The 65819-nt window shown below is 36.8% G+C and overlaps 1 protein-coding gene across 1 annotated transcript; it reads left to right on the top strand.

The window, feature by feature from the left end:
- Positions 1 to 20260: 20260 nt before the first annotated feature.
- Positions 20261 to 52471, top strand: LOC149795735 (uncharacterized). The gene is made up of 3 exons (XM_089965644.1): positions 20261 to 20430; positions 35945 to 36338; positions 43916 to 52471. The coding sequence occupies exons 1-3, from the start codon at positions 20365 to 20367 to the stop codon at positions 45637 to 45639; spliced, it is 2184 nt and encodes a 727-aa protein (XP_089821770.1). The 5' UTR covers positions 20261 to 20364; the 3' UTR covers positions 45640 to 52471.
- Positions 52472 to 65819: the final 13348 nt, after the last annotated feature.

Genomic DNA, 65819 nt, shown 5'->3' with positions numbered 1-65819 from the left:
TATGTCATACGTGATATTAAATTAAGCCCGTTGTTAAAATGGAACGTCGAAAATACTCCATACACACGATGTAAAAACTGTGGAAACATAATGAAATCTCAATGGTGTTGTATTAGAGAAGGTAAGAAAATCAGAGAATATAATCCAGTGAAAACAATCAGTGAATGTGAAAAGCTATTTAAAAACAAATACAGAATCTCTATCATAACCACTGCATTTCCCATTAGATTTATAATTGGGAAAACCCTAAAAAATATGATTTAATTTTGTTTCTAAGAGAACGAAAACATTTAAAGCAGCAAACGTAACTAAAAATTGAATCATACGTAAGAAAAATAATAGAATACTTTAGAGGTTTAGGCTCAGTAAAATTTCAGCTAGATGTATTGATTTAAATCGTAAAAAAGGAATCCGATTAAGGAGCACATCATCATCCTAGTTTAGATTGTATCGCGTAAATCAAACAATAGATGCGATGAACAAAACTGACTAATTGATATATTAGATAAACATTATAGCAGGAAACAAGTATGAATTTACACTGGGTTTCAATAAGATAAAGTTACTTAACTTTACTCGTTGACATATTTAGATGAATAGTGTATGATGTGATTTGGATTATTAACGTAGCTTTAAAAAAAAAAAATCAGTCATATCGCTACGATGTCTGCAATGTGGCAGTTTGTAGTGATGTTTAGTACTGGAGCATCATGCCGCAGACATGTAGCATGATTGATGTCTCACCCAGTCACATTATCCTTACACCAGTCCTAACACTAACCTCTTAATACTGAGCGCCTAGCCATGCAGCTCTTTGTACCATTTTTATAAGTCTTTGATATGACTCGGTCGGGGATCGAACCCACGACCTCCCGCATCCGAAACGGACGCTCTCAACACTAGGCCACCGAACCGGATGATTAGCAGGAAAGGCATGCATAGATTTACCACATTGGATTTTTCAAACAAAAAGCCTGGCTTAATCTACAAAATAAAGACATTTTTTGCACGCAAGAGAAACGATTCTAGACCAGCCTGGCAAATATACGTAAATTCCACTCAAATGTAACATTGAAAATAAAGATACTGATATTATAAACTTCTAACAAGTATATACAATATTTAAAATCTGAAAACGAATTTAAGATATCCATCAGTCTCTTTGAACCAATAAAACAACTTTTACAGTCAATGAGTTAAAAGAAACAGAGTGTGGTATTTTAAATAAGTTCAAGTACTGAATGTGTTAATGTGTCTGAAGTTTCGAACGTGCTAAGGTGCCAGAGCCCAGGATGGTGATGATGTGCAACCAGTCTTTTGATATATCACATTAACAAGTTCCAAAAACGTCCTTGTCTGAATTCAGTACAATTCCAAATTAATGTTTTTTGTCCTAGAATAGTATTGATGAGCACTTTGTATTTCCAATGAATATTAATTTGAATAAATAAGTTCACCCATAGGGAAAAAAGGCAATAAAACTGATTCTGCAAAAGGGAAAAATAAGTAATTTTTAAACAGATTATCAACCCCTCTACTTGATCTAGGTCGCAGTTACCATATTTTGAGAATATTCTGTCACTTAATGGAATTTTCCATTCTAGAAGATTCTGTGGTCAGAATAAAGACTTATATTTTAACTCAAATTCAGGTAAACATACTTACAGCAATAATGATCTGAATGCTGGATCCATACTCATAGAGGAAACATTTCAACGACGCATTCGGTTGTTCACAAAAGGAGGGATCCTGCTCACGTAAACAGTGAACTTGATTCTGGGCAAGGTCAAGTACAAAATAGAAATGTACAGAACATATAATCATTAAGGAAAGCCAAAAAGTAGTACAAATTAAATATACATAACACAAGTAGCAACTAAATTTGTCATTTTTTTATGGTATTATTGATACTACAGGACCTTTTGCTATAAGACCCATAAGAGTTTTAGAAGATTTTCGGTTTATGCGACAAGGATGATTAATTTGCGGAAAGAAAACAAAGAGACTAATTTAGGAAAGCTCACGCGAAGGTTACTTGGGAAGTCTACTCACTTAAAAAGATAGAAGCATGGAGCCGGTTTATAGAAAATATTTTTATCCATGCAAATACGTAGATTCATTGAAAAATATTTAAACAAAACCAAACTGCCATAATCCAAGAAACTGTATGCAAAATCAAATGAAACAGGATCTGCCTATAGAAATACCAGCATGAAAACGATGGTATGAAACATTTAAAATTAAAATACTCTTCCTGATCGTCACTACTAACTAGCAAAGCAAATAGTTTAATACCATGGGATAAGTTGAAGACTTCGCATTGTGTATAGGAAAAGTTAGTCATTACATTTTGTCGTGTAGGTGCATTGGTACATCTACATCTGCATCTTCCAAATGCATTTCATCTCTTCAAGACATTAGATTTTCTTCAATTTCTTCTATTGCTTCTTCTTCATTCCATTTAAGTTTCTAACGGACATGGATTGGAACAAAATGCATAGCTGTAAACTGATGGTGTGTAGCCACATACTGTATGATTTGACATTGATGTATCGAACTATTTCGTTTTTTATTGACGTTAACATACTCACGGTTGGTTTTAGAATATACATTAGGTATAATACATATTCTACCCATGATTCCATAATTGTGCGTAACACAATTTTGTGTTGGATTAAGATTCGTAACTCATGTAGTGTACTTGGATTAAGATTCTTAGTTCATATGGTGTACTTGTATTAAGATAATTAACTGATGTACGTTTGTTTTCTTCTGTTTGTGAGGAGTTATATATTTTCCGTATGTTTCTCTCCATTCTATTTAGTCCAAATTATTATACTTATTCTAGATCTAGAACATTCAGGATCGTTAGAACATGTTCATTTCTCTCGCGTTTTGCCATCTTCTCAAAGATATTTATAGCCAATATAAGTACTAGCACCGATTACAACTGCTATACAAATATTACATTTACTTATAATTTATTGGTTCGTAGAAGTTGTAAAAATCACTACGTTACCAATTGCTACTGGGAAATCAAGAGTTAATAATAGCCCAGTAATCCAGTATAATATTGAATCTTATGTGGGGCTTTGATTCTTATGCTTACAATTTTTTTATACAAAACTTTTCTTTTTTCCCCATTCTCATTAAATACTTAATTTGCATATAACAAGCAAGATCTTCTGGATTTTTTGATGTTTAAAACTTGTCTAAAGCAAAACTTGGTGTGTTTGTTTCTGATGTAATCGCAGCGTTAAATAAATCCCCATAACCATTATTTGTCATCGTTTATCGTCTTTGCCAACTACAACACAAGCACACACATAGAGACAGTTATATATATATATATATATATATATATATATATATATATATATATATATATATATATATATATATATATATATATATATATATATTGTCGATGTGAGTACCTGCCATCTTCTTAGATTATTCAATGTTGAATGGCGCGAATGATGATGATGAGATTTGATTAGCGTCGCTTGCGCACATACTGCATGCCCGACGATTTAAATTCCGCAATAGCGGATTAATTAATTGCTCGAGGGGGACGGAAAAAGAGCCTCATCCCTCAACGCTTTAATGCACACAAAGTGTGCTATTTAGTTGTGTCCGATTTCGGGATAATGTAATCCCAAGGGACAAAGGACGAGCGGGAATAGGAGCACCCAAGCTCATCGTTTCTGTTATGTATCAACTGCTTCACTTATTGGGGAATTACACCCCACTTATAGCGCTACCCCAGTAACATGATGACACGTTCATCGGGGTAGTAGGTTGAATACGTGCTAGCATAGTATGACTGAATGTCTGGTTGACGGTAGGAAGGTAGGGGTATAAATAGGAAGGTAGCTGTTTCTGACATCCAGAGTTAATTTTGATCCCAATTTCCAGAGTAAATAGCGTCTTGCTGAATTTTTAAAGATTATATATGTGCTGTTGGATATAGTGAAAAAAGAAGGAAAAGAATAATAATTGTAAAATAATTATTTATATTTTGTTATTTTTTTTAAATATTTTTTTTTTATTATTTTTTTTGATTATATATTGTTTTGTTTGTGATTAAGTTCTACTTTATTTTATAGGGTTTTTATTTGTATCATTTGATAGTTTATGATTGTAAGTGGAGTGGAATGAGGGGATGATGATAAAGGATTAAATTTTACCTTGTTTGCCAATTTCTTTTAGGAAAAATAGGTTATTAGTATATGTAGAATTGATGTTAAGGTTACTGGACGGCAGGAATTCCGGGTAGGTTTTTGGCGATCCTATGTGTTTTTGATTTGTCTTAAAGATGTCCCGTTGTACTTGATATTTGTTGCACTCATTAAATACATGGCGTAATTCTTCTTGTGTGGGACAATGCGGACAATTCACGCCTCTAACATTGATAATGTGGATGTATTTTCCGAAACTGCTGGCCAATAATGTATTTCCAGTTTTGATTATGTTGATAACTTTCTGGTTTTGTTTGTTGGCCAGTGTCGGCGCTTTTATATTTCCGGACACTTTCTTTTGTATGAGGAAAAGCGTGCGACCTTTTGTACTATTGTCCCATTCCTGGTGCCATTTCCCTAGAATTTTATTCCTGATTATGCTATAGTATTCTTTGCAGCTGTACTGGAGTATGATATGGTTGCTTTCTTGAAGTTTGTTTTTATCTGCTTGGTCAGCTTTTTCGTTTCCTGGGATGTTGATATGGGATGTACCCACATAAGTTCGATTATCCTGTCCTTGTTTTCCATTTGTCTCAGTAACAGGTTGGTCTCTTTGACGAAATTGTCGCGGCAGGTGCAGATGCCGGATTTCAGTGATTTTAAGACATTTAGCGAGTCACTGATAATTAGTGCTTTACGAATGTTTGTCGATTTCACCCATTTAATGGCTTCACTTATGGCCCAGAATTCTGCTGTGTAAATAGAGCAGTTATCTGGGAGTCTAGCTCCAAGCTCTATGTTTTTTTCCCGGTACGTCTATAGCGGCTGCTGTTCTGATAGGATTGTTTGTTTTTGATCTATTTGGTGTAAATTTTAATATAATCTTGATATGAGCTTTCTGTGTTAGACTGATGGATCTCTAGAGCACTCAGCGGAAGGGAGAAATGATCACGCAAGTTTTTCTACCACTGGTGCAACACGGCTTCTTCCGAGATTAGACTCTAAGCTTCGTCCAAATACTCGTCCAATGTTTCTTCTTGACTCAATATCAGACATTTATCGGGCTGAAAATGACTGGAATGATCGTTTTGACATCCATATCACTCTTTCTTGATCAATTCCGTAATTTTTTCTGCCAGGTATTTGGGAAAACACGATAATAATTTTGTTCTTGTTCTGGCCATTTGGACTTCATCAATATGTCCTCTTCGTCATTGTCTTGGGGTTCTGCTTCCACGGTATCCTCCCATTCCATTTTCACACATTCTTCACCATTCAAAGTTGGATTAAGGTCTTCAATAGTTTCTAATAGTTTAGAATGACTTCTCTCAACCTTATGAATATATGGTCTTATCAAATTGTGGCATAGAAGATGACATTCACCGTCTCGGTTGGAGCTTCAGAAAACTGAAGTCCCACACGAATCTGGCTGGATTTATAGGGTGGAAATGTCCCTCGTCGCTGCCTTGGTCTGGAGTTAAATCAAAATCCCACAAAGCGCTGCCTCCTGCATAATTGTCGCAAGTAATACCGTGGTTGGTGTTGGTCCCTAACTGTCCAATGGCTTCGTATAAGGACAAGTGGATCTCAAGTAATTCTTCTTCTTAAAGTCAGGTTGAAAAGTGTGGTACACAAAGTCTTACCATCGCGACTGACTTCGATTTTGTTACGTGGGAGTGCTGAAAGGATGTTTTCCGAAGGCTCCGTTGAAGGCTTCAATCTCGATCATACCAATGATTAAATGATTGGGTAAATGTCCTTGGAATAGATGATCTTCGATCATGGATTGGTGTCCATGGGCAATGGTAAAAGTTTTCACTTCTACGCGTCGTATCGGATACTTGACAGTCGTTCTGCTTAAATTATGACTGATGTCGTTTCCCACTTTAGGTAACATTTCCACACGTCGTACGTTAAATCTATCTTCCTCGATTTCGGTTTTGAAATTGGAAACATCAGCCATCAAATGGAAAGCGATACTGCTACGATTCAGTCTCAGGCGGTCATCCACGCCGTTCAGCAAATACTTCCCTTGCAAAAACATATCCAAATGCATGCGATCCATCAGTTTAAAAAAAAAATTTGAGTCCTATGTTTTTTTCATCGCTATTCAAATCCATCATTCTCTTTCGATAATGTGCCAAATTTGTCCGCGTCAACATGTTCCCATAGCATGCAGGCATCCAGATGGGTGTTCTTGGCCTCTATTCCATGCGCCAAGAGATTTTCCAGGTAGGCTCGGTATCTGTGCTACTGCTGACTAGATTGTTATTCAAGTACAAATCCACTGAGCTGAACAAGAGATGCATAAAATTGTTGACGGGAGCTACTTTATCACTGTCGTCTATAGAACCTCTATCTTTATTTTAAACTTTGACTTTCAGGTACAAGTAACTGCTGTTCAGATTGATGTAACCTTCGGGCTGTCCTTTGATTTCAAACTCGATGGGAGCCGAATCCGACAAAGAGGAGACAGGGTGAAGTTCGACCCATTGGGATTCTTGCATTGTCATCATAGTGGGTGGCATGGCAAACAGATCCAATTCCACCTTGGAACAGGCGCAAGACTCTCAGTGTATCATTTTCTTACTTTCTCTGTGTGTTTTTTAATTACTAAAAATGTCTAAGTCTCAGACGGATCTTCTCTTCTTAGTCTTTCTTGCTTTATGAGTGTGAAGTACTCTGAATGGATTTCTTCGTCGTCTTTTTCTGCCTTGTCATTTCTGTGGCGTTAGGGAAGCAGGAATGCCTGACTCTACAGCGTCCAGGGCATTCATAGGACTTTATCGTGGATCCAAAATTACTTTGCCCGCTTGAAGCAAGACATTTTGTGCATGCTTTCAAGAAAGCCTCTTGAGAAATTTGTTTGTCGATGTTGACAGTTTGGAGAAATTCTTTGCCTTGCGTCAACGCGGCATCTTTCAAGGCATGCAATCATTGTGCCACCATCGGTTTAAAAATAGGAGCCACTGAACAAAATGCTGATTTTAACATATCTCCTAAACAATGTCCTCGCTGTCGAGTGACGCCTCGGTTCACATGATACATGACTTACGAGTCGTTAGAAAATCTTTTTCGAAAATGGAGTTTCACCGTGACTTTCCCTTTGGTGAATGAAATATTTTGTTCCACATCTCCTTGTGTCAAAATAAGACTTACTGTTTGGTAAATGGTGAGAATGTACAAATTCGCGGTGAACATGAAAGGTGTTTCCACATTCCTTGTCAGAATGAGGTGTGTCCCAGCACGTTGTGCTGCAGCACATCGGAGTACACAAAGATCAAATTCAGTCCTTTGTTCATTTTTACAGGGAATAGAAAATAGTTTACAAAATCCAAGTTGCTGGCAATGGCTGGTATTTCGGATTTAATCTTGATCATCTTGGGGTCTCCACTCAAAATGTCATACTATTCAGGACAAAACGTAACGGTCAACACTTTGTCCTCTAAAATTTCTCACCAGGCGACAAACTATTTTATGATGCTTGATCGTGACACTTGTTTGGTTTTGTCCACCGCTTTGCCAAACAGTGCATTGAACCTGGCAACAATTCCTATCACAAGAGTGCTGAAATTGACAACAGATAGGTGAACCGTTTAGTTTGGGGTCAAGTGTTTTCATAGAGTCACATGCAGTTGTGCGATCATTCAAGTTTTGATGTACTTGTTTCTTATAAACTTCGACCTTAAAAGTGTTTTAATTTTAGACTATATTTTTAAATTATTTTTTGGGCGAATGATTTCCTACCAAAGCCACTTTCCAATGGGCTTCGTGATCCAGTTGGATGGCCTGAAGTAATTTGGCCGTGAAACAGCAGAAGGTATTGTTGGCAAACTCCTCCATGGAACTGTCACTGGGTAAAATTAAATAAAATTGGTTGTTGTTGTTCATCTTTGCAGAGTGCTGCTGCTGTCCAAGGGGTCACTCGAAGTCAGAGGAGTGTATAAAAGAGTATTATTTTGAAGTTGTTGTTGTTGGGGTGGTGACTGGAGTTGGGCACAAGACTCCCTTTGTTTCCGTTTGAGGAGTATATTAGGGAAGGATTGGGGAGAAGGTAAACGATGCAAATGCTCAGTAAAATGATCCACAATTGTTTGTCTCCTTGTTGCAAACTCAAATTGGCAATGACATCACCGATGACAAAATACACCCCGAATATTTGGTAGAAAAAGACAATTTGTGTTTTAGGTACACGTTCTCCACACCACACCCTCAAGGGTTGCATTTGTAGATCTTGCAGAGAAGACCTCCTTTCAGAAGTGGTCACTTTGGTGACAGCGGTTGAGGCTGTGTTGAAGGTCATGATGGTCATTTCTTTTTATAGTGGATGATTTGCGAAACGTCGATCCAAGAATCAAAACTGGGAGGATATCCTTTCCAACGTACTTTGACTTCTTTGACACGGTGTTTTCCCACTTTACGGGTTCTTCATTCGAGAATGCTTTCGATGTCATACACTTCGTCTTCTTTTTTGATCACGCGTTGTAACTCGGGCAAGTAAAACGTTCCTTTTAACACTTCCCCGTTCATGTCTTCCAATTTCTAGACGGCAGGATGACGGCCACGCACTCGTCCAATGACACGAAACAATTCAGTGGTCCAGTTGGGTATGTAACCTTTGTCGAAAGTGCGATTGATTTTGCCAATGCGCACCCAATCTGCTGCTGCCAACACTCCACCTTTCCTGGGGACTGTCACCGTCGGGGACGTACCAAAGAGGCTTTCAAAGACAATCGCTTCGTTGTCGGGAATAACAACGGGGTGGGGGGGTTACACATCCGATGTTCCGATGGTAAGATTGGTTGGACCAGGTATGGTAAGACGTCGATGTACTTGAGAGTATGTTGATGCGTAAAATATTTTCTCATGCCTTCTTACAAAGTGCGTTGAAAACGTTCCACGATGATGGTTTTGGTTTTGCGATTCTTGATGGTGAACAAAATGAATGTCGGAGAAGGTAACGAAAGCTTTATTTCAACACTAGTTTGAGGGCTTGTATTAACTCACTGCAGGATATAGAAATCAATTGCACGACCCAGGCAAATTTGGAAAAGACGTCGATGACACAAAACAAATATTTGTAGCCACGATTGAAGGTGGCCAAATGAGAGACATCGGCTAAATCGGCTGGCCATTGATGATCGACGTCCTCCAATCAGGTGCGACTCCTGGAAACGTTTCGTCGAATGGGTTTGTGTAAAGTGTACGTGACTTGTTCTTGTGACCATCTTTGCACTTAAGGTAAACGGAGACTTTTCAGCACAATAAAATTTTTGAACTCCTCTGTCACCTGCAGGATGGGATGGATCGTAGTAAATGCTGGATAACACCTTCTCCATTTTAATAAGTCACCCACACCTCGCTGATGCTACTTTGGATGGAGCGAAATAGTGGTTTGGCAACGGCTTTACGTGTCCCATGTGACACGGGAGTACAAGTGAAAAGTAGTGGTGTTGGTGGGGGTGGTAATGAGATGGCATTGGTCTTCTTTTCTTTTGTCACGTCTGGTTCTTGTTTCTTTTTCACTTCTGTCGAAGGAGGAGTGGACATCATGTTTTTAACCCAAGCTTTCAGTTCTTCTCGTTGGAACGTGGGGGAAGGGGTCAGCAAAGACGCTTACCAGGAATGGGAGCTGTTGACGGTTTTTGAAAGACTTCTCGTACCCCGTCTTCATAAGACATTCCTGGGGCTGTGTCTGTCTTGACCTCTGGTGGTGGTGGGGATGCACTTTTCATCAGTGTCTTAAAATCTTTTAGAATTGGCAGAGCTGTTTCGTCAAAAGCTTTTTGGTGAAAGAGTTGCATTTGTTGCATTAGTTGATCGCACCTTTGCGAATTTTCTGTTTCGGATAAATCGCTGCGATCCATCAACGACTATAATTCGTGTTGTAACAGGGACATCTCGGTCAAATGTGCATTGGGAGGCAAATGCGGAGTCCGTTGTTCTTGTCAACAATGGTAGTGTATCCATCGTTTGTAAGGCGATACAGCCAGTTTTTGTCCTTCCATTCGATTGCCACGGTCACGTCTGAAATTTGTGTGCTCCAGAGGTCCCTTTTATCTTACTGCAAGCATGGGTAAACCACTTCCCAGGAGCCCCAATGCGGATCCTACTATTCCTTTGACAAGACTTTCTAACAGGTGTACAAATTCTCCGTGTTGGACCAACATCCATTTCTTTTGACCCATTTGGCGAAGAACGTGTCTATGTTTGGCCAAGCATTCTTTATGGTGTTTAGAGAAAGGTATCTAGACTTTCAAGACATTCAAGCAACATTCGCACACGGTATTGATGACGTCTTTGGATGCTGTTTGAATGAGTGGAGTAGCATTGCACAGGACGAACAACATGTCCCCATGCTTCACTAAACAAGGAGGAAGTCCTTTTCTTTTCTTTCCTTTGGGGAGTGAAGAATGATGTTTTCTGGTGGTTGACATCATTTTTGTTGCTTCCGGGGCACACACCAAAACTACACTGACGTCAATGACTTTGCAGGCGCCCTTTTATCTTTTCTTTTACTCTCGCTTCGTGACAAAGGTGACATTGTGTTTTCCAAAATCGCCAAAGAATCATCCCCTTTGTTTGCTCCTCATTTTCTTCAGACGATTGTGTATTTATTGGGGGTGACGTTGATGCCTGGCTAAGCGTTTTTTTAAATAACAAGAGTGTCCTTTTTTATTTTCCTTTTCGGAAAGGAAAACGACGCTGGTGACGGTGGTTGCTCCTCATTTTCTTTAGACGACTGTATATTTTCTGCTGGTGACGTCGATGCTTGGCTAAACTTTTTTTTTAATGACAAGACTGTTCTTTTTCTTTTCCTTTTCGGAAAGGAGAACGACGATGGTGACGGTGCGTACTTCTTTGAGTGGAAATCTTTGGACTTTCAGGAGCACGCATACAATACATTCAAGACCATGTCTTGACACGCGTCCTTTTATCTTTTTTGATAAACGTTTTTGTTCAAGTTTTTGTTTGATTTGATTGACTATAAGTTCTATGCAGGAAAATCCTCCCCTTTGCTGGCTTCTCCTTTTCTTTGGACGATAGGGTCTTTTCTTGGGGTACGGTTGATGCTTAGCTACGCGTTGTTTCGGATGACAACACTGTCCTTGACTTTGCCTATTCTTTTTTGGACAGGTGAACGACGATGGTTACGGTGTCCTTTTCTTTGAAAGGGCATCTTTATGCGTTCATGAGAATAAAAACACTGATACCCATCCTTTATTGCATGTCTGTTTTATTCTAGAATGCGTCGCCAGTGATTGTCTTTACGTCGTATCAACTTGATGACAAGCATCACACGTTGTGGTGAGGTTCGCAACGGACTAAATCGGGACAAATCTTGCTCGAACAAATCCAGCAAACTCTGTATCATGTCAATCTTTCTTGGACTTTGATTTTGGGAACAGATACTTTGTGAGGAGCTGCCACTGCAGTGAAAGAGGAGGAGGGTGTTACCGTTGGAGGAGAAGTTCTTTGGAGACGCGGGTTTCCATTGTTTCATCAAATGGGAAAGAACGGGTGTCTTTACTGGGATTGACAGGCATCACCAGCAATGGAGAAGTGGAAGAAACTGAGGCTACTGGAGACGCGGTCACCGTCGCTGAAGGTCGTGGTTTGCGAATGTAAGGTTCCGTCCTGGTCGAAGTGCCTCTCTTGCGGATAGAAGCTGTCTTGATACCGTTGCTCTTTTTATTCTTCTGGGTCCGTTTGGATTTTATGGAAGTGGCTTTTTCCTTGGGGAGAACTTTGAGGGCTCTAGGATCCAATACTAAGAGGGAGCGAATGATGACACCTCCTAGAGAACGGCTACATGCAGGTTACAAAATAATTTGCTTTTTGTTTTGAGTCTCGATGCCGGGATCGGCCAGCTGCGCCAAGGTAACTTTGTTTCTCTCCAAAAAGCGTTTGTTTTGATGTGGAATGTGAATGACGCCTTACAGTAATTGGCCTGCTATCACCGTAAACCATCGTACGACTTCTTTGAGACTGGATTCTAAGACATGAGCACATATTTGTAGATTTTGTCGCGACTGATACCGTACAAGGCACGAATCAATTTGACGGGAAGATGAGACTGAAGGAATATCATGTTGACGCTGTGTGAGACCGACCCAATGTGTCTGAGGTTTTTATTGTTTTGTTGTTGTTGTTAAGTCAACGAAGGGAACGTGTATACGACAGGAGCCCAGTCTTGGCACCAGTGGTGAAACAGATGGGTACGAAATCGCAATTATTCGGGGGTAGTAGGTTTTAAATCCACGAGTACATAGGCGTGTGGCGTGTAAGTGGCATCATCGTACGCATGAGTCAGCCAAGGCGTTCCTGTTTGGCTAAGACTTTTACTTGCGATTTAATTCCAGGGCTTTTAAACAAAACCACGTAATGAGCATTGAGACTGGTGGTACGATGGGCTTTACGTTATTGAAACAGATTTTAAGTGATGTATATGACACTAGCATTACGACGATGCCCTTCGTGCGTAAACCAAATTTTAATTTCATCGTCGTCTTCTCCTAAGATATCGTCGAGAATCCCCAGATGGGTTTGACTGGGGTAAGACACGATCCTGTGGTCCTCGACAGAAATGCCTTCCACAAACCCGATGGAATCGCCTTGACTTTCTCGCACATATTGCCACTCTTTGTAACATCACACGATCCGTTGAAGTGGACGATCGATCAAATGATGTTTATGTTCGATCAAACGTTTGACAAATTCTGGTTTGTCTGAACCGCTGGGTCCGGCAATTGACATGTTAAAAGGATGGTGAAGAAAAAAGGCATCCAAACTAGCACGATCTAAGTGTTCGTCGATGACTTTGAAAGTGAAGAAAGAGAGAGCAGAGACAGTAGAGGTAGCCATAGTGCAGGTGTTGACAATTTTGACACGAAACAGACAAGACAATAATTTTTATACTTTTTTCAGGACAAGTTTATTTCAATACATGGAACAACACGAAAGTACAGCGATAAAACACACATCAAAACGATCTAAGTGGGGTTTAAACATGTCTCTGTACAATATTTTTGTTTACCAACGTGTGGTGTCCTGGGGACAGTGTGTAATGTTCGTACAGTCTCTAAATTGGGTACAGTCACACAGGTGTTCTCCCGGAATAGTCTTTCGGGAATGTCCATGACAGTCCTGTCGTGTAGGGAATGGTTGTCCTTGGTGTCTGATCCTTTGCTTGTGGCACTGTCACTAACACAGGTTTAAAAGTTAGTTTCTTCACTGGACGTTTAAATTTAGGATCACATATCTTGGGCATTATTGGTCACTTCTTTGGTACTCGCCTCAAAACCCCAACTTTTCCAGTCACGTACATCTGTCTAGTGAGGGTGTAAGTCACAAGCTATACACACATCGTCGTACACATCTTCAGTACCTACAAGTTGACGAATCTTTTTTTCAACGTAGAGGCTGAGACGTATCGAGATGAAAACAAAAGGCTTTGAACAGAATGAATCTCTCGTATACATTGAAAGGGACAACGATCATGTTTTATTTGGTAGTAAGTACTATTCATAAAGAGGCCACAAGGAATCGGCTGGTAAACGAAAACCTAGGATTGAAGTCACTAAGACACACACCACATTACCACCCCAATTCAATGGACACAGTTCCCGTAATATGTGTTGGTAATCCTCCACAGTTTGAATACTCTCATTGATTTACTTCCTGGAATCTGAAAAAAAGCCGTGGCATGGTAGCCCGTTTTTATACCTCTTTTGTCGGAGGTAATCTGTGTACGTTTCGCACAAACTGATCGCACTCCAGTTGCGAATCCTATTTTTTAATTCACTAGTTCACACACCACACATCGCACAGAATTGTCCTCTACATAAAAATATGATGTCGTAAAAGATTTTGGTTATCCTCTAACTCTTCCTCTGGAAGTCGCTGTACTATAGCTAACATGTAACATGTAACCAGTAGGATGAGTAGCCACCAACGTCTTCTGGTCCTCGTCCAGTTACAAAATGTCTGATCAATGAACGCTTTCAAACGAATCAATCCTCAGTCAGGTGTCCTTGGTTCCATCGTTGATGAAGAAACGGATGCAACTGTTCTTTGCGTTTCACTTGTATTATGACCAACTCTCTCTCTCTCTCTCTCTCTCTCTCTCTCTCTCTCTCTCTCTCTCAACTCCACAGGCAAACCATGGGTGTTCTCTTTCAAAGTATCCATACAGTGTCCTCCAAGAATTAGGAATCGCTGGGTCTTGGCCAATAGCCTCGTTTATATTAATGACTGAAGTAGTGTCCTCCCATAATCAGGCTTACGTTGGAAAAGAGCATGGTTTAAAAATGGAGAAATGATTTTGGGTTTGCGTTTCACTTGTATTTTATCCAACTCTCGGTAAATGGGTTCTCTCAACTCCACAGGCAAACCACGAATGTTCTCTTGCAAAGCATCCATCCAGAGATTATTGAGGTCGTCCCACTAAAGGTAGGTAGAGACAATGCGGAGACCATCGAGCATGTTCCTGGTAAGCCAACTCATTCTGCTCCCACTCGTGAAGTGACACACCGCGACTGAAGCACTTGACTTTATCTCCTTCGCCCAAGTAGGTAAATCCGGTTCTGGCTGATTCTTCAGTGGTTGGTCCTCCTAGATATTTATGCTATTTTCTTTGGAACGTTTGAAATCTACTTTCAAAGTCTTAGTATTCAGGAAAACGCACATGGAACGAATATTCGTCTTTCACATGTTCGTTTCGATGTGGGTACGGTGAAATCCGCAATAGTTTGCACATTTTTGGATGAATATTCTTCGGATGGTAGCTGCATGGTTTCACGTGGAGAATGACATCGGCAATGAAAACCAGTAGAGTCCACGTTAACGAGTGGCATCAGATTTAACACACACAGTATCATTTTCCATCATATGTGTAACGATAGTAGTCATGGCAAAGTTCCCATCATGTCATGTTGACTTACTCATAGCAATGTTCCCATGATGTGATACTGAATCCCGAAGCTCAAAACGTACGAAATCGCTCTCATCACAATGCTTAGCATCGCACTTCATTTGAGAATCACCGAATTTTTATGATGTCTGTTTAAAAGGATTCATCTTTCTCGCTTGGTGTTTGTAGATACAATGAACTATCGGTCTTGGACGTTGTTCCTTTTTCTATGATGACCAATATATACGTGTCCTAACGGCAAATTGAAGTGGTTGGGAAGTCTCACTCGCTTCTGGTACTCGATTTGATACAATTATTCCAAAGGTCGACTGACGATTTGGTAAACGTACAATCTTGTACAGTTTGTATGTGGTCACTTTAAAGTTTCCATCCTGTCCAGACTCAAAGCTTCTTTCAGTAAGGGCCGAAGATCACCACTCGACTGATGCGATAATTGAGTCAATCCTTTCACCTTATACTCTGTATTCTTTTCTCCTTGTGGGTCCGGTATTCGTAGCTATGATTTTAGGACCGCCATTAGCAAAACACGGAGTTTTGTCGTCGGTGTGCTCGTCCTTCCAAGCTCTTAAACGGTCTCTTTCGATGTCAGGGTAACACTGACCCTGGCGATCGATGTAGATGAAACTGTCTGAGTCAAAATACAGGACGCGATCTCATAACAATTCTAAAACCTCGTACAATTTTAAGCTAGCATGGGCTGTCATGGAAGCCATAATGATGACATTTCCAAATTCGCCGGCTTCTACAAAGTCCAGTTCTTCTTCGTAATTGACTAAGACCAAGTCCTCACGAAAGACGCCCACGTGTTTCATGTATTTGGTTTTGTCGTACATCATCTGGAAGTAGCGGAAAGGTTCTGTCAAAAACTCCGTCTTGGGTAAACACGGTCCATGTGCCATTTCGCCACACAAGCAATCTAACATAACTTTGGCAAACGATCGCCTTCCCTCGTTTTTCTTTATATGGTCTAAAGTGATGCCTTCCTGCTCCAAATATTTCTTTTTGAATTTATTTTGGTCTTCGGGAGTCTGGCACCAGGAAGGATAGCCGCTGAATTCTTCTTTCAGTTTTAAAAAGGCATCCACGTAGGCAGCGAAAATGCCTTTCTGAGTTTGTCGCCCTTGTGGTTCTGTTATGACTTGGGAAAGTGGTAAATTTCGTACACTTCTAACAGTTGGTATCCCAGGTCCAGAGCTTGAAACAATTCCACGCTGACCCACGTTCCTGTCAGGGCACGCTCTTCCTGTGTGTGCTGACAAGGTCGGTCTTGGTTGCACATTTCGGTACAAGGGAAACATCAGTTTTGTTCTTGGCAATAGGCGTAAAACGGGATGGTACAAGTCTGTCGGAGGCAAGACACTGCACTTGATCAATCCTTCGTATTGTCGAATGTTGTGTAGGTCAGTGTGTTCGGTCAGCAACTGAGGGTGCCCTGCGGCAAAGTGATAATATCTGCACAAGTAAGGATACAGAAAACATGCGTCCAAGTATTTGATTTCTTCTCCTTTCTCCTCGACGACGTGGTACAGCAAACAGGTGGTATTCGACCGTTTTCCGTACAAAGTGACCCCCGGGTTCAGTGGTTCCACCAGCTTGTAATTTTCCACGATGCGTTTAAATTCGGGATCGGTTTTCAAACGGCGATCGTATTGTGTTCCCATATTTTCTCCACTTGTTGTCCTTGATGTTCTAATTTCAAACGCCGTTGACAAGTAGCCTCGTACAAGTCTTCCATGGTAAGTTGTGAAAACTGATTTTTAGTGTCACGTTGAGGGCAGCAGATGGGACATTTGTGAAATAAGCATATAATAAACTGGTACACGATCTTGGGGTTTTCTAAGTCCCAGCTATCCACTGAATACGTTCCGATGGTCTTTTCGCCTCCTCCGTTGTGGTCATGGTGAATGCATTTGTCTTTCTTATCGCACGAATAATGTAGCCAGCGTACGGCTTTGACTGAGTATTGACGTTTGACAAAGTTCGTCGTTTGAGGGCTTATGACTGCCAGGCTGTTTCGGGTATGGATCCTTGGAGGTACACTAAGGAACACGCTTTGGCAATGGTGCAGGCTTCTTTCAAAGGGTCGATTCCTCCATGCTCCATGAATAATTTTCGAAATGTTCCACAGCAACGCTGTAAAATGTTCACGTCAGAACGACAATACTTTAGCATTTCTTTCTGAAAGTCGAAGGGGTCTGAGGTGTGAGTCTGGTACCATGCGTAGAAAGCTTCTTGTTGTTCGGTACGCAAGTTGTCGGGATCGTAGTAGTGATCGTCAGGCAAATGGGGTAGAACGGCGTGTTGATTGGCTTCGGTATTGAAAAAGTGCGGAAAACAGCCTTTGGCCATTTTTGTAATTCCACCCGTTTTATGCATTTGACTTAATGGCATGGCCAAGTAACTCATCGAATCTTTAAGCTGTACTTGTCCCACTTGCATGGGAAGGATTTTGGTTCCGCTTAAAGTCACTCTAGGACGTTCGGTACTTTGTTCCGTATAGTATCTCAAAAGAAACTGTCCATCGTATCCCGAGAAACTGTGAGCCATTACCGTGGCATAGCGATGAGTCTCCGTGACGTTCGATGTCCTTTTGGATCCACGTCTCGTCGATGGGGTCTAAAATCCATTGGGCGAAATCGCCAAGCGGTGTTCGGTCCCCAAAAGATTTCTTCACGTCCTTCATAAATCTTGCTACAGTGAGGGCAATGACTAAAGTTAGGCTCTTGGATGCGCTTCTCACACGTTCGATGAGCCACAAAGAAATTAGGGATGTGAATGCCGGTCTCTTGCATGCATTCGAAATCGAAAAAGATGAAATTCCCTTTCTTCTGGTCATCGTCTTCCTCTTTGGAATGGTATTTTTGAATGCAGTATTCGTGTTCCAAATCCACGATTTGGTGACAAATGTGAGATCGCTTTTTCCCTGAACATGCGTGTGCCTTGGCATTTTTGGTACGTATGACTTGTCCACAAGTAGGGCACAATCTCAGGAGTTAACAAGCACTTTTCTACTGTGAATTTGCGCCTTTATATGTTTTTGGTTTACAGGCAGGGCTGACAAAAGTGCGCTGACAAGCAAGGCAATTCACTTGTTCTTGTCCTTCGTCGAAACAGGGCCGAGAGGCCAAACACCCCTTACATTTTCATCCACAATATTTGTGTTGCTCTCGATTGTTATAGCCATAGTCACATTTCTCGCATATCCCAGGAATGCAGTGATACTGGTAATGGCATCTAAATGTTCATCGTGATGATAGACGTGAATGTATTTTCCGTCTTTCAAATCTTTGTCTCGAAACAACAGAGGTCCGCGCACTTCTTGAGGGTGTACTTTCAAGGTGTAGAGTGGAGCCAAGACGTCTAGCAATTTTTGCATATCAGGAATGAGACAGGGTGTGTCTTTGGATAGCCCTGCTTGCTGTAACATGTGTTCTGCTTCTCTTCGTTGTTTGGCTCGGTTCGATTTTTGAATTGTTTGCCAAGCTCTTTTCCATTCTGCCGTGTCGTTCTTGACGGCATACGTTCGTCCCACGACGATGGCACGGGCTAAACACATCTGGTCTTGAGGGTTGTTAATTCGAACGAGACTCGTTTTGGTGCTGCGAAGGTCGTCCACCAGTAACACATTTTTGCGCCCTGTCCCTTGGGGAAGAGAAATGTGGGTCATTAACAGTGAGGCTTTTCCATCGGTGATGTGAAACTTGTCGTTGGATTGTTGCACACGTTGAATCTAATCGATGACTTTGGAAGGTGGCAGTTATGATGGGCCGCTAAACTCGATTCAAACGGGGGACTTCAAACTGTCGTGATTAATCGAAAGTCTCAAGCGATCGTCTTCTTTGGCTTCATATTGCCGTTTCAGTGTGGTTAACAAAGAATCCCACACCTCGGTAATGAACCTCTCTGCCTGAGGTCCTCCCCTTGCTACATTGTTACCAATCTTCAGTACTGTGACGTCACCTTACCTGTTCCATTCCTATTGTCCGTAAATAACCCCAAACTTTTGTCCGTATATAGTCCCAAGGTGTTTTTGACTGAGATTTCCATTGTCTGTATAAATCTTGTCCATAGAGTGTCCCAGGGGGTTATGTAATATATTATACCATTGTCCGTAGGGTATCCCCCTTCACTACTCACAATGCGAGGGTGTAGAAGAAGAGACATACAAAAAAAGAGTTTGGAAGACAACATTAAGGAGTAGACAGGCATGGGATTTGGAAATCCTCAAATGGTAGTAGAGAACAGTGAAAGATGGAGAGAATTTGTTTTAAAGTTAACTGTGGTGCCCCAACGACATCTTGGGATAAGGAATTGATGCTCATGGTGACGATGATGAAGTCAATTATTTATTTACCTAACGTATTATATTTTTTTAAATATCTCGCCTATATACACTATCTATTAATGCTGAATTTTGATTCAGATAATTTTCACTATGAAATTAAAACAATACAAAGTAAACGGCAGTGGTCCACTAAACTCGCTGCTCTATCAGTGGTTTGACTAACACTTTTTCTTTACATTTTGATAATTTTATCAGTTGATTCTTTACAATTTTTGTTTAGTTTAAGAAGTAAACAAAAAGTCACCCTTCTTACAATTAGTTGTTTTTTGCTTATGATGACTTACTCTGTCTGGATGAAATTACCTGAATACATGGATCACATCTGGAATTTCTTTACATAGATCCAGTATCTTGTAATTACTGGTTTCGGATTTTAAACAGATGTTGGGTGGCCTTGAATGTTTCAAAACTAATTTTTGGTAGGGTGGTCAGGGTTAGTTTTTTTTTAAAATCCACACACTACTCTCTCTGTGTGTGTGTGTGTGTGTGTGTGTGTGTGTGACGCGCGCTACGGGGTGGGTATTTTAGTTTAACACTAATATTTGTTTGTGTGGACCAGGACTAGGTTAGTTTACTGATAGTGAGTTGCGAAACTTAAAAACAATATCTTTCTCTCCAAAACTCATTACAACACTAAAACCAAGATTGATTTCGAATGAGAATGTGACATTATATATAATCTTTATCTTTAATAATTTGGTTCTTATACTTTATCATACGAGTACACAGGTATAAATGTACAAGGGACTCGAATAAAGTTGTACATATATCAACACAGTGCATGGACGACCTTCACCTACAAATAGCTCTGTCAATCATTACTTCCTTGTTGCTTCATGGAGTATGAACCTTGCCTGTAACTTTTTCTTAACATTTGAAGGATGTTATAAATTGAAACTTTCGACATGGCAAGTGATACTTCGACGGTTGTCAAATCCGGGGATATCCTTATAGAAGTGACAAAATTTCTGGTATGAACCTGAATGCATTATTTTGATACGAGTGATATGTGGTAAATCTGTGTGAGGTATATGCATGTACTTCCGCGGAGATTGTATGATGTGTTGCAAATTAATTGCATGATGTGAAAAACCGGAAGGTCAGAATCAGTTCACTGGTTTTCTAACATAATGATTTCCTGCGCCTTCTTATAGTGCCTAATACAGGATATGTTTTGAATTCAAGCATACATTGTTGTAGAATGACTTCCGATTCATTGTTGTGACAATCCAGGAAGAAATAGACCCTGTTAGTTAGAAAAGAGATTGACTCGAGATTTTCTTCTGGACCGTACCCCTTTCTATTATAATAAGGCTTACGATCCAGGAACATAAAGGCAGACTATTATAATGTTAATGTCCAGTGTTTATTTATATAGTGTTAATTAGACAGCATTCATTAATGTAATGGTTCGCAGCTGTTTGAATCAGTGGGCGGGGTTTTCATATATAATGAACTATTGTTTGTTGTCTACCTTAAAGTTTGAGATGAAGAACTTGACCATTACTAGTCCAACAATGGAAGCTCTCAACCCTGGTATTTATGTTTTGGGTTTTAGGTCAAGGGCTTACATTATAGGACTTCGCCATTACTAGTATAATTGCTTTAAAGAAAAAAGCACCGAATGAGAAGGTTGAAATATTCTCAGCTGAAACACCATTGCAAGTTAGATCCAAAAGCAAAATATTGTCAGCAAATTGTGTACATGTAATTTGATGGATACTCCTACTTGAAAGCATATTTTGAGCTCCCAAAGTATCTGATGCAACTGAAAAATAATCCTGATATGCATGTATCCCCACTCTTTCTTGGTGTGAAGTCAATAGCACACCGTGTCTTGGGGATATGGGATGGGGCATAATAAAAACTCCAAAACCATATTTCACAAACCTCCCTATATTAATGTTGCTTATTCTGTTTAGCTCTATCTTCCTGTTTACCATTCTGAAGCCATTGTTTAGCTTGGTCTTCCTGTTTACCATTCTGAAGCTTTTATTTAGCTCTGTCTTCCAGTTTACCATTCTGAAGCCATAGATTAGCTTCGTCTTCCAGTTTACCATTCTGAAGCCATAGATTAGCTTCGTCTTCCAGTTTACCAATCTGAAGCCATAGATTAGCTTCGTCTTCCAGTTTACCATTCTGAAGCCATAGATTAGCTTCGTCTTCCAGTTTACCAATCTGAAGCCATAGATTAGCTTCGTCTTCCAGTTTACCATTCTGAACCCATAGATTAGCTTCGTCTTCCAGTTTACCAATCTGAAGCCATAGATTAGCTTCGTCTTCCAGTTTACCATTCTGAACCCATAGATTAGCTTCGTCTTCCAGTTTACCAATCTGAAGCCATAGATTAACTTCGTCTTCCTGTTTACCATTCTGAAGCCATTCTTAAGCACTGTCTTCCAGTTTACCAATCTGAAGCCATAGATTAACTTCGTCTTCCTGTTTACCATTCTGAAGCCATTCTTAAGCACTGTCTTCCAGTTTACCAATCTGAAGCCATAGATTAACTTCGTCTTCCTGTTTACCATTCTGAAGCCATTCTTAAGCACTGTCTTCCAGTTTACCATTCTGAAGCCATTCTTAAGCACTGTCTTCCAGTTTACCAATCTGAAGCCATAGATTAACTTCGTCTTCCTGTTTACCATTCTGAAGCCATTCTTAAGCACTGTCTTCCAGTTTACCATTCTGAAGCCATTCTTAAGCACTGTCTTCCAGTTTACCATTCTGAAGCCATTCTTAAGCACTGTCTTCCAGTTTACCAATCTGAAGCCATAGATTAACTTCGTCTTCCTGTTTACCATTCTGAAGCCATAGATTAACTTCGTCTTCCTGTTTACCATTCTGAAGCCATTCTTAAGCACTGTCTTCCAGTTTACCATTCTGAAGCCATAGATTAGCTTCGTCTTCCAGTTTACCAGTTATTATGTGTAGATTAGTTCACTGATACACTTTAAGGGGTCAGCCCTCCCAACAACAGCAAACAACTTTTAATTTTGAATACACAAAGAAGAATCTTTAATGTTTTTAGGGTGGATCTGTCACAGTGTTTTTTAGGGTAGATCTTTCTCAGTGGTTTTAGGGTGGATCTGTCCCATTGTTTTTAGGGTGGATTTGTCCTAGCAAGTGGAATTACTATTTAACATCCCCATCCAGTAAACAGCAAAGCAGTCTTGCATAATAATTGGTACCTATGATGCTCATGGAGGTTTTAGAAAAACATGTTGTAGTTTCACCAGGGTTTTAACCCAAGACCATTTACAACAGGTAATATTCCAACTTGTATGCCACCACCTTAATAATTACATATTGAGAAGTATATTTTTTGGTACACACAAAATAGAAAAAGTTGACAGATTTACTTAGTATACAGAAAAATTATACAAAGCAGTAATTATGCCTGCACTTTAGGATAGAATGAGGGTACTATGATATCCCCAGTGCATTGTTTGTTCTTCTTTCCATATGTGAGTTTGTCAGTGCCTCATCCTGCCTGTTTGGAAGATTTTACTGAAACTCTTCAGGTTTGGTTGGTGTAGATATGCAGTAGGGTTTTCCATCCTTTTCCTTTGGCACATTTTTGTTGGAAATCATAATGGGAAATATTTATTTGAGTATGTCCATCAGCTCTGCTTACATTCCACACAATAACTCCCTTAATTATCATTAGATTTAAGCCAGACTTGGCACGGTATTGTAGAAGTCCATGGTTGAGTTTAATTATCAGAATTGCAACATATTTAGCACAGTTATATTACCATATTGTCAGATTACCAACTTCTATTTCTTATCAGTTAGTCCCTTAACTAATTTGTATGTGTACCAAATTTGGTATGCAGCTTGATGAAACCTTATTTTTTTTTTTTTATTTTTTTTTTTTTTTTTTTTTTTTTTTATTAACCCTGTAATAGGTTGACCAATGGGTTGGGGAACCATCCCAGGGTCACCTTACAATCAAACATTTCTGGTTATCAGATAATCTAGGGATAATAAATATAATCTACAGAGAAAGTAAAAAAAAAACACACACACACACACACACACGCATATACACATGCATATGGCACACAATCTAGGTGACATGGCCTTTGTGATATTACAATATTTTGTTCCTGTTTACCATCAAGTCAGAGACAAGTTAAATGTTCATTGTTGAGGTCCATTTTTGAAGAAATTGGACCTCTTTTTTATTTACCTTAGCAGTGTATTTTTCAATGTTCTTATGCATTGCAACTATTTGCTTAAAAGCAAAAATAGAAGGATTTTTCATATTGAATCTGCAAGTATAAATATAATATTTTGCCAAAATAAGCAGAAAATTACCCAAACTGTCCAGTTGTTCACTTCCTAAAAATGTTTCTTTTTTGGACAGATGTACAGTATTTGGGCAAAAAGGTGCAAAAACTTCAATAAAACGGTACCAAAACTGTGAAGTAATACTGCAGTCATAAAAGAGATGCTCAATACTTTCAGTTTCACTCTTACAGAAAGTACATTTGTTGTCATCAAATATGTTAATTCTTTTAAGAAAATCATTAGTAGCGATTATTCTATGGATTAATTTAAAGTTAAAAGAGATCAACTTGGTATCCTTGGTACAGCATTTTGCCCGGCTATATATATCAGACCACTCCTCACTACTTATATTTTTATTAAATACTTGCATCCAAGCTTCTTGCTTCACAGTGTGTTGCCTTTTAGTTTCCTGTAAAAGATCTTTGTAAACAAACTTGAGTGAATCTTGTTTTCGCAAGTTCGTTATTTTATCCTCCTGCTTATCAAAATTATTATGTACTAGGTGGTTTTTTATGGCATCTTTCCATGCTTTAGGAATTCTGGATATTAAGGAGAAGTATTTCAAGAAATCATCGCTTCCAGTTTTTTGTTTTATTATCTCAAAAGGTATTAAATTACCATGATCATCTACTAGATCATTCAGAATTTCAAAACCAGCTTTTGTCCAGGATTTGTATTGCTAAATCATTTTAGGGGGGACAAAATTTAAAATACTCATGGATAGATACTCGTTAGGACTTTGCGGTTCTTCTTTCCATTTAGATACTGCCAAAATTACATCTCTCCAAAAACTGTTTTTAATGAACTTACTAAATTCTTCTAATTTCCTTCTCCCTAAATTCCAAATATCCTTTTTATTTCTGAGTATAGTTGTATTGACTAAGTTCTGCCATGTTCCATCTTCCTTTTCCAGCAATCTTTTAACCCATCTTATCTTAATATACCTAATGAATGAAAATATGTGTATCATATTTAGTCCTCCCTCGTTTTCTGGGAAACTATTATATCACGTTTTATTCTCTTTACTTTTCCACCCCATACAAATTTAATAACGTGCAATTTAGTTCTGCTTCAACTTTTGCTGATGGGTTAGGGAGTGCTGAAAAAAGATGTATGAATATGGGAAGAACAAGAGTCTTTACAACAATTACTTTAACAACTATTGACAGATGTCTTTGACTCCAGCTTGCCAGTATTCGTTTTGCCTTTGTTAGTTTCTTCATATAATTAATTTCCACCATCTGTTGTAAATCTGGAGAAAATTCTATGCCAAGGAGTGTAAAGTTCGAAGAGGACAAATTAGGCCCATTTCGGGACATATTCTTTTATTAGAAAATTTCCTGTTTCCAATCCAAATAGCTTTTGTTTTTGTTATGTTACATTTAAGTCCCGATAATAGAGAGAAACCTTGCAAGATATTCATAGTTGCTTCAAGAGAAAAACTAGATCCATCAAGAAGAATAAAAGCGTCATCGGCATACTGACCCAATTTATATTCACTGGCATCAAAGATTACTCCCCGTACATCCACGTTTTGCTTTAAAGTTATAGCTAAAATCTCAACCCCAATGATAAACAAATAAGGTGCAAGGGGATCTCCTTGACGACATCCTCTTTCAAGTCTAAAAAAAGATGACATATGTCCATTATTTATAACACAACTATTAGAGTCATTGCAAAACAGTTTAAACCACTTACAAATGGAATCACCAAAATTAAAAGATTGTAGAGCTTCTTCCACAAAGATCCAGTTAATTGAGTCAAAGGCTTTTTTGAAATCTATTAACAATAATAAACCATATCTGTTTTCATTCTCAAGTTGGTCCATGATATCATATAATAGTCTGGTGTTTTCTCCAATGAATCTACCCTTCATATATCCTTTCTGAGTATCGCTGATTATTGATGGAAGAACCTTTTTAATCCTAGCTGCAATTGCTCCCGAAGCAATCTTATAATCAGTATTTAAAAGTGATATAGGTCTCCAGTTTTTAAAATATCTTCTGTCTTTTTCCTCCTTTGGTAGACATGTGATGACTCCTTGAGTCTGAAAATCTGAAAGTTTTCCTATAGTATATCCGTAATTTATTGATCTACATATAAATCCCCCCAGAGACTTCCAAAAGAATTTATAGAACTCTACAGTGAATCCATCCGAGCCAGGACTTTTTCCATTTTCCATCCGTTTTAGAGACATACCGAATTATTAATTGTAAGCAGACCCTCGCATGATTCTTTTTCCTCTCGACTAAGTTTAATATTGTGATTAAAATATCTGTTTCAAGTTTCTTGAGTAGCCTCGTCATCAAGCTGAGCAATTCTACTTTTGAACAATTCCATATAAAACTGTTTTTGTGCTTCTAAAATATCTATTTGGTCAGATATATTTGTCCCATCATCTAAAATAATTTCCTTTATTGTCTTATTAACATACATTCTTTTTTCAAGATTTAAAAAGTACTTTGTGCTTTTTTCCCCAAATTCATACCATCTAGCTTTAGATCTTAATATAACACCTTCCATGTATTTTTTCCTAGATTCCTCTAATTCTGCTTTTTTTCTCTCTAAATTTTCCAGAATTTCCCCATTTATGTTATTCGACAGTCCCCCCTGAATTTCTATTATTTCCTGCTCAATTTTTATTTAATTTTTCCCATTTCTCTTTTGATTTCCTAATAGAATAACATATAGTTTCAGATCTTATTTTCATTTTCAAAATTTCAAAGAACATTTGGATCGTTACAGGAAAGAGAAACATGGAGAGAGTCATCTTTATTTCCCCCTACATAATATTCATTTACAGTGTCAGTTATACACTTTTTGACCAAATCAGTATACTCAATGTTCCTCAACAGTTGGGTATTAAATTTCCAATATCCTTTTCCCCTTGGAAACATTGAAAACGCCACACTCAAAACAATAGCTGAATGATCAGTCTTGTACCCTGGTAAGATACATGCATCAGCTGTATTCATATGAATGTCATCCGATACAAGAAAGTAATCTAGTCTACTTTGTTTCAAGGGAGATTTTTGCCTCCAGGTATACATCTTTAAGTCTTGGTTGGAATTTCGCCAGGGATCAGTTAATTCCAATTCGTTTTTCAGGTCTTGAATCTCTGCCCTAGACTGTTGGTGTTTGTCATGTAAAATATTATAAGTATCCAAATCTAAGTCTTGAACAGTATTCCAGTCTCCGCACATTATAATTGACGAGTTCTCAAAAAATAAAGTCTCCTCCTTTAACTTTCTAAAGAAGCTAGGATTATCATCATTTTAACCATACAAATTCACGAGGGTTATTCTGTTGCCATTAATTGTAATATCTAAAATAATAAATCTCCCTTGACTGTCACATCTTTCTCTATGAATTATAAATTCAAAAGTATTTCTAAAAAATATTGCAACCCCAGCACTCTTACTAGAGCAGTGGCTAAATATACATTTGTATCCCCATTCAGCTGCCCATAATATTTCATCGTTCTTTGTACTATGAGTTTCTTGCAAGCATATTATAGATACATTCTTTTGTTTTACCCAGTGGAAAATATCCCTTCGTTTTAAGACTGAACCTTGCAGGCCTCTAACATTAATAGATATAATTTTTATTTTATTATCCATGAAAACAGCAGAAATTTTACACATACATATTCTTGTACAGGAATGTATGAAGTAATTATCACCTTGAGTTTATCATATGCATGGCTTTCACACTCACACTCACACAGAATACAAACATCCATAATAAAATCATCCATGGTGTTACAGTAAATGCTGTAGCTTTGGCTGCGTTTAACATTGATACAGTATACTATGGACAACAAGTGAAACAACTCCATTTGCGATAACTCTTATGCACCTCTGACAGACCTTTCCGGAGCTAAGACAGTTTTGTAAACCAAACGGCACAGATTAAAAAGAATATAAATTACAACTTAATGAATGAAAGAAGGGGTAAAAGGGAAGAAAAAGAAAGGGTGAAAGAGCGCATATATGGAAGTGGTGGGTGATTGAATGTATGAGCAAAAAATGTGAGACTGAGAGATTTATCATGGAAGACTAATGTTGAGAAAAGTGAGTAAACAACTGAGTAAATGTGTATATGAGAGTATAAGAGTGAAAGATGATTTATAAACTAGTGAGAGAATTTATTAGGGAGAGATATAACAGTGGACCAGCAAATAAACAAACATATTAATTAAGGATAAAATTGGTGAGGGAAAGAAATGTCTTATAAACAAAATATTAAAACAAATTAGAGTAGAAAAAGGAGTATAAAAACGAAAGTTCACATACCTATTCGGTCAATTTCATAAGTTCACAGAATTGCATATTACACTTATAATCTAATTTTCTCATCAATTTCATCATAGATGTCAAATTTTATCCTTTTTCCTGATTTGGTTTTACCATACACAGATCCATTAAAGTACCATGCACTGTCAATTTCTTGATGCCTAGATAATTTATTGATAAGTTCAGTATTCAGCCTGGTTACATCCTCTACCAGTCTAATTCCTCTGAACTGCAGAAAATCCTTCCTCTTCTTGATAATTGGAAGTTTACAATCCAGACTCCAAAATTTGACAATCACTGGCCTTGGTTGTCCCTGTCGGCCTGGAATCCTATGCACAGCCACTATGTCCCTGTTATCTAAATTAATTTTTGTAACTTCCTTCACCAATTTCGGAATCCTCTCTCTCAGATTTTCATTTTCCTCCTCCTCCAGCCCTAAAACTTTTATGTTCAGCTTCCTTGAATATTGTTCGAATTGGTTTGAAGCTGCACTTGTTTGCTCTGATCTCCTCTCATAATCTTTCATATCAATCCTCATTTTATCATTTTCCTTCTTTGCTTCCTGTAATTTTTCTAGCAACTGGTGGTTTTCAAATTCCAGTGAATCCACCCTATCCATCAACTCTCCTGTCCTCTCCTTTACTACCCTTTCACTTTCTGCTTCTATCTCCTTTCTCAGATCTTCCTTCACATTCTCTAACAATTTCCTCACAATAGTTGTAACAATTTCTGTTAGGTCATCTTTTTTCACCAAGTCAAAATGTAAAATCTGCTTTTGAAATGCTCCCTCTGAGACTTTGCTTTATTTCATCCAAGTCCAGCTGAATTGTACTCAAGGTTGATTCACTCATACTTGTGTCAGATGTCTCCATTAGGGTGCAACTCTGTAATATGGTTTTTATTTGTTGCTTGCCTTGATCTTTCTTTCCACTCATACTTGTAGATAATCTTGTTTGGACTAATTTTTTCTCACTACTCAGTTGTGACACTGACATTTATTACTCACCATGTGCCAAACAATTCTTACAATTGAAGGCAAACTACAATGAAGTAAGTAAATGAGTCAAACAGATCAGGTAGGGAATGTCTCAAAACTGCACCACTAAACTTCCATCTCTATTCCATCATATTTGAATTTTGAGAGGAAAAACACATTTTTTTTTCAAAATTGATTAAGATCTACCAATAATGTTGTATGTCCTGCATTCCTTGAATATTCACACATAATCCCAACAAGTATGAACCATTTCACTGTAAAAATAACTACTTATAACTGCCAAAATCTACAGAGCCCACTTTACTAGCTTCCACCTATAGCCGCCATTACTGAACACCGTTCCTGATGAAACCTTAGTTGAGTTTGGTTGTCAGTCATATATGTCCTCATTTAACAGAGTTATCACCCCTGAGTGTCAGATCCACCAATTTCTTTTCTATACAGTAAATGACATCATTATTATCGTACCGCTACGGTGGCCTGGTGATTAGAGCTTCCGCCTCAGATGCAGGAGGTCATGGGTTTGATCCCCAGCCATGTCATACCAAAGACTTTATATATAAATCTCGGGCTTGTCTTGGTATCTGTTGTATTTGGCCTTCTACCATCCTTGTCCCTAGACGGGCCCATTCATGGCCAAGGTCCATTGTCCCTTGATGCTCATCAATCTATGTATATGTGTTGTATTTATTGGTTACTGAACGCTCTGGTGGTCTGGTGGTTAGAGCATCCGCCTCGGATGCAGGAGGTCATGGGTTCAATCCCCAGCCAAGTCATACCGAAGACTTACTAAAATAGTACTAACTGCTGCCTCGCTTGGCGCTCAGCATTAAGAGGTTAGTGTTAGGACTGGTTGGCCTGTTGTCAGGATAATATGACTGGGAGGGACATCATGCTACATGTCTGCAGCATGACACCCCACTGCTAGACATCACTATAAGCTGCCACACTGCAGACATCATAGCGATATGACTGAAAAATTGTTAAAGCTACATTAAAAATTCAAATCACACCCACACACATGGTTATTATTGGACTTGAACCAAACTTGGTATGCTGCTTCATACTGATAAGACATTAGCTGAATTTAGTTATCAGTATATTGAGCTATCCTTTAGCAAAGTTATGGCGCTTTTTATCAGACCGACCTCTATTGTTTACACATAATAACTGCCTTAATTATTTTGTTATATTTCACCCAAATTGAGTATACGGCTTGCAAAGACTGCTTTGATTATCAGCCTTCTACCTACATTGTTGTTTCACAATGGGCAGATATCTAATGACATCTGCAACATAGACCCTGATCTGCAGGTACATTATGATATTGTCAGACCCACCGACTCACTTCAGCAGAAATAATTCTAAGATCATTATTAGATTATTGGACTTAAGAATACACTTTATTTGGAAACCATGATTATGATTACAATTGCGGTTGCGTTTTATTTGCTTGTTATCTTTTTTGTTCTGGGCAGATATCAATCCTGATGAAGAGTCACAAATTAAACATCATTTTTGAAATAACAAATGGTCACCTAAAATTATAAGACACGGTATAATTTTTAGAACAATTATCTTCTATGTTGACCACCCAAAATTACCCATTCCTTATTGTAATAGTAAACATTCTTGGTCTTTTGTTTATGGAAACTTTCATTATTCTTGCAATTACATGTATTAAGAATATAATTAGTGATTTGTTTGGTTGTAATCATTTGTAATCTGCGCCTTCTGGTGCTTGAGGCGACAGCAAGGGAGCACCATTTTGGTCTGTCGGCTGCTGTTATGGGGGCAGTCTGCAAGGTGAGGGCTCTGGTCTTGAGTTCTCGCTCCACGGTATGGCGCCAGGTCTCTTTGCACTGTTAATGAACAATGATTATGATGATAGAGCTTTTGAAATCAATAATTATGATTACAATTATAGCTCACATGGTAATCAATTACAATCAATTATGATTACAATCTATCTTTCCAAAACTGCATGAAGGATTGTATTGAAACTTTGTAGACTTGATATAAGTTAGTTTAAACATGCAATAAGAGTTTGGCATTTCTCCCTCTGACCCATTTTGGGGGAAATATCATGAAAAATTGTCCATAAAGAATTCACCTTGTCAACACTTTTTCTGCCTGATTGCTTCAAAGGTTTTAGTTCATGGGGTATGTGGTTAGTGTACATGTACTTTATGTGTTTTTTTTCCTTTAGGCAATATTTGAGTAAATGTCATGAAAATTATCAATAAAAGAAGTATGCAGTTTGAGAATACATCTTGTTATTGCTTCTTCTTTGCTTTTTAAAGGATTTTATTGAACTTGTTAAATTTGGTTGGTGCAGATGTGCGATGGTAAAGGACATGGTGCAGAAGTTATCACAAGCCAAAGAGACAACCAGACTGCAGGGTGCTTGGTTGATACCATCTTACGTACATTGGCCACTTGTTTCATCATCCAGCTACAGGGTTTATTTGCCTGCAGGGCCACCAAGTTTCCCACTTTAGATCCATGAACATTCCAGGTGGAGGTATTGACAGGGACCTGGACTCACATTACCATTGAAAGGGACCTGGACTCACATTACCATTGACAGGGACCTGGACTCACATTACCATTGACAGGGACCTGGACTCACATTACCATTGACAGGGACCTGGACTCACATTACCATTGACAGGGACCTGGACTCACATTACCATTGACAGGGACCTGGACCATTAGAACTTAAGTCTTGATTACCACAACTTTACATGCTGATCTCTTGGCAACTGAGTTACTGTCAACGTTGAGAGAGAGGAGTTTAGTTTCTCCCTTTTACAGACTTTTGTGGCTGTCACCAATATGATGAAACACTCACTACTGATGTTGGTGATTCTTTTGGTGGAACTTCTCCACCTCTGTAGAAATACTGTACACACCTTGAAGGTTTTGCTTGAAACATTGCAAGAATCTGTCACGGCCAAGCTCCACTTCGAATGGAGTCCCTATTCTGTGGTTTTAATTCTATAGTAGCCTCCCAAGATACATGGAATCAACAACATAAGTTAAAGGCTGTGGTTCCAGACCCCATTATAAAGGATCCTTAGCCCAAGAGATCTATGGGTATCCTGCCTGAATGCTTGAAGCAGAAACTGACCCTTTTTTAATCTCCCTCTACCCTTCTTTCATTAAATTATTAAATGGGGTGGTTGGATGGTCCAGTTAGAGAGGTCTACAGACTTGTTCCTAATCCCTGTTTGCGAAGCCTTCCTTGATGTTTGCATCTTCCAAGTTGCAAAGCCTTCTTATCTGAGGGCATAATTCCAATTTCATTATATAGAACATTCTAGAAAACTAGAACTGCGAGAACCAAGAACCAGTATAAATACCACATCATTGAGTCTTGTGGGGTACTGTTCCTTGGTTTACTTGGATGCTTGCTGTTGTAATTCGCTCAGAAAATTGCCTTAAATTTTGTGATCAAATTGGACCTTGAACTTTGTAGTGCATGTGGTTCCCCAAGAAAACTGTACTTACACCATCTCCATTTTCTCCTTCTTGCAATCTGGAAACCACACAAGGATCTTGTCAGGTCAGACTACACTGTGGTCTACATTTCACCACCACTTCAGTTTGTGGGCCAATTTGGAATGGTCTCACTGCATGCCACTGAATCCCACTACAATCTGCACTTTGACATATTAGATTCAAGTTGAGCCACTTACTTGGAGCCAGAAATGGTAGTTCTTCATGGCTTGTTGCCCTAGAAATTTGCTACCCATTACATACATAATTTGAAAAAAATGGGCAATATTTTTGGCATTTATTCTACCTTTGGTATTGAGGGTACCACTGATATCTACATCCATGATTTCCAGGTAGATCACTCACATCTCACCTCTCCGCAAACGTTTGAGTCTTGGTTTGAACCAATATAAAGTAAGGGAGAAAGCTTGTCATTAGGTTCCCATGTCTCAGTGGTTCTTACCACTGTCTTCCTGTGTGCTTCTTCCATCCGATTTACAGGCTGTATGGCCTGTCATGTGCTAAAAATGACATTGAACAGCAAAAATCACAAAATAATCTTACTGGTATGTATCTGTTTTTCCTTCATGTGGAGCAGTGCTATAAAGCACTACCAGTGAGAGTCTTGAGAAATGGTTACAAAGAGTGCTATACTCAGTAAAGATTTGCCCATTCAAACTGTAATCATAGGCTAGGAGAATCAACTACTTTACATTAAATGTTATTCCTGGTGATGTGTATTTAGACTTGTTTTGTTTATAATATTACCATCTATGCATGTTTTCAGGTCAGACCCAATTGCAAAGAACAGACCTTGATCTGCTGTTGCATAATGTGCTGGTAGATCAGTGCTAGTGTTGTTTGTTCTACTTAATACTCCTAGCAAACTGTAGACCTAGATCCCTAGAATAAAAAGTGAAAAATGAGAGAAAACTTACAGTATTGTGAATTAAATCCAAAAAGAATCCAGAATTAAAAAACACCAGTCCTATCAATGAAAAGTATTAAGTGAATCTCAGTTTGAATCCCGATGAAATTCAAAATGGAAGGCGATGGCATCTGTAATAGTCAGCATTGTACTTGTTGAATCACAGAAAGTATTACATGTATTCTAGTTTTTGAATTCAGTATAAATTCTAGTAAATGTCTATGTCCAAGAAGTATCAGAGCACTTTTGTATTTCCAGGAAAAGCAATCAGTTGAATTGGAGAAAATAAAAATTCAGCCAAAACTGGACACAACATAAAACAACTTGGTGTCTCAAGTGTTAAAGCATGACTGATAGAATTCTGATCATAACATCAGTTATAAGACTAACTAAAATGCAAAACAGATCCCCAATGGGGTCTTAAGAGTTCATCCTTCTGGAAAAAAATAAAACTTACATTTATCAACTGTTACATGCTTGATGTCACATAGTCGAGGTATGACCTTGAATCAACTTAATGATTCTTACTCTTAGTAGGAATACAAAAAAAGTTTTTTACTAAAACTGTCACTGATTTTGATACAAGGTCAGCAGCTAGATACAATGTTTCTATTATTAGTTGTTTACATCGAAAGTAAAAAATAATTTTTAAAAATCAGTCAGAACTGAACTCTTTTCTGGACAATATCAAATCCGTTAAACAGTATTACATTACAGTAGCATGTAATGGAATTTAAAAAATGTAAAACTAACAAACAAACAATTAAATTGCATATACATAATGTAACACTAACATCTTAGTGCTAGGTGCCTAGTGAGGCAGCTGTTTGTACCGTTTTTATTAGTTTTTGGTATGACTAAGCTGGGGTTCGAAAATTATAATGACCTCCTGCATCTGAGGCAGATGCTCTAACCACTAGGCCACCAGAGTGGTCGCTAAAGATGTTTTAACATCTACATTATCTCCTTTCAGCACTCTGACATAGATGTTTGTTAAGGATTATATTATAAGAAAATATATGATTATTCTCATGGTCCTAAATATTTAGCACCAGAGTATCTTACTGGTTTTTTTGGGATGGTTTTTTGTTTGTTTGTTAGAAACATTAGGACAAGGTGTTGTCCATGGTCAAGGGAAAACAGTGATTCATATAGACCTGGAGATTATATGAAATTGTTTCCTTAACATGTCCAAGTCTGCAGTTTTATGGACACGTTTGCAGCAAGATATTAAACTAGCACGTTATGTTTCCACTTTTAAGAAATTTAATCAGGCCGAACAAAAAGATATGTTTCTGCTTGGCTGAACGTCCCTGTTTCTCATTGTCATCCTCAGCAATTTCCCCCCCCACCCCATGGTAAAATAATAATAATAATAAAAAAATCATAACAAATATATTATGTTTAAAAGAGAAAAAAAAACACAATCTGCCTACCATAATTTTAAAACCAGTGCATTAGGAGTGAACACATTTTTTTCGTGGCCATAGCAATCCTGGTTTTATGACTACATAACATAGTGAATGGGAGCCATGCTATATCTGTCAGATAACAATATGTTTAAATTGTACAATTTGTATTAACTTGCTTGTTATATTTGTATTCTTTTATGCAGTTATGTTAATTCTGTAGATTTGCTACTTTTAGTAGAAGTCACACAGGTCATGTATGCACATCTAATCATTTTAAATTAAATATAAATTCTTTTAAATTTTAACACAAATTTTCTTTACCCAAAGTCTATTCAATCCCAAATATTGAATGCTCTGTACCGTAAGTGTCCTCAAGAAACTTACAAAGATTATCAAACTCTACGGTCTTATCAATGGTGTCCATGTACTAAACTTGGTCAAGAAAAAATCACATCAAGTTGAATCGTCACATTATCGAGTAGTACGAATTTGTTGATCAGTATACATAGCTTTCATTGTGACATCACAGCATGCAACATTCAATCTGGATTGTACTGGATCACACCTTTAGGTTCATTTTGTCCAAAACTGTCTACATACTTAAACATGGATTTTTCCAATGGCACTTCTTGGAGCATGTAAATAACGACATTCTAAAGGAACATCAATGTACAAGAATCCAAATGAAGTGAATGCTTGCCACTTAATGGCATGTAGAATCAAATTTTAAAAAATCACACCCATTACTGAAACAGTCTGTGTTGAATGCCTACATGATCTGTGTGACTTTTACTATAATTGTATCTATATTAGTTTTAATTGTAGGACTATGCTGTAATTAAGCTGTTAGCTAATTATGTCATTGGATAAATAAAGGATATTATTATTATTATTATTATTATTATTATTATTATTATTATGATGATGATGATGATGATTATTATTATTATTATTATTATTTCCACAGCTCTTTAAAATTGATCATGTGACATGTTACTTTTGAACATTAGAATCATTTGACACCATTAGAAAATACTTTGATTTTTCCTTTCTTTTCAGGCAAAATCATGGCAGCAGCGATTTTGTGTCCTCCACAGAAAGACTGACAAGGAACATGCTGATCTCTGCATATATGACTCGAAGGATGATTTTTATAACAAACCAAAAAAGCCATACAAAAAAGTTGTGCTCGAAAATGTTAAATACATTGATAAATCAACGAAACACAGTAAAGAAAATAAAGAATATGTGCTTGAATTTAAATGTGGTAGAGAAAAGCAGATTTTAAAATTTTTTACACAAGAGGATTTGAATGACTGGGAATCATATTTAAAAGACACTGTTGATATTTGTGCAGATGGTACAGAGGAAAGATCTTCAGCATCAGTGAATGATGACTCTACAGGCGATGGTGTGTTTACGGAGAATATTATGTATGATAAGACAGAACAAGGTGAGTTGCAACACACGAACATATGAATAGACAAACATCATAAGTATAGGTACATCTACTACAGTTGCTCATAGATAGAAAATTCAGAAAACAAGGTACCTATTGATCCATCCTGGTTAATATCATGAACCACCACATTGGTGGAATGCTGACATGCAGCCAGACCTGTCATTAGTAGCTACCTCTATGAGAAATATGCCCCCTAAAGACAGGTGGTTGCTTAATATAGGTTCATTTCTTCAGTATTTTGGTTTATAAGACTGAAATATTTGCTGCTTAAGACAGGTGATTGCTTAATACAGGATGACCTTAAGGTAGGTTCAACTGTATTTACTATAGTCCGAGTTTCCTCTGATCCTTGCCACTCCATTTTTAATATTTGGACATTTATGTTTGGGTGTAGGGTCAGAGTCCATTCTCTATTGAAAAACTGGAATTCGCCAACACCACTTGGTAGCATGGGGTAGCCACTTAGTAGCCGGCCCAGCAAAATTTAACGACCTTTCTTCGAGATGTACATGCATGAAATCGATAGGAATATGACTTATTTTCTCAAAAATTGCGATCATAGCAATCATTCTGTCTTTAATCCGCTGACAGACAAGTCAAAAATACATTGTTGCTGAAATTTGACCTGGATCTGGCCATTTGCATTCCTAGTCACGTGACTACACAACTCCTGCAACCTAAATGTCAATGACATCAGATATCATATAGTCGCGTCATATCAACAATAAACAATTTCTAGTGTCGATGTAGGAAAACAAATCAAACATAAATGAAAGTCACATAATTGTTATAGAAAAGTGAAAAAACATAAACTTCTCAAAATATTTATTGTGAGAACAATGACTGAAAATCTTTAAATGGTGCAGTAATTTGAAGAAAACCAGATTCTCTAAGCAGATAGCACATGTTAATGGTGTAGTCACGTGACACCAACAAAAATCTCGCTGACACATGCTCAGTACTTCTTGAAGATGGTTTTCTCCACCCTTCTGTGATACTGACAGGTTTCTGGTCGTTGTTCTCAGAATAAACATGTTGAGAATTAAGTGTGCATTATATTTATTTACAATCATTAAGTGACTTCTATATAATGTGTCCAAATTCTATGTACAACAACTTTGGAAATTTGTTTGTTCATGTCACATAACTATATGATCTCTGATGTTGGTTGCAAGATTTGTATAGTCGTATGACTTAAGATGTAAATGGCCAGATCCAGGTCAAAATTTCAGCAACAACATACTTTTGTCTCATCTGTCAGTAGATTAAAGACATGTCGAATGCAATGCTCACTATTTTTGAGAAAATAAATAATATTCCTGTTGATTTCATGCAGGTATATCTCAATGCAAGGTTGTTCAAGTTTGCTGGGCAGCTAGTAAGCTAGGAAACTTGGACATTATTTACTATTGATTTCTCTGGGAAATGCACTACCTGATCATTTTAAACTAAGATAACCTTCTTGCTACCTCTAAATCCTTCCCATCCAGGGAGACATCTTTTGTCTGTACATTATATAGACTAAGGGAAGCAACTCATCCAAATATTCCAACAGCTATTATATCATATGTCAAACATACTGCACTGCTCAGTTAAACCAATTATGAATACACCACTTCATAGCAAATCAGTTTTATTGATAAAGCCTTGCAGTCAAGCCAAACTGACATTCTAGTATTTAAATTGCAAATCCTGTGCAAAAGGTATGCATACTGATGATGCCGCATCATCATTGTCATATGGAATGACCGAAGGTGTACAAGAGTGTATGTAACAGGATAGACCTCAATGGATGTTTGGATCAAATGACAACAAAACATAATGTGATGAAAGATGGAAGTTTATGATATGAATTAATAAAAATATATACACTACAAATACAGTGATTCTTTCACGCTCTAAACTTACGTCTCATTCAGTTACTTTATCCAAACATTCACAGATAGGAAAACAAAAAAATGATTCATATATTCAAATGTATGATGGTAAGATTCATATAATCTCACATAATGATTATGAGATTCAAATAATCTTATGTAATCTCATGTAATGAAAGTGAGATTCAAATAATCTCATGGAATGAAAATAAGTTTCAAATAATCTCCTGTGTTGAAAGTGAGATTCACATAATCTCATGTAATTTCATGTAATGAAAGCGAGATTCAGATAATCTCATAGAAATGAAAATAAGATTCAAATAATCTCATTTAATCAAAATGACCCAATTGTACTCAATTGAAACAACAATCATTTGAAACAAATATATGACTCTGTCATTTGAACAGCTGTACGATTCATAAATATTGTAAAATCTTGCAAATGTGTCCACTGACAAACCACAGTTCTCCCGAGTTCTTGGGTTGGCCCACACTTGTATCAGCCGCACACACCCTTCATGGATCCACCATGCGCACAAATTATTGGTTTCGTCTTTGTATGGCCTTGATGGTTACATCATCTTCCATATTGACACACATACGGCCAGACAGACAGCCTGATATACCCGCACACACATATGCACAGACAGCACACAGTTCTCCTAAATTGGGTTGGCCCACTTGTATTGGCCATGCCCACCCTTCATGGATCCACCATGTGCACAGACATATGTATAGACTTACGTACAGACAGGTACCAACAGGTGCAGACAGGTACAGACAGCACACAGTTCTCCTGAATTGGGTTGGCTCGCTTGTATTGGCCACATAGACCCTTCATGGATCCACCATGCACTCAGACATACGTATAGACATACCTACAGACAGGTACAGACAGCTGCAGTAAAACCAAACTGGTCATAATAACCGGTACAGAATTAAAATCTATAGATACATGCTACTAAATTAAACCCCAAATGGCAATTTGTAATAATTCAAAAGTTCTCGTTTCAAGTTTCAGATCCATATAGTAGTAAAGGCATCATTTCATGATACAACATTAAAAACTGAATATGCTTTATATATCAAATAAAATACAAATGTAACACTTACCCCTATGACTGGAGAACAGAAATGGAGAACATTTACTCCTTGACAAGATCCAGAGACCAGTGTGTCAGTTAGAAAACAAACTTGCCTTAAATCTACAGGAGAGTGAGTATTGGTAAAGGTAGGATCCCGTGCATACTGTGCTTTTAGTGTCTATTGCTGCAAGCAATCCATGGCGAGATACATGCCAGTTCAGTTGCTTATCTCAAAAACAATTATCCACCCTAGGTAATGCTGTATGCAGGTATGATGAAATCATTCTGTGGCGAAAGTTATTTCTTGCCTTATATTGTGACAGTGGATAATACCCAGCTTGATGAAGGGCACTAAATAGAAATGTCTTAATCATTCTGTTGACTTATTTAACCTTTTATGCCAATTTTTACACAATATTTTTAATGTGTACAAAAGTTAATGCATGAAAAGTTTTAAATCATTCGTATTTCTCAACCGCAATTGTATTGGACTAACTGTAACTATGTGTTTTAGGATTTTTCAGATGATTTTTACTCTTTTAAAAGATTATTATTTTCACTTCACCATTGTTATAATGAAAAGAAATGCAAAATGAAACAGATGAACAGAGGTTGGTGCATATAAGTTGGTAGGTAAAAAATAGACACAAGAATAAAATGAATGAACAAACATTAATGAATGTATGAAAAGATAGACAACAATAGATGAATTGTCAAGAATATAAATTTACACACAAATGAGAATGAACGAGATGATGGTACAGAATCATACCATTGTGCAAACCAGACAGTATAAGTTTACTGAAACTAGAAATGGTGATACTAGATGCAAATTAATAAATGGAATTTACTACACAATGAGGGTCTTATTTACTGTTTTTATTAAAAACCAAACAATAAAACAAGCATCTTCTTAACCGATAAGTCACTAATCTTCCCAAAAGAAAGGATTTCAGGACTACAAGACAAGTCTTCATTTGTTTTATCTACTAAATCAGGTTTCTATTTTATCTTTGTTATTTTCTACACGTTGATATGAGAAGAGCAACTTAGTTCATACAGTATAAGACAAGTAATATGATGGTACATACCAGGTCATGTGGATAAATTACATCAAATTCTATTTATCACAGCATGGTGAATTCATAACCTGTCCTGTTTGTTCTTATTGGACAAGAACTTTCTACAGTCTAGGGTCATAAAGCTATATTTAGCCATTTAGCAAGTTATGGGATATATGTCCATACCTGTATTTTGTGACAAGCTTCATACTCAAATATACATTTTTTGGACTTGTTAAATAAAAAAAATTCTTTGAAACTTTGGGTTCTTTAGAACATTTACCTTCATAATAAATTATGCATCACATTTTGTATAGAAATTAGAAAATGTAGAGACAATATAGCACAAGAACATAAATGTCGACATTGCTATCAAGATTTTATTTTCCGCTTCATCATTTCTGAGCAGTTTGCTACTTCCAATTCATTAAATTACGCAGTAGATACAACTTGTACAACTAATAAAAATAAATTTCAATTTTAGCTTGATTCCATGGTAATTTTTGAGGCTTAGTTGAAATAGAACTTTGCAAGTTACATTATCTTGGATGTTTTTATATACAATTAGATGAATGACAAATAGTTTCCATGTCAATTACCATAGATGGTATTCTACCATATTTGCCAGATCAACGACTGCACACTACACTTGGCAGAATAGGGTTGTTTCTTTTAATACAGTTCAACACATTTGATGTGGGTAGGTGGTTCTTTCCGGGTTTTTTCCGGGTTCTTCCTCCACCATTAATACTGGCCGCCATGTATGGCCTATCTTGTGCTGAAAAATGGCGTTAAACCCCACAGCAACAACAGCAACAACAACACATTTGATAGGGTATATCTTTCCAGATTTTGAGCACCTACCACGAGGTGAACTGGTTGATGTTGTCTGTGTTGCCAGTTTTGTTTAGGCACCATCTTAACTTACTGAAATGTAGTGTCTGATTTGCACTCAGGATAAGAAAGAAACCTGTTGATTTCAGGTTCAAAGGGCCAGCTTTTTTGGTCACTGACTGAAAGAAGAGAACATTGTTTCTGCACAATAACTTGATTTGCCCTCCTTCTGTGGTTAAAATTTTGTGTGAATTGCTTGCACTTGACATAAGAAAGAAGCTTATCAATTTTGGAGTCAAAAGGTCAAAGTTCAAGGTCACTGTTTTTTATAAAAATGGTTTCCACACAAGACCTCTAGTGCTTTACCAATCAGTTACCAAACTTTCTGAATGGCTTGCACTTTGGGTAAGTAACCAGCCTGTTGATTTTGGGGTCGAAAGGTCATGGTTACAGTTGCTTTGACTGAAACAATACAAATGGATTTTGCACAAAAACATTAGTTTTACATCAGATACCTTGACCAAACATTGTTAATGGCTTGCATTTTGGGTAAGGATGAAGTCTGTCAATTTGGAATTTGAAGATCAAGGTCTTTGACCAAAACAATAAAAATGGAGCCTGCTCAAAACTCTTAGTTATCAGCCATGTACTTGGACCAATAACTTGTATGTTGGATAAGAAAAATGCATATTGATTTGGGGTCAAATGTCAAGGTCACAATGATCATAAAAATAGTAACTTTAGTTGTAGACCATGTACCTTGACCATAATTTGTGGAGGGCTTGTATTTAAAGGTATATGATTTGGGAATCAAAAGATCTAATGTCAGGATCATTGAGGCTCAGAGACAAATGAGTTTTGCAGAATAACGTGTTAACTCCTTGACCAAACTTTGTGGATGACTTCCAGTATGGGTAATGAAAAAGCCTATAGATTCTTGGGCCTGAAGGACAGAGATCATGATCATGGTAAACCTTTTAAAAAAATGGTGGCCTATGCAGATGAAATTTTGTGTGTTCAGTGTCTGTAGAGGTGGGTGGGCATAAAATATGCTATTTATGACACTTTTGTTTGAAAGAAATACTTCAAATTAAACTGACAAGTGCAAATCTGGACAACATGTGAGCTCACGTTTTTTGAGCAAGTAAATGAATCTCAATTTCATTTAAACTTAAGCAGACAGTGGGAAACACAATAAAAATTCAAGTACAACATGGCTTCTTCTTATTGATTCATTTTCTTCTTGGTACTATGAGCATGCAATGCTAGATGGCAAATGTCACTGCCTGTTTTACTGTCGGCCACCAATTGTTTCACTGTAAAAACCTACATTTTCAAATGTGTCCCAGAAATACCTGAAATAGCACCATTTTTACATCTTTGATTTAATTTGTTTCTGGGGGAACATTCCCCCTTAAATTTCACTGGCTGTTATATCTGCTCGTTGTTCATCCACCTGCTCTGAAAATTCGGGAAAGCCCTAGACATGAACTGCATTGGGTTCTTTAGTGCACATTTTTTTTCTTGCAATATTTGGTAGACCAGTGAAAATATAGCATTGCTCCATTTCGTTTCCAAAATGATTTAAAGAAACTTACACAGACTTGCAAAAATGGCCATTTTGTATAGGAATTTCCATGTTTGCAGTTATGTGCAAAAATTGATTCTGTCAGTGAAAAGACATTTTTGAAAACATCTCAATTTATCCAGTCTTAATAGAAAATATTCTGACATAAAACCGTTCAAATTTGTACATATGATCTAATCAGATACACAGTATGGTCACAATATATACTAAAAGCTGACAAAATTTAAAGTGACTTATCAAAAAGTGTTAAACATTATTTGTAGAATTATAACAGAAATCATTACAAAATTTATACAGTGAAATCCACAATACATTGGCCATGTACCACTAAACAGAAAAGCCTTGAAAAGAATTTGTTCAAAATAACTGAGGATATCCTGGTATTAAGGCATTTCAAGCTGGCACAAATGATACTAATATGCCTTCCAAAATGGATGCAGTTACTAGTAATAGAAAATCTTTAACTTCTTATTCCAGAAGCAAAAAAGCTGTGAATTAAGATTTTGACCAAATTTGACAGAAATGTCTTAATTTAAAGGCCTGTGAAATTTATACAGTAATACCAATCCACCTTCCAATATAACTATAGCATCGAAAGAAAGAATAACATATAAATGTTTTCTCAAAGAAAACAATATTCAACAGAATTGGATCAAATTTTACACAAAACATTCTTTCATGAACCAGTATGCAAGTGATTCCAATCTGCTAATCTGTATGGCTACAATTATTTAAAATAGAAAGCCTTTAAATGACTTTAAAAAATGTGCTACACGTAATTGAATGGACCAAACCTGAGAGAAAACATCTTGGTTTGTAAACCTTGAATGCTGATTTGCCACCTTATATGGTTTAACATACTAAATAATAGAGAAACCTAATTGTAACACCTTATTCATCACCAATTATAAAAACTTGATCAGATTTGGACAACAATCTAGGTTTCTCGGCCTGCAGCTTTTGCATTTGGTTTTCAGGCCGATGTCAGCCAGGTAATGCATAATATGCCTTCTTGGGACTCTTGCTCTTTATGATTGGCAAAATGTTTCTCATGCAGAAGATAAGTTTAATTCAGTCATTTGTATAAGTTGCTAACTGAAAAACTGAATTATTTCTTTTTCAGCTATAAGTTTTGAGATTAAGATAGATGAAAATGATGCAGCGAAGCGATGCCACTTAAAGGGGAGTTATAATATCCACATTAGCTCCACAGGCATTGGTCTTCTCGACAATAAACATAATGTGGTGTATAGTTGGCCTTACAGCTTTATTAGAAGATACGGAGCAGAAAATAATAAAAATGTGTTTGTCATTGAAGTTGGAAGAAAATGTAACAGTGGAGAAGGACAGTTCAGATTCCAGACTCGCAAAGCACAAGAAATTTATGAATTGGTTCAAAGCCGTTCGCTTCAAATGCAAAGATCACAAAATCCAATGGCTATAATAGCACCATTGATTCCACAAGTTTCCAAGCGACAAGGATCAAATGTTTCGGAGGACTCAGAAGTCAGTCCCCAGTTACAAAAGAAAAACCCGTCTTCAGCTTCTTTTTCCAGAGATGGCACCCAAAATTTATGGGTAGGTAGCATTAATAATACTGAAGCAGAAAAGCAAAGTTCCACAGATGTGAGGAAGTCGGGCAAAAAATCCCCAGATGTAATTCCCAGAGTCCATGCTGCAGATAAAATTTCTGGGAATGGGTCTGAGGCAGAAAGACGAAGTGCACCATGTCCACCTGTGTCACACAACCTATCCCATGTACTGCCAAACTTCCAGAAAGAACTCGAAGAAAAACTTAATAAAGATCACAAGTCTTTGGAAGTTAAAGCAGAAAACAATGCAGTCCAACAAATTGCTGAAGATGAACCAAATGACCCAAGACAGAACAAAAAGAAAACAAGAAAAGAAGAAAAGAGAGAGAGTGATAAAGAAAAGAAGAAGAAGGAGGGTGAGAGAGAAAACAGTAAAAAATGGAGCCTTTTCTCTAAAAAAAATAAAGAAAATGAGAGGAGTAAGTCCTCAGATAGGGACATCAAAAGTGATAGTACAAAATATGACCAAAAAGCACAACATCCAGTTCCAAATCAGAGTTCAAGATTTTATGAAGAAGTGGACATACCAGAGCCAGTGGCAGACACACACAGTACAGGATTATATTCTGAACCTTTTGAACATACCAAAAGTAAGAAAAAATTAACATCTACAAAATCAAATGATGGAAAAATTCCTCCTCCAGTTGCAAAAAAGCCTCAAGAATTATATTCTGAACCAGTCATGGTTGCGAATCCCCAAAATATATATTCAGAAGCAGTCAAGCCAGGTGAGTCTGGAGACTCAGTGGTTTATTCAGAGGCAAATAAAGTTCGGCAGGATGCTTGGAAAAGCTATGGTGAGGCAGAAATATTCCATGATGAGGACTACATGAATATTCAGGCAGCTAGAGAGATGCAACAGCAAACTTCCAATGAACCACCTCTTCCACCGAGACCATCAAACTCTGATGATGATGATGATGATGATGATGATGGCACCTATGCTGGTGATAGTTATTATAATAAACTAGATTTTGAGAAAAAGATGCCACGTTTTACATCAAAACCTCCCAGTCAAGGTCATATATATGGCACATCATCAGGTCCAGTTGGGCCACTTCCTGAGCGAAACTATGATAGCGTCAGCTCTGGAGAAGAAGAGGAAGAGGAGGAGGAGGAAGATCAGTATGCTGAAGCAGATATAAATCCAGAGGATGGATATGAAGAGGCTAAACCTAAACCTCCACAGCCTAAGCCTCTCCAAACAAAATCACAAAAATCACCTCAACCAGAAAACCTGTATGAAGACATATAATGATCTTTATAAGCAAAGCTAGTGCAGTAGGTGTGAGTTCTCTCCCTTCACTCGGATACTGGAACAGTTTGAAAAGTGAGGTATTGCTGCAAGAGGAAGGTGGCTGGTGAGGATAATAAAAGAATTTGTCATGTGCACGATTTTCAAAAATTATTGAGTGGCTTTGGGCAACACAACCACCCCATTTATATCATTGCAACCTTTGCCAAAATAGGTAATCAAATGTCCCACTGCATGTAGGAATGCTTGTATTGAAGTATGTTTATAGGCAACTTTTATAAGTATATATCACATCTTAGAGATGGATTTTTGTAAACAGCTGTTTGTATGAAGCCATACCATTGCTAATATTATTATTATTTTATTTCTTTTCCTAATATTTGAATGTGATTGCAACCAACTGTAGATTTCTGGCTGTTTCAAAATATTATGAGCAAATTTCCTATAACTTAATGATGTCTTCCTTTGCCATGACACATTCAAAATTTTGAAAAATTTCTTTACTCAAAGCCATAGACATAAATGATCCAATTAGTCAGATCAAGAATTGGTTTTTTTTGGCATATACTTGGAATATTTCCATTCAGCAGTATTTTTCATGTGATAAACCCAGGAGGTTGTTTTCTATGTTTTTAATATGTGGGAGTGGGCTTATGTTATGTAATGATATCTAATGATAATTGATTGTTCTAAGCAACAAAACTTGTAGTATTTATGATGACAGACCAGTTGAACTGGCCAGCCTTGTATGGCTTTCTTAATCTGCCTTATAAATGTTTTATTTTTTATTTTGGTGTTGTACAGCATTGCAAAACAATAAAATACATATACATGTGATAATAATAATAATAATGATAAAGGGTATTTGCTGCATGGTATTTGTGTAAGAAGCAATTTTGAAATGTGAACCTGAATTCAGAGGTCACCTGTGAACAAAGGCCAATGGGGATTTTTGGCTTGGGTGGCTGCTGAAGACAGGTTTGACTGCGGGTAAAAAATTTGTGTTTGATTTTCTTGCATATTCATTCAGAAACATGAAAACAGTATGTTAACAATAAAATTTGACAATGTTTAAAGTAATTTTTTGATGGTGGAAAGAAACTGTTTCCGAGATTTATATGTATAACATGGTCTTTCAAAACATGACAAGTTTGATTATATATTTATAATTATATACCTATATACCATACATGGACAAATATATGCTTACAGATATATGTATTGATCACCTAACACTAATTTTTTTTAGGTTCATGATATCATTTAAATATTGTTTGCCTTATTGTAGTGTGACAATGTGACATAGCAACAGCAGATTAATGTTCTTATGGTTATGTAATTAATCGAATATGTTATCTTTAATGTTATGTAATTAAGGAATATGTTGTCCTAAACATTATGTAATTAGTAGAATCTTGGTAATCTCTCAGCTGTACACTTTCATCAGCAGATCCACAGAGAGTCAGTACAACTCCAATCATTTCGACTTAATGGCACAGCTAGCATTCATTTTTAAGTCATTGTCAGCACTGAGTTTTCAGTCACAGACAGGACAATTCTTAAAGATATTTAGAACAAAGTGTATTCTCTATGTTCATCTGATTAAAAACCCATATAATTCTATTTTAGCAATCCTCACTGCATTTCTGTTTTTTTTCTTCTTGGGTTCTAGGAAATAGTTTGTAGTCAGTTTCATGGTATCAAACATTCGTCCCCCATCACCACAGCACAGAAGCTTAACATTGTACATACATCTAAATGTTTGATAAATTCTTCATTTAGCTGCATTTTTTGGTACTCTGTATACCTTCTGTTGTACCTAGAATAACAAAACTGGGGGGGGGGTATGTATCACTATTTTTCTTGATTCATTGGATTTGTTTAAAGTATGTTTTAAGCTGTTTCATGCTGTATTCATGATAAGATCATTAAGCCTCCATTAGTGTCACATCCACACAACAAAAGAATATCACATTCATTTCACATTTCACTGGCTTTGGTTAAGTTTTTGATTTAGCTCATGACCCCATAGGGGTTTTAGACCCTGTATACTTACTGTATAGCCTAGAATCATGAAACTTAGTCAATATGACCTGCATTTCACACTTCAACACTTTGGATTAAATTTTAGTTTAACTTTTTATGTTAGATGAACTGGCACATGGATGTGACTATAATTTTACATATAACTTCAGGACCCTTTTATTGTTTTTTATTTCTAGTAAAAGTTGCATTTAATGTTGTTCAGCTATGAAAACCACAAACTAAATCAAAACTGAATAATTGATAGGATAATGATCACTGTCACAGGGTTGAATATGACTGACCCAACCATGATGCATTGGGAACATTCTTTAAGAAAAACACACACATATTCATGCAAATTTTAGGATGCAATGGGATTTCAGAGACTATATGTTGGTATATAGTTCAGGTATCAACTAAACCCTCAGCCCAACCCCTACCAGTAGATATTGAATGTGCCTAGAGCACAACTGCAAAATGAAAATTCAATATTTTTCAAAATGTGTCTGGTTTAATGGTACATTTGCAGTCATAAGTTCTTGAGGCATTTCCAAAGAGGGCATGCAACACAATGATACACACAAAATGGGTACAAATCATCAAAATGTAAAGTCAAATGTTTGATATAAACCTAACTTCCTAAATTTTAATATCATCCTTTGATTCCTCCATTACATCACAAAATATTGCTCATGTCAAAACAATTGATTCTTTTTTTATTAAGAGTTGATCTTTGCATGAGAGATAAGGTACAGACCTACAGTTTGACTAAAGATTACACCAGTCACTGCCAGCTGTTCCATCACATTTTTGTAAAGATATTCATAGGTTAGACACACCCCTATAAATATTTAAGTTTTTTATCCACGTGACAAGATACTTGGATTCATCTTTAGCGCATTATCAGCAGAATGTATGCATCTTTAATGAATGTTGCCATGGGCAAGTGGTATAATCACTTGCTCTTGAAAGTCATTGTCCATAGTTCAATTACATGCACTGACAACCATGAATAATTTTATACTTTTGTTTCATTTATAACTGAAAGAGAAAGGGTTTAATTTGAATAAAATTTTAGACATGACCTCTACTTTTATATATTTAAAATTGATTTGTCTTTTGAAATTAAAAAAACCTATTTAGTAATCAAAACAGTTTTGATTTTCCGGAAGAATTTTTTCCTTTTAATCTCAACATGCTTTTTTGCTGAATTCAGAGACAGTGATTTCAGAATAATTTATTGAAATCATATTGATATTGTTTTGGTGGTATGGTAAGTTAAATACTGTCTACAGGGTCAACCACATGGTGTCCGGATCCTGTCCTGTAGCTACATGTTATTATTACAGTGTAGCAAAGTTATTAAAATGCTTTGTTATTTGTATTCTGTATTCTATAGAGAAATCATTCCATATTATTCTAGATCAATATATTATTTGTTAATGATCATGTATAGTCAGCAATATGTAAAACCTCAGTAGAATAGCTTGAATAACGGTAATACATATAATGATATACGTTGATCATGAGCACTATTAAACGAAATGAGGATTTTGAAGGAGTCCTTGTGCTGTAAAAAGGTCATGTGAATACCAGTGTAAATTTACCCATATTCCTAAATAAAGTATTTCAGAATTGTGCATATTTCCCAATTTCGACACTTTACACTTGAGGGTTTTATTTCCATTTTGTGAATGTGTTTCCTAAAATGATACACAAAGTCCCCATTCCCAATCACTCCAGATAAATTCCTGTGAAATTAAAATTTTTGAACTCAGATATTTATCTTAAAGATGATTATTGTATATAGATTTAGCCATGAAATTAATATATTGCATCTTAAGATGTGATACAATGTACTAAAAGTAGGTCACAGTCATTTTTTTTATGTTAATCATTTTATACATTAATGTGTGTGTTTAAATATATATATATATATACTCTAATAGTAATGGACACAATGCAGAACTCTTGCAAAAGTTTTACACTATTCTCATCTGTACTTTTTTTTAAACTGCTCAAAGGAGTGTGTATCTGCAAAGATTTAGTGCTTTGTAAAGGTTATTGTTTGTCAGATATATATATATATATATATAGGGTAAAGAAGGTTTTAGCTGTGGTTGTTATATACCATAAGAGCTTATGGGATGGCCTAATGTCAGTTGTCCATCCCTCAGTTAATATAGTTTTTTTTTGTCACTACTCAACCTAAATTACTTGGAGGATTGTCATGAAACTTCACACACACACATTTATTCCAGTATCTAGTTGGTCTTAAAATAATGTTGCTCAGACATCCGATATGGCTACCACAGCAGTCATCTTAAAAATCTTGGTGTTGATGCTCCTCTTGATTGGTCATATCGATATGAGGATTTATTTCACTTGAACTTATTATGATATCTAATTAGTCCTAAACAAAAGTGGTGTCTTTCTGATGTCTAATATGGCCACCACAGCAGCCATCTTGAAAATCTTGTTATGGTTATTCCACCTGAATAGAAAGTCATGTCAGTATGGGGTTTTCACCAGAAGACTTCTGTTGGTGTCTTGTTGATCCTAAATGACAGTGGTTCCACTTGAACATCCAGTATCTTGACAGTCATGTTATCACTACTCTTCGAGAACGGATGATCATATCAGCATGAAGGTTTTTTATGTATCTATTTCATCACAAATGAAATGGTGCTGATCTGACCTTGAAAATATAATCACTTCTTCTGAACAGAAAGTGAAAGCTGGTCCTATATGAAAATGTTCCACTGAGAAATCAAATATGGACACCATGGTTACCACCTTGAAAATCTTACTGTATCTTCTCTTGAATGGATGTCATATCAACATGGAGTTTATTTTAAAAGATTTTGTATGACATCTAGTTGGTCCTGAATGAATATTGCACTTATCTGATCTCCAATATGGCTGCCAAGGAAACCATCTTGAAAATCATATTGCTACTTCTTCTGAATAGAAAGTCATTTGAGCATATGGTTTTCAGGAAAAGACTTTTATGACATCTAGTTTTTGCTAAATCAAAATGCCACTGCCCAGACATCCATTATGGCAACCACAGTTGCCATCATGAAAATCTTGTTATTGCTACTCCTTCTGAACTGAAAGTCACATTAGGATGGGGTTTTCATCAAAAGGCTAATTATGGTGTCTAGCTGGTCTTTTATAAAAATTGTGCTGATCTGATATCCACTATGGACTCGGCATGTAGATGAACCAGGCTGATATGATGCTGAGAACTGAACTTTCTCCCTTACGCTCATACATCCAGTACCTTAGCTACCGAGCCATTATGCTTATGAATTTGGAGTTGACATATGTGTGTATATTGGAGTGTTTTTTAGAATTGATCATTGATCTGGATAACTAAAAATATAATGTTGGATGTTCAGATAGACTAAGTTCCGTTGTACATTACAAACGTAGGTCCAAGGAATGAGAGATCTGAGGCCAATTTTGGTCTCATTGTTCTTATATACCAGTTACCAGGACATTATACACACACACAGACACACACAAACACAACTATACCACTGCTTTCAGGTTATATTATGCTGTATTCAGTATTCTTACCAGAGGTTTAGTGGCCAGGATTAATACTCTTCAAAACTTTTGGAGAAAGAAAAAAAATGAGCTCACAGTTTCAAAATTCTGGCATTCTCCATCTTAGCTTTGTATGAAGATTCATGGAACTTGAACGATCTTTGTAACCTTGGTTCTTCTATTTTAATGATGCATCTGTATTCTGAGTATCTTGAACTATTTGATTTTCAGGTTTTTAGCATGAAACTCAAACACAAAAACCTAAATCAGATTCAGGTCACTGAAATTTAGGTCTAGCAGGAGCAGTGAAGTTAGAAAAACCTAGATATGTTAACGGTATTTTAATTAAACTTACAATCTGTAAAAGTTCAGTACCTTGGAGCTTGTGTTTTTTACTAAATGATTTGCAAGTATATTGTAAATGGAGCTATATGCAAGAAATTGTCAGAGCAAAAGAAATATTGAACTCAAAACTCCAAACTGCAAGTCATTCGGTCTTATTTAGTTATTACAGCTTGCTGTGAATGTGGAGATAGTTAGATAATCCACACATTTTTATAATGCTTACCTCTCTCTGAGTGAAGTTATTGAAAATTGACAGTGAGAAAATTTAAGTTGAACTTTTGTTCTGTTTTATGTCTACAGTACCTAAAAACCTAGAATGGGCTATATGTTTATCCTTTAAAAATACTCAACCTAACAAAGTTACCTGTTAATGATCTGTAAAATGAGACACAGCTATCAGGAGGAAGTATATATTGGCATTTCAGGTTGAATGATTGATACTTTTAGAGAGAATATATATAAGTAGTTAGATACATGCAATGTACTGAAAATTTACTGCTTTGTTGCAGTACAAATTAACCAGTTATTGGTATCGTGGTTACTACAAGCCATACAATCAAAAACCTCAAGTGAACATAAACCTTTCTTTGAAAACAATTGCACCCTTTCAATCTACTTTGCCAGTGCAACAGTAAGATAGCATTTTTGGGTTGCAAATCCATGTTAATTGATGGCCGCCAAATTAAATGCATTTACAATATTATTTATATCATTCACCACCATTTTTAGTTATGGATGCACTAATCGCTTGCGATAACATTATGCAGAAAAAAAAATGATTTCAATAATTACATGCACTGAAGTCAGTTTGCACATATAAATGGTATATATTTTTAAAAGTATATTGCATGTTACTTTGTTGGATATATACTGTTATGGTAATAAAATTATAATTATTCATCTCAAAGTTTATTGTATTGCTTCTTTTGTAAGAGACACATCCAATTTCTTTAATTTATTTTTTCTAAAGTAAAATGAAATGTGAAATATATACATGACAAGAGACTAGAGATCTAAATAAGAGGGTCAAAAAAGAAAAAATAGTTTTCCATGCTTAAATCTTCTTGTCTCCAGTCAGGCTGTATTTCCTTTAATACCATTTTTAATTTATAGGATTCCTGTTAGGGACATAGGGATACTAATGCACCAATGCGAGTGCACATGGTTACCAAGATTTGGATGGAAAGAATGTTCTTGATACCATAAACATGGTAGGCATCCAGAATGAGAGCATATCAATTATACCCAACCTTTGTCTTTGACATTTAGTTGTTATTATTGTAGGGTTTAACACCATTTTGCAGCACAAGATAGGCTAGACATGGCAGCCAGTATAAATGGTGGAGAAAGAACCAGGGAATACCCAGGAAAGAACCACCGACCCATGAAAAACTACTGGCAAGGTTTCTCACGTACCCACATTGACCGAGCCAGAGACTAGAACCCACGCAGAGGTGAGATGGCAGTGATCTGTAACAGTGAGTGTTTTAGACCACTCTGGGTCCCTTGACATTTAGAAGTATGTTGTGTTGCATTGGAACCATTTGTCTTCTGTTCTCTTTCCTTGGATAAATTTAGTTACTGCTTTGACAACTAACTTACAGAATTTACTATAACCACCTTATCTAAAACTTTACATTGATGCTATGTTACAACACCTACCATTCAGTTTATCTGTCATACATCATGTGGTCTTGTTGGAGGGAGGGTACTTAGCCCAAATAAAAACTTAACAGACCAGTTCTTGAATATATTCAACCTCCATGAATGTCTCTCTCTCTCTCTCTCTCTCTCTCTCTCTCACTATACGGGCGTCCAAGGGGCATTAATTTTATTTAGGAGCAACTCAACATGATACTGCTGATTTTAAAACTTTCCTCCATGATGCAATACCTGTATCAAGCAATTACATGCAGATATTGAATACCAGGTAGATGACAGACCACCACTTAACTCTTATGATCTTTATGCCGTAGAGCACAACAAGGGGCCTGTGTGGACCTGATATTGCTCACCTGTTATACATTAGTATAGAACACAAATGTAGTAATAAGACAGATGCTATACATTAAAAAATACCTATGTCAGGAAAATATTGAGTTATTTGGTATGATTTGGCAATATTTGACATTCTGTTTAGCCATGTTTCTACTCTGTTTACCTTCAGCTGAAGCAGACAGTGCATTATAATCTTTTATATGAATGGGGCTACCATATGTCCTCTTCTTCCCAGACGTGACCTCCATTTTGGTCTTACATATACAAATACTGATACAGATACACCCAGTGACCTCTTTTTTGAAAGTTCAAATATGGTAACTTTAGTATGATGTGATTGGTGTTCATGCCAAGACTCTACTTATCAGATTTGGACTGTTATGGTTCAGCATTTTTGTAAACAAAGTCATCTTATGATAGATTCTTTTCAAATAAAAATTAGTTCTAGTAGCCATACCAAGTGGGAGATAAGTATCATTTGTTGGCTATCCACCCAGTTGCTGTGGAAGCCACACCACTGTGAGGTAAGTAACACAAAATACGGTTTTGTAGGTCATGCACTGAGGTAGATTCCTAACAAGTTTTGTCAGCTCTGGTACACTGCTCATTATTCCATTGTAAAGATCTCCAGTTTCAGAGGTGCTTTGTATATTTAGTGATGCTTTCGCTGCCATATTGATTCTTATATGACTTCTAACACAGAATCCCCTCCATATTCCTAATGACAATTCCCCATGGAGGATATTTTTCACATGCATTCATCTGAGATTGTAGCCCGTGTTGGTCCACATGGAAGCCTGTGTCATGGGTTCACAGGTTGGTTGGGAAGCCATGATAGGTAAGCATTGAAACCCACCCACCCCACCCCCATCATGATATTACTGCTGGTTAAATAAAAATCCTATTATGTCTCCATTTCTTTCTGGATTTAATTTACTCTCTCCAGCCATCTGTCTTCCTTCTTTTCCGAATCTCTATTCTTCAAAATACTCTTTTTATGAGGTTTACAATACGTTGTATCATCCAGTTACATGTACTTCTAAAATCATTGCAAAGGAATTATCTGCTATTTTTGATATTGTTTGTTAACGTGATATTTGTTCTGCTACATAACCGAATCCAAAATGTGCTGACTGAATAATTTTAATTATATCCCAAGCCAGAGCCATATTGTATCCCGCTCATAAGATTTGTTGGTCTATGGGAATCTCATTAATATCTTGAGGTCAACCAAGAACCGTTCTCACTGATGACCGTTCAGTGTCAACCCCTTACAGTGGGTATGGCAGAGCTGATTATGGGCTAGTATACATGTATGTAGATTTTAGAATCTTTGTCAATCATCAACAAAATTCTCTGATGTAAGCATTGACTGACTCAGTCTCATACATGCCCATCAGAAGTCCTACAACATTCCAAATTGCATCCAAGTCTGATGAGAATACAAGTGAGTTTTTTATGTTAAAGCCCAAAAACATTATAAGCATGCAATGATGATAGTGTGATTTAGAGTGAGCAGGATTCTATTGTGGTGATTGGCATTGGAAAAACCATGTCGAATTTTGGTTTTGTGAGAAGATTGTAATCATCAAACATGGTTCACACAGTTGTATTTGCAACGAGATGTTGTATCATATCACAGAGAATGACAGGCACTTCAGAACTTATCATCAATGTCTTTAATGAGTTTATGTTATTGTGCAAAACATCTCGGGGGCCTAGAGTGGCCGAGTGGTCTAAAGCGTTCTCTGTTATGGATCACCGCCATCTCACCTCTGTCTGCGTGTGTTTGAGTCTCAGATTCAGCCAATGTGGGTATGTGAGAAAGCTTGCCAGTAGCTTTTCGTGGGTCGTTGGTTCTTTCCCGGGTTTTCCAGGGTTCTTCCTCCACCATTAATACTGGCCGCTATGTATAGCCTATCTTGTGCTGAAAAATGGCGTTAAACCCTACAACAACAACAACAACAACAACAACAAAATGTCTCGGGTTCCATGGTGAGCAATCTATATGGCCACATTAATGACTTCTGTCGCCTTATCGCCAGCATGAACCGACCCCCCACAAGTGTTTCTGATTAATCCCAAGTTCATGAACCCACTGCTTGTCAGTGGTCTAGTGATCAAAAACATGGCTTTTGTTGCGAAAATACGATTCACCCTCACCAAAGAATTCTGATGGATGAGGTTTCTAAAACATTTCTTCTAAATGCAGTCTAGCATGTTGAGATCAACATTTGTTTTACTCGACAGCCAAATCCCTCCCACTTTGGGTAAGATGCCCCATGTTGTTGAAACTTTTCCTGATATATCCATTTAGCTCAATTTGCAGATGCTGTATTTTGGGAATTTTCTTGTATGATTCTGCTACATAGTTTGTGACCTCATCCTCATCAGTCTTTTGGCAGTCTATCATGAAATATCTCAGGCCATGGTTTTGGCTTGGATAGTTGTTGTGGAGGATGCGCAATTGCCTCTTCAACACCGTCTTTTAGGTCCACGATAGGTCTAGTTGCATCTTTCTCCATGTCTTTACAATAGGACCAGGTTCTTTTTCTGTTCCATCATCACTGTGATGTGGTTTATATAGTTATGGCTACAATCTTTCTTGTTGGTTTGATCAGGGATGCAAATGTTTGTTCGAAGCCCTCTGTAAAGTCTTCCTGTGCAGTTTATCAGGACTGAGACATCTTTGAAGAATTCTTTCACAGACACATAACAGGATAGTTCCATTCGATTCTGGGCAGCTTTATGGTGTCAGTCAACATACTCTGCTATTGTATCACAGGCAGTTTTCTGCTTTTGGCATCTTATACATTTATCATGGTCATTAAATTACTTCACAAATTCACGTTCAGACCAGCTCGAGACTTGTGCAGTCCATGAAATAAGTCAGACATGCAAAAACCATGTGTGTCCTTGGTGACGTCCCTGAACATATTCCAAAACTCATCCCACAAGTAGTCAGTGGCACATTAGGTCCTATGAATGTTTGCAAGGTGCATCAACTCCATGAAATATCATCAACATGTTGCAGTTGTCCCAGATCACTTTAGGCACATGTGCATATCATTAACGTGAATCGTGTCGTTTTGTGCCAGCCCCAGGACAATATTCATGCATGTTTATCTTGCTGGTCAAGCATCATATTGTTATACATGAAAAAGATTATTCTTTTCTGGTGAAGGTCATCAGTCACAGGGGTTTCATCAAATTAGGAAAAGAACTGAATGGTATACAATTAAGACACTTCAATGATGCAAGTGGTTTTGCAAAATCCATGACTAAAAAGATGGCTCATTATCTGTGGATGATACAATCACTTACAGTTGATTACACATGATCCGATTCAGCAATATTTGGGTTTTTTTCCCCAGTACTGGCTGGACCAGTTATCAGCATGTGAACTGACTTTGAAAACACAGAATTGGTTTCATTGAAACTATGCTTGTATTGTTGAGACTTCACAGATGCAGATAAGTAAGTGACAGAAAAATCTTTGACTTTTCTCAAAGTGGAGTTTTTCAAATCTTTGATATTTTTTGTTTCATGATGCTATGTTGAATGTCAATTGTTGTGTAACTTATCATCATGAGTTTGTCTTGTGTATGATACCACATGCAAACTTGTACCTCAAATCCAACTCAGGTTCTCACTTGTATTAGCAGAACTGGAATTGCTGGAACTTGATTCCATTGTGCAGCAGAAATGTTTATGTTTGTGACTGGAAATAGAGTTTCTCAGCACATACCTTCCAAATTAAAAAAAAAACATTGGAGGTGGTGATATTGCTGCTGTGTTAATGAAGCTACCTGGGGTACCATGGAGTAAATATCCTGATGAAAAACATACATGGTTCCCTCTGGGATATAGTAACAAATATTGTAGGCCTGACACATGGTTGGATAGATGACTGGACTCTAATAAGCAACTGAAGCCTATAGAAGAACCACTTCGATGTTGCATTTTATTGACATGATCTCACATATAAAACATTAAGTGATATCTCTGTGCATTAAAAAGCCGAGATAGAACCTTTCCATGACTTGAATGAGATCAGTCCTATGTGAAGAATGAATTGCCAGATTGATTGATTGTCAAAGGAGGCATGATTCTAAGACTGCGTTGGTGGATCTTAAGCTAAAGTACATTGATGTAACAATGGATGAAAAACTGTTCACCATATACTACAGTCCCTATGGTAACTGAAAGGGTAAAGCAGCCATTGAAACTTAGCGAGCAATGCAAAAGTTGTATCTTATGTTTTCAGAGTGTTGCTGGCCAAACAAGCATTGTGGCAGATTATTTACTCAAGCGAAAGAAGATTTCCATCAATGGCTTGATGTTACGACCCCTAATAAAGTTCATCAGGCTATTATATCCTGTTTCTCCAACATGATCACGTATGTAAACTCACATGCAAGTATGCACTAGCCATCGTAGATGTTGCTGGCAGATACAAGGAAGCCAACCTGCTAACATCCAAAGATTCAACAAGAATCGCAGATGCATTCAAAAGAAATTTATGCACATGAACTGCAATCAAACCATTGTTTGGGCATTAGAACACACAGAAATTGTTGTTTCCTATTTGGTCTCAATAGTGGGTAAGGTGTCTTAGCTTGATCATGAAAGCGTTTACCAGTGTTATGTATATTTGATTTAATTATATCTGATTTAATATATACTGAGTTCAATTTAATTGTTTGGCAGTTTTAAAAAAATTGTATTACATGCTATTGTAATGTAAATTTATTCTCTAGAGATGATACTTTTTGAGAAAATAGTTTGGCTTTGACTATTGGTTTTATAAACACCAAGTGTTGATCTAGATCCTGACCTTGATTGAAAATTAGTAGCAACCTCATTAACAGGTTTTATTTTTATTTTAAAATAATTGGATGCTGTCGATGTCATGATAGGATTGTGTGTTTAAGATGTAAACAATTGTTTTATATTTCTTAGAGTAAAATGATTGGTTTTCGGCAGGGTCACACTGGATGTACGTGACCTTTAACAAGTACCGAATTTCTACAAGCTTCCAGAACATGAACACGTGACCCCCTGTTTACGATTAGAAGACGATATAACCTCTGTTTAGGAAAATTCTCAGTTGCAGATGGGCTTTTTACACTAGAAGTATGTTGTGCTGTTTGGAGCTATTTCAAATTACTTGGATTCAAAAGGATTGATACTGCTATTTTTCTGGAAAATACGTGTGCTCAGGTGAACTTGTTGAACAAGGACGTTTTTTTAATACAAAATTATTCAAATATCCGAAACTGGAGTGATAATTCTTGTTTCTACAAGGAACTGTAGACTTCAACACTACAGATTGCAGCATACGTTATCGTCTTCCATCTTGGATTCTTCGTCGGGATTTGAACTTGCAATCAGTAGAACATTTTGTTATTAGGACTTCACAAATTTTATTCTTGGATTATATTTGGATTTGACTCTTCAAACCCTAAGTTCGTATTTTTTCATTTTTACACAATTTTCGAGGAAAATAAATTATTGTATTTTTCAAAGCTTGTTGTTTTCACTCTTCCGTGTGTTACTGTATTTTCGAGCCTAAACACGTGTCATATGAAATTGGGGGCTCGTCCGGGATAATTTTGATTTTCATATAGAATATTTCAGAAAACTTTTTTAAAATTTAAATTGCCCTATTCTTTTACAATTTTAGTGAAATCGGCAAACTTTTTCTAAAATGTCATCAAAAGTGGAAATCTTTCTTTCAAATCCTACCCAGAAACAATTAGATTTTTTCAAAAAAGATGATTTGATTCAGCTTGCCAGAAAATGCGATCTTTCTGAGGTAAAGGCTTTCTTAACGAAACAGGAAATAAGAAATATTTTGGTTCAGTATTTGGTAGAAAAGAATGTTTTGGATAAAAGTACTTTGGTTTCGATCAGTAAATCTGTTATCAGATTCTGACATAAAAGAAAAGGAATTAGAATTAAAATACAAGATGGAATTGGAGTTGAGAAAGCTTTAGCCACAGAAAGAAAAAATAGAAAGAAAGACAAATTCAATTACAAGAAAAACAAATGCGGTTACAGTATATGAAAGAGAAGAGAGAGAGAGACAGGAAAGAGAAAGAAAAACGTAAATGCAGTTAGATAAGGAAGAAAGAGAGGAAGAAAGACAAAAGCAGTTACAAAAGGAAAATTGCAAAAGGAAGAAAGAGAAAGATGCAAAGAGAGAAGGAAGAGAGGGAATATCAATGTAGAATGAAAGAAATGGAACTGGCAAGTGAAAAGCACATTCATACTTCAAATCCAAATTTAAGTTTTGATTTTGCAAAGAATATTAGATTAGTGCCCCCTTTCAGAGAAAAAGAAGTAGACAAATATTTTCTTTATTTTGAAAAAGTTGCTGCAAATTTGAAAGGGAGCATTGGACTCAATTATTACAATGTGTACTCACTGGTAAAGCTAGTGATATTTACCGTTCACTGTCAGTTCAACAAAGTGGTGACTATGACACGGTCAAAGAATGCATCTTAAGGGGTTATGAGTTAATGCCTGAAGCTTATCTTCAAAAAATCAGAAATTATAGAAAAGAAGCTGGACAAACTCATGTCGAATTTGTTAGAGATGAAGAGCAGTTATTTGATAGATGGTACTTAGCTAAGAAAGTTGAACGAGATTATGAAAGTCTTAAACAACTTATATTACTTGAAGATTTTTAAAAAAACTGTCCATAGTGACATTAAGTCTTATCTTGACGAGCATCAGATTGAAACCTTGGAAAATGCTGCTCGAGCTGCTGATGATTATTCTTTAACTCATAAAGTTCCTTTTGTAAATAAGACTTCTGCTCAACAATCTTCTGGCAGAAAAGTATTTCAGCCAAATACAAGCCCTTCTAAAACTTAAACAGGCACAACTTCTAAAAATCAAACTTCAAGGACGCTTGATTCAAGATCCTTGTCGCTTCCTACGTGTCCCTATTGCAAGAAGAAAGGACACGTTATTTCTGAATGCTACAAATTGAAAAATAGGCACCAGAATCAAGACAGACCGATTCTAAATGCTCTTATTTCTAAGAGGTCAAGGTCATGGTCATGTATTGAAAGCAATACATTTGTTTGGTCTAATAAACCCCAGTCTGCTTTGATTGTGGAGAATTATGAACCATTCATATCGAAGGGTTCTATCTCTTGAGTGATTCGGCCAGTCCTATCCCTATTACAATTTTTAGGGACACAGGAGCTTCTCATCGTCTTTTATTGTCAGGTACTTTGTCTTTTCATGAGAAGTCTTTTTCTAATGAGAGTGTTCTCATTCAGGGAGTAGAGTGCGGCTTTGTTAATGTGTCTCTCCATTGTGTAAATTTGTCATCAGACTTAGTCTTAGGATCCGTGACAGTCGGAACTATCTCTGCTTTACCCGTGCATGGCATTCATTTCTTAATAGGCAACGACCTAGCTGAAGACAAGGTCGTGGTTAATCCACTTGTAACTGACAAGCCTTTCTTGGATCAGAAAGTAGATCCAATTGAAAAATAATTCCATGATTTATTTCCAACTTGTGCAGTTACCACAGCTATGGCAAAGAAAGCTCTTTTGAATGATGTTAAGGAAAGTATTCATTTAGCTGACACATGTATTGGTCAGGCTTTGATGAGGTCACTTTCACTCCTTGTTTGAATTAATCAGAAGGTATTGACCACAGTGATCCTCTTTTAAGTACTCATTCCCTTTATTCTATTCAGGGTGATAAACGACACAATCACTTGTCGTCGAACCGGAAAAAGATCATGAGATCTCCTGTTTGTTTCAAAAGGCCATTAGTGAAACTGAATCTACTGAAGTTCATGTCTGTTCTTTCATTAAAAATGGAATTCTTATGAGAAAACGGAGACCTCCCGAGGTACCTGCTGATTAATGGTCAGTGAACTATCAAACTGTATTTCCAAAACCTTACAGACAGGAAATACTTAGTCTGGCACATGAAACTCCATTGGCTGGTCATTTAGGGATCAAAAAAAAACTTACCACAAGATCTAAACTCACTTATATTATTAAAAAATCATCAAATGTGATGTGGGTAAATACTGTAGATCTTGCCATACCTGTCAAATGGTCGGAAAACCAAATCAGAAAATGCCAACTCTCATCTACAACCTATTCCTGCCTTTGACGAACCATTTAGTAGAATTATCGTAGACTGTGTTGGTCCCTTACCTAAGACCAAGTCAGGTACCCAATACCTGTTGACCATTATATGTGAGTCAACAAGGTTTCCAGAGGCAATTCCTTTCTTTGAGGAATACTAAAACATTGATAAAGTTATTTTATACTCAGTTTGGCCTTTTCCAAATCTGTTCAATCGGGTCAAGAGTCAAGTTTTAGGTCTGAAACTTTCCAGCATATTATGCTTGAATCTGGCGTTCAGTATTTCAAGCCAAAAGTGAAATTATGGTTTGACAGAACTATAGCGGCGAGAACTTTTGAGTTTTGTACTAATGGAGTTCTGTCGCTCTTGCTCATTCTTCACATTTTTCGTCAGTCTAGATATCACGGCCCTTACAAAGTTAAGAAGAAAATGAATGAGTTAAATAATATTAGTGCTCCTGAGATCTAAATAATTATAGGAGTACCATTATATTGAAAGAGATAGCCAGGTTAAACATGCAATTAATTTAGTTGTATCTGTCCCACTCAGTGAAGATTTATGCGAAGGAATATCGTCGGTTTCTACTGATAATGGTGTGAAAAATCTTCAAAATTCAGACATTAAGACAGATCTGAACAGAAACTTTCACATTTGCCAGAGCAAGAAAGAAATGAACTTAAACATTTATTATTTCCAGATGCTCCTACAAGAACCAATACAAATTTTCCATCACGTTGAAATTGTAAATTCCAAACCTGTCAAACAACACCGGTACAGGATGAACCCTCTCAAACAGGAATAATTGAAAAAGGAAATTCAATATTTGCTGGAGAATGATTTTATAGAGCTCAGTAAAAGCGACTAGAGTTCACCATGCATACTTGTTCCAAAACCAGATAAAACTTTCCGTATGTGTACTGATTATAGGAAGGTGAATAGTGTGACAAAAACATTCATTCCCATTACCAAGAATCGATGACTGTATTGATAAGATCGGGAATGCCAAGCATGTCACCAAATTTGACCTTCTGAAAGAATTTTGGCAGATTCCACTAACGGAAAAGCAAAGGAAATTTCGGCATTCGTGACTCCAGATGGACTTTACCAATATCAAGTAATGCCGTTTGAGATGAAAGGGTCGCCAAGTACATTTCAACGTCTCATGAATATGATTACCTCTGGTATAGACAATTGTGTTGCTTACATCGATGATGTCATCATCTACAATGACATCTGGTATGAACATTGGGTAACAATTCGGAAATTCTTTGACAGACTCACAGATGCATGTTTGACAATTTTTATAAAAGTGAGTTTCTGCAGTTCTAGTGTAACTTTTCTATGACACATCGTGGGACATGGACAAAGTAAACATATAGATGCTAAGATCTAGGCTATCTCTGAATTTCCCGTGCCTGTTAATAAAAAGCAACTGATGCAGATTTTTTCAAGGCTTGTTGTTTTCACTCTTTTTTTTGTTACTGTTTATTCGAGCCTAAGCACGTGCCATAAGACCAGTGATATTACACGCTCAACCTGGTTAAGACCAACTGATGCAATTTGTGAGAAAACCATACAAGGCAGACAATGCTGTTCTACTGTTGGTAAATATGTTTACGGTCTTGAACCGGAGTGATATTCCGTTCAACTAATGCATTTCCATTTAGCACAACAATTAGGGCATTTGTATGAGAGTGCAAGTAGTTCCAATGAATATACATTTACCACCAATATTGACATTAATCACTTACACATGATTATCGATGGATTCTCCATCATTTTAGAAGATACTTTTGTTAATGATACGCTTCTGGTGTATAAACACTTGTCATATATGTTTACTTCGTATGTTTTGCATAGACTGTCCTTGTCCTTTTATGTTTAATATGGGTACGCATGTAATTTATATGAGATTTAAGTATGTATTGGCGAGCCATTATTTTATCTCAGTATTTTAACACTGCATGTAAGCATAAAATATACTATTTTCATGTAATTTAATTTCTCTGCATTTAATTTTTTATTCAAGCATTATAAATGGGGGGGGGATATTTTAAGTGTGTAATGGCCAGCCATCACGCATTTGGATTTGAAACTGCAAGAAACTGAAGAGAGAATATAACTCTTTTCATGTAAAAAAAATTCCTGCATTAATTATTAAAACATAAGTTATCAATGGGGTAGGGTATGCAGGTTTTGCTTAGAATCATAATTTCACAACTAGAAACAAAACAAAACATTATAATTATGTCTGTTGTATTAAATTGTTATGTTATTGTTACAGTCGATAAAGAGCTAATATTTCCTATTATGTAATGCAGCTCTAGATAAAAGTTGTCTGTGTATTTGTCTGTATCTTTTCTCATGGTACCTTTATATATATAAGGATTTCCAGTAGGAAAGATCCCTCTCTTGGTACCCGTTGAGGATAAACTTACCTTGATGCAACGATATATACCCATGTGATGTTTTTTTGACCAAATATGATCTGTTACATGTTTGAATTCAATTTGTTGTTCAAGATACCACACAAACATGATGTGTTCGAGATCTTTCACAGCTACAACCAGAGGAACACCTTTCGTCCATTCGTGTGCAGATACAGATCACTGTAAATCACCGAGATTTCGACAACCGAATCGGGACCAGATGTTTGTGTGCCCCTTTGCGTTGGTTGAAATACCTTCGCGGGATAGCAGCGAATGGAAGGCTTCAATCAATAGTAGCTTAGTGTATGAAAATACTTCCCAATCATTCATGTTTTCTAAGAGAAAGCTTTTTTTGCGGGAAGCAAATTGACTGTTACCAAAATTTATAAGGTCCTTCGTGAACTATGACATTGTCAATATGGCATTATACAAAGTTCTTTTGAAAAATTTATAACAGTTTCAGAATAATATTATAGTTCAAATAATGAGCACATTCTGTTTCCACTGAACGGTCCAAACAAATGTTTTTCCCTTTCAAATGATATCTAAGTACAACATAAAGCATGTCTGCAGACTTTGCAATAGGTACACAAGAAATGTGAATGACTCCAAATCGGAATGAAGCTGATTGCTCGGTTCTCTATTAATATACACTGTCTATTGTGACTGTATTTCACAATAGACCCCATGTGACAGAATGCACTACTCATCTTGCGTCGAATTGGCCTATTGTGTAACCATGCCCAACCAATGGGAAGTTACAGAATTATTCTAGAAATTTTGAAGCCCCGCCAGTCACTGAGAAATTAGGCAATAGTCATCATTTCAGTATTATTACTGATTATTATTATTATTGTTAATTATCAACACATATGTAAGCATCCATTTATAGGTCCTATGCAATAATAAGATCTTAACAGATTCAGATCAGATAAGTAAAATGAACTAAACATAATCTGTACACTTTGCAGTCATGAATCAAAATGATAAAAATTTGTTAAAATCATGTACCAGACGTTTACAAAAATATAGATATATACATAACAGCTCTCCTCATAAGAAAAAGAAAGATTTTTGCAATTAAGCTTTATTTGTCCATATTAAACAAACACACAAATGATAACAATAATTATGTATAATTAATGAACAAAATATTTTTTTAAAAATAAAGCAATAAAAATCTCCTATAAACGTGAAAGTTCATCTGCGATTAAATTTTCTTTGCCCTTGATGTGCTGTATATTGATGCTGTATTCTTGCAACATCAAACTCAATTCCAACAACCTCTGATTTTTATTTTTCATTTTGTTGATGAAAGTAAGGGTTTATGATCACTGAATATAATAATCAGAGAAAGCAGAATAATTATAAACTTCAACTTGTTGTAAAGCAAAAATTAAAGCCAAACACTCCTCGATAGTGGAATAATTTCTTAACCTTAGCTTCTATAGGCTTAATTTTACCGTGCCCCATATTTTATCTTAAAATGTGGCAAAAGCTCGGCAAAAGTTACTTTTGCTTATATTAATTGTCATATTTGCTTCACTGAATCGAATGATTAATTTCCGGATAGTTTCCAGGTGACCTTTCCAGGAATCGCTGTAAATAATTACGTCATCGCTGTATGGATTACCGCTGTCTGGATTACAGCCATCCATACCAGATGTTACTATGTTCATTAAGCGCTGGAATGTAGAGGGAATT

This window comes from Sinohyriopsis cumingii, chromosome 7 (genome assembly GCF_028554795.1).
Source record: "Sinohyriopsis cumingii isolate HCF-2022 chromosome 7, ASM2855479v2, whole genome shotgun sequence".
In the NCBI taxonomy this organism is placed as follows: domain Eukaryota; kingdom Metazoa; phylum Mollusca; class Bivalvia; order Unionida; family Unionidae; genus Sinohyriopsis; species Sinohyriopsis cumingii.
Note: the sequence above shows the minus strand (reverse complement) of the source record. Positions and strands in the feature narration are given on the sequence as shown.

Bases quoted from the DNA above. Each gene is read 5' to 3' on its own strand.
- LOC149795735 (XM_089965644.1), top strand. From the start codon at position 20,365: ATGGCAAGTGATACTTCGACGGTTGTCAAATCCGGGGATATCCTTATA. The intron at 20,431-35,944 runs GTATGAACCTGA...CTTTCTTTTCAG, and splicing joins TAGAAGTGACAAAATTTCTG to GCAAAATCATGGCAGCAGCG. The intron at 36,339-43,915 runs GTGAGTTGCAAC...TTTCTTTTTCAG, and splicing joins GTATGATAAGACAGAACAAG to CTATAAGTTTTGAGATTAAG.